The sequence below is a fragment of the Macrobrachium rosenbergii genome, chromosome 40, assembly GCF_040412425.1.
Source record: "Macrobrachium rosenbergii isolate ZJJX-2024 chromosome 40, ASM4041242v1, whole genome shotgun sequence".
In the NCBI taxonomy this organism is placed as follows: domain Eukaryota; kingdom Metazoa; phylum Arthropoda; class Malacostraca; order Decapoda; family Palaemonidae; genus Macrobrachium; species Macrobrachium rosenbergii.
This window is the reverse complement of record NC_089780.1, coordinates 16766935-16827882: the sequence shown is the minus strand read 5'-3', so window position 1 is coordinate 16827882 and position 60948 is coordinate 16766935. Positions and strand designations below refer to the sequence as shown.

The 60948-nt window shown below is 36.4% G+C and overlaps 2 protein-coding genes across 5 annotated transcripts; one reads left to right on the top strand and one right to left on the bottom strand.

Moving 5' to 3' along the window:
* Positions 1–2256: 2256 nt before the first annotated feature.
* LOC136826191 (UPF0047 protein YjbQ) lies at positions 2257–35021 on the bottom strand. Of its 3 annotated transcripts, none has more exons than XM_067083251.1 (6): positions 34949–35021; positions 33527–34087; positions 22672–22766; positions 21429–21470; positions 9042–9125; positions 2257–4900 (listed from the first exon to the last, which is right to left on the bottom strand). In XM_067083251.1, exons 2-6 carry the CDS (start codon positions 33684–33686, stop codon positions 4772–4774), a joined length of 510 nt encoding a protein of 169 aa, XP_066939352.1. In that variant the 5' UTR covers positions 33687–34087; positions 34949–35021; the 3' UTR covers positions 2257–4771. The 3 variants fall into 3 exon arrangements, with proteins under 3 accessions (XP_066939352.1, XP_066939354.1, XP_066939353.1); XM_067083253.1 differs by having other exon boundaries at positions 34961–35021; XM_067083252.1 differs by lacking the exon at positions 34949–35021 and having other exon boundaries at positions 33527–34562.
* Positions 35022–39109: 4088 nt separating this feature from the next.
* Positions 39110–58299, top strand: LOC136826189 (nicotinamide riboside kinase 2-like). 2 transcript variants are annotated; one of them, XM_067083246.1, is made up of 5 exons: positions 39110–39291; positions 43039–43190; positions 46249–46362; positions 49203–49360; positions 50402–58299. In XM_067083246.1, the coding sequence occupies exons 1-4, from the start codon at positions 39234–39236 to the stop codon at positions 49356–49358; spliced, it is 480 nt and encodes a 159-aa protein (XP_066939347.1). In that variant the 5' UTR covers positions 39110–39233; the 3' UTR covers positions 49359–49360; positions 50402–58299. The 2 variants fall into 2 exon arrangements, with proteins under 2 accessions (XP_066939347.1, XP_066939346.1); XM_067083245.1 differs by having other exon boundaries at positions 39116–39291.
* Positions 58300–60948: the final 2649 nt, after the last annotated feature.

Genomic DNA, 60948 nt, shown 5'->3' with positions numbered 1-60948 from the left:
CCCCACAAAATATATCTGACAGCCCTGAATACCCAATTTACAAAAATTAGTAAAAGAAAGAGAGAGGACACTTTGAAATGCATTAACTTAAAATTAACAAATAACTCAATCAGGTGGCTGGCTTTACGACTTCAGAGCTCTGAAAGTATTGTGTACTGACGGTTATAAAATGCATCACTAAAAGATGTCAATACGGGAATGTATACTATAAATGCATGTCCAAAACACAACTAAAAATTCTTAACAGATTATTACAAAACATATTTCTTCTTCAGTAATTCATGGCATTCTGTATACACACTAACTAAATTCTACATCATAAGGTAAATTTGCAAACCACCTCACACTTATGCCTGAGGATAGTTTCAGCTGAAATTAAATGGAAGGTTTTTATCACAGACCTTTTCGCAACTAACAATTCAAATCTATCGGCCCTAATCTGTGTCAAACAATCCATGATGAATCCTTAAACACCAAAGAAACAATGCTGGTGCTTTGTCAGTTTACTTGCATTCAACATTTGAATTCTTCTTCTCTCAACATCTTTACCTTTTAGGGCAAAAGTATACAAATTTACCTGGCCTCTGAGGCCTACAACAAGTATATCAACAGCTTAAGTATGTTGTTCACCTGTAATGTAATAACATACATCACTACATCACCACGAGATCATCTCAGGAGAGAGAATTAAAAAGAAGGAGAGAAACGGTTTTTCAATACAACTGATATGCCTTCCATTGCTTGCACCCAAAACTGGCGCCTCAGAGTATTCTTGTTGCCTTTCACTCAAAAAATAAAAAGTTCCTAAAACGCATCAACGAGAGCAGCAATTTGCAGCATAATCTCAAAACTGGCAACTGCAAATAGTCTGAGGTCGGTTTCAACTACCCATAATAAAAAAAAAGGCAGTTGACGTAACCTTCACTACAGTTTAGTTATTGATGCCAAAGTTTCTTCTGTAACCCCGCCCCAGCAGTTAACCAGCTCTGATGATCTGATGTTGCCAGCTACTTTCAAATTTTTTATTTCTATCTTATTATTTTGGTGTATGTGAAAAAGCCAGTGGGGTGAAAAGGTGCCTTAACTCATTACTCGAGTTTTTCTTCCACTGTGGAAACTCCTGGAACGGAAGTCACACCATCACAATAGGAGGTCAAAATGGAATCAAAGGAAAATGCCATTTTAGACTCAAGTCACACCTCGTAAAATTTTGTTCGATTAAATACATAACAGTTCAAATAAATGAATTCGTTTACAATTTAATGGGCCAGATTTATACGACTCAAAAGACATGCAAGTGATGCTTACCAGCTGCCCCAGTGTGATGGTGAGTCTCTCGCTCTTATATTGGTGCAAATGTGTGTGCTAAAAAATTTCATACAAACATTGCATATTTAATCTTTTAAAAGATATATAAGGGCTTTGCTGTGATTAAGAAGGCTCCAACTGCTCATCACTAAAACAGAAAGGGCTGAAAGGTCACCTCATCTTTACAATAGTACCGCATGTTAAGTCTTATCCTAGATGCTTAGCACACTGTGTATGCCTGTGTTTTAATATTCTGTAGTATTACACTCATATGACTGAGAACTGAGCTGCCCACTGTAAAATAAACTTCTTAAAAGATCCTTCAAGAAAAATAGAATCCATCCTGCCCTGAGTTTTCCATAAAAGATACTAAGATTAGAATAAAAGTCACAAAAGCATACATGTTACTTAAATATGGTTTAAAATGAATGGGTGTGTGATGCTACGATATGCCTTCTTGCATGTTTGTTTTTCCAAAAGAAGGTTAACTTTTGTAGTATAGGGAAGCCTGCATCATCTGCTAGTCACCTTAGTAATGGAAGCCTTTAAACACGTTAAAATCGAATGACAAGTAGACCCAGATATCACCTTAACAGCATCATTTTACTTTTACTATACCTTGCATATAAGAATGAAGTACCCCACCATAAAAATGTTAATGGGAATGTTTGAAACAAAAAATATGTATTACTAAATGTAACAGAAGATTCATAAAGACAGGGTGACCTTTCACACTCTCTATAATGAATTCAAAACTATTGCTACTTGCCAAAGTGCCAAATTACCTCAATAAAAAACGATAAAAAAGATAAATTGAAAGATAACCAGTACACAGATTCACCGTTAATATAAAAATTCAAACCCCGTAACACTGCCTTATAATCATGCAAGCTGCACTAAATATTAAAAGCATGAATGACATTTTGAGAAAGAGACTAATAATGAACCTTTGTTTTTTTTTTAAGTACAACACAAAATGAAAACAAACTTATCACTACCAAACTTTTCCTCCTCAGGAGTTTTTTTTCTTTTTTCCTTTTTTTACACTGGAATGAAAATGAGTCGCTAAAGAGGCTGTGATTACAAAGGTGGTGTGGTCTCTCTAAGGCGGTTTCGGATTACTGAAGTGCATTGTAGACCATGTAATAGGGGAAAGAGGGGCATGGCTGGGATAAAGTGCTAAACTAACGATAACTATTTGACTGGTACAGGTGTTGCGAGAAACTTGAGAGGGAGAGAGAGAGAATATTACAATCCTCAAGTAATTCAATTGTCTAAGAGTATGTACTGAAAGTACTAAAAAGAAATGCCATATCAACAATTATAAGCAAAGGAATCTTGGATGTGAAACCAATCATTTTAGGAGGAAGTGAGAAACAATCTGAATGCGTTACATACGGGTTCTTATTTTGTAAAACACAGGTAGTCATTTGGGGTCACTTTACGAGTGGTGAGCAGCCCTTTATCAGACGTGAATTTGTACAAGCTCCTTTGATTTTTCTAAGCAAGTGGTCTTCACTTTGTAATCTCCAGCTCTTTAGCATACAAAGGGAAAAATCATTTAGTTTATCACGTTAGGTACAATATTCACAAAAAACATTAATAACTGTCATAAACATATGATACAAGCATAAATAGAAATATAATACAATTAGCTCATTTAAATAAACTTGCATAAAAACTTCATAACAACGAATCTTTTTCAAAACTTTATACATGTAAGGCTCGTTGGTTGCTGTGCATTTCTGTCTGTTGCTACTCGGATAACTTTGCATTGATCCCTCCATAATTCTGTATACTCAGAAGTAATATTTCTTTGAAATTTGAACTCTCATTTTTTAAGTAAAGAATCTCTCTTTTCCATTCAACAGTCTGCAAAGACTCATCTCCAGCAATATCTTATTTTTCATTTTCTTCTCACACGGAACGTCAAAAGCACTTTGCTACAACTGATTCCCTTTTTTTATGGCAGTGAATCTAATGAATGGCAAACAATGAACTAGTTTCTTACATGTGAGGTTCTTTCGTTGAAGTTCAAAAGTCTTTGAAAACGGGTGAATTAAACCTATAAATCTATAAAGCCATCCGTGACCATCTGAGTGCCGTATTGTAATAATAAAAGGCCCTAGTGTTCCTACCTATGGCAATATGGAGCTGACCATAAAGGACTCATGCCATGCAGATGACTTGATCGAGCCTTGAACTTCATGAAGAGCTATTGTGTACCGCGATGTACACTTCTAGTATGCGTGAAAATTTTGAGAGTTTACAAACTCCGCTAAAATGCCATTATCTATACGATACGAAATAATAGACTACAAGCTCAAAATAGGCGATCAAGTCAGCTGTAAGGGTTACCCATCTCCAGTATGCCAGATACCCAAACATTCCTCTGCAACACCCACAAGGAGGGGGAGAACAACAAGTGCTAGCAAACTGGGCGGATGTCGTCCAATCACCTACCACCAATGACAACGCCAGCTTCATCCAAGACACCGTTTACTCCATTTGCATACAGTTGGAAATAATAAACTATGGAAAGACATCTTGAAAAAAGTCCCATATACTGTATGTCAATCAGATCACACTTTGACTGGTGACGGTGCCCGAGGTCATCGTAGCAATGACACGGCAAGCACCGGGAACTGCTGGTCCTGCTGATATGCTGGGTGTTTCCACCCCTGGGGTAACGCACCCACTGGGAGTTTCTTATTTTACTTCAAGTATTTGTTAATAGTCTCTGGGTCCTCTTTGAGAGCATCACACATCAATTCACTGAACCCACTCCTGGACTCCCAAGAAAGATTTACTTGGTGCTAGACATGAACTTGCAAGTACACGTCTATTGTTTCAAAAAAGTATGAAAAATCACAACAAAAAAGCTGTGGTTCAAGTGTCAAAATATCCTTCACTGAAGAATAATTGTTCACCAATATTAAAACCTTGACTTGGTTTGTACCAGTGTGTACTTTGACTGGCCCGGCAACTGACCCCTTGACCCCAACCTCACGCCCAAAGGCAGGCAATGGCAGACCTCTGCATTGCCTGTGAGTACAATACCAGTTGTAACTGTGTATCAAGATGCAAAACAAATAGTTAAGAAGCATAAACCAAAAACAAAACATATGCACAATTATTAAACATTCAAAAACTATAAGAACTGGAAATGTTAAACTATCACTAAGTCAGGATTTACAGAAAGAACATTATACAGTATGGTACTTAAACACTTCAAAATCATAACAAAACCAACTAAGTAAGATTACCCTTGACATAAACATGGCAAAATAACCATAATAATGGCACATTCACAACAAAGGGGCGGAGGAGGAGCCGCAGCAGGAGATAGAAGGCTGGCAGCCAATCCTTGATGGGGATAGGCCACTGACACAGGGTTCCTTTTGGCATTCCCTGCATGGCCAAGAGAACGTTAATGGCACCTCTTGGATGCCATCATGTTCCTCTAGCTGCTAGTTGACGCCATTGGAGACATGGGTGAGACGGGAGTCCTTCCGTCCCTTAGGCAGCCGTTGATAGTGGCGACTATTTTGCGAGGGCCAGCGTCATTCCGGTGCTCACATAACCAGATACCCTGTGAAAGGTCAAGTCAAGACTACAGATTATTGAATCGTCACAATGCATTATGCCTAAAATTTCACTCAACAGTAAAAATTTTATGAAAAGCTGAACAATTCATTTTAAACGCAATGGTATTCACTATACAGTAGCCTAAGCTCAATTTTACCCTAATTCTGTGTAAAGTGTAACCAACAGCCATTTCCAGTGACTCAAAAGGCACATATCTGAGCAATAAAAATACAGCACATGAAAATATACAGTATAATTTATGTGATGTTTATAAAGTGCCTACAAATATCATTTAATATCAAATACTTTACGGTATACTACTGGAATAGCTTGTTACACCCAAGGAGAATTAAAATCTATAAGTGCATCTGGCCCCACCCAAGAGGGATAGCCATGAGATCAAAGTCAACTTTTTGTTATTGTAGCTAAACCAAGGGCTCAGTTCCAATCCTGGCCAGGGCATCTAAAGTTATCAATTAAAATTCCCCTTGGAAGCAGGTTATTCCCAAGATATGATGAATTCAATATTAAATAATGTTTGCTGCTTAATATTTGTGCATTTACGAAAAAATCATGTCTATGTGACAAAAACACACACACATATGCACCTACAACTATTTCATATATTTCAATAGAAAGGAAGCTAGTCCTACTAGTCCCAAGCTTCATTTCCCTTGCGATACATAAAAGCAACTGTTAACTATTTATTAAATATGAAGATATAATAAAGAAATTACATATAAGGTAAATAGCCTTTTAATATTTGAAAACTTGCTCTTGAGCAGCACATGAAGATAGTATGTAACCAGTAAAATAAACTTTTAAATGGTAAATAAAAGAAAATACATTTGTTTGCTTTTAACAGTGAATGAGAATTCAACTAATTCACAGAAATGTAAGTGTACACCAACATGGCACTAATCGAAAATCAATTCCAACAATGTTTTTCCCAAATACTGTACTGTATGTCTTGAAACATGAGAAGAAATGTGAATTAAACCCCGGTCTATAAATACACTGTAGAACTTTAAAGAAATAAAGATATAGTCACTACATCTCCCAAAAATGTATTTAAACCCCGGTCTATAAATACACTGTAGAACTTTAAAGAAATAAAGATATAGTCACTACATCTCCCAAAAATGTATTTTTTTTTATATACTGTATTTGCATAAGCCTCAAGGGAATGTTGGCTATGTGGGGATATTTAGTCAGTTGCTCGAGATGCATTCTGAAAGTACACCCACAGCACACATGTGCCAGAACCAAGACTCATTCAAGTCTTAGTTTCAATAATAACCATTTTCTGTTTAGGTCCACCTTCCAAATAACTGAAGGTGAATCCACTCAAAATTTTATGGGGCGTTATGACTAGAGCATGCGATGGTAAAACTTGAAGAATATAGCAAACACTTTCCCATACAACTAATATCTGGAAAAGTTCTAGGCTTGAAAGAAACAAAAAGCCCATTCATGGATGGTTGGTTGACTCAATTCCTAGGAGATTAAATCTTGTAATTTATAGTAATGGAAGTTACACAAATATCACAAATACCTTATTTGATCCATATCAGACTGCAGGGCATATAAGGCTCCCTCCCTCACCAATTATTTCAGAAGGGAATGTTAAGAAAAAAATGTGTGTAACTGTAAGCATGTAATGTCATCAAGATATATAGCTACAGTATGAGGAAAAAACATGGGCAAGACATGCATGTAAGAGGGCTGGAAAAATAATTTAAATGATAATTCTAGAGAATGCTTAAATTTGCAAAATGAAAACAAAAATAAAATTTTAGGTTAAACATAAATTACTTACAAGCCTGTGTATGGATAAGTTATACAGATGACTGCGTTTTTATGTAAAGTTGATGTGTAAACACAGCCTTTTGGTTACTCGGTGTGTGTATAAATATTTATATACATCTCTCCCTATTTCTAATTATATTTCATTAATGCAGTACATTACATTGTAATTTATAGAGTAATGTAGTATTACCTACACATTTTTTTTTAGTCTGTGTATGTGTACATATACACATAAGACAAAGATAATGTGACTCGCACAGTACACTTTCTAGTAAGAAAGCTATAATACAACTATGAATTTGTTTTAATCACACCAATATTTGAACAAAGTGTACCTTTATAAATTCCTCACTGGACTATTTATCTGGACGTCCTGTTTCGCTCTAGAGCTATAGAGATTGTATGTAGTCACAACTTACTAAGCCAGGCAACATCAATTTCTCTGAATACCCGGCAACATAAACCAAGGGTACCACTGTCCTTGAAATGTTACCAATCACCCATTTTTTACAGTTTTCAAACAAAAAGTTATTTTTAGTCACGTACAAAGTTACTGCTCTCTAGTGACAATCTAAGCCATACAATTCTATATACCAATTTTTTCAAAGTAATTTGTCTTTCCTTGGCACACAAACCGAAGCCTCTTAGGTGGAGAATATCCTTCATAAGCAACGAATGAAGCTACGTAGTCTTAAGGTGGCACTAGTGAGATCAGGGGTTCAAGGCAAGTGCCCAGCATGTATTCCTTTGGGAACAAATACTGTACTGCTTGTTTGTATGTTTAGATGAAAGTGTAGCTTTGCTTTATAAATGTAACTTGGCCAATACTGGAGGATTTACCTGCTTCTCTGGTGACTTTTTCCCTTTTACCTATCATCAGTTCAGGCTACAGTTGACTCCCGGTATTCGCGGGGGATGTGTAACACAAGCCCCTGTGAATAACTAAAATCGGCGAATACTGTACTTGACACCCCTCTAAAAATGCTTATAATTGCCTATTTTGATAGTTCAAACACCAAAAACCCCTCTACAAATGCTTATACCTGAGCATTTTAATAGTTTTATCACAAAAAATGCATTCAGTCACAAAAATTATGTGAAAATACAGTAATTAGTGAATATTTCTCTATGAAAAACACCACGAATAGGTGAATCTTCTGCGAATACTGTGTATAACGCGTCCCACAGAAAAATCCACGAACAGGCAAAGCCACGAATCCGGTACTGTGAATAGGCAGGGGTCCACTGTATATACAGTGATTATATTCAACAGTAATAAAAGCCATTTTTCTTGTTGAAAGCTGATGCATACTGCTGCATTTTTTCATTACATTTGTCATACTGAATTATCAACATGTTTCCTACAATGAAGAATTTAAATTTTTGTGACACCAGTGATTGACCTTTTGTTTTTTACTTTCCCTCCCTTTTACCAAGCACCAGCTTGTAGAAGTTGTTTTGATCCAGTGAGGTGTGCATTTTCTTATGAAAAAATTAGTAAAACCAAAAATACATATAGTTCCATCATTCCTATATGTTTTACTCTTATCAAATAAAAATGACAAAATGTAATGCTTTGAAGATAACAAGTTATGTTTACAGAACGCTAAATATTGTATTCACAAGGTAAGAACGCAATTGCTATTTTGCCTAAGAAGCTACCTAGAGAAAGCCTATAGGCCAGCCTCATCCACCTTCTAGCTTGTAACATTTTCAAGCCAGTAAAGTCAGCAAATAATCCATTTGACAAAAAGCAAAACTGAACAGAACCATAGATAATACTGCGCAGTTTGATGAAAACTGTATGTTAATGTGAAAAAACTATGAGTATATATGTAAAAAGCTATATTTGCTAAGCTAGTGATAAACATGGACATAAGGATGAAAGTGATATGTAGTTGGAAGAGCACTCAATATAATAACTTTCCTGCTCTGACACTAAGTCAAGGAATGACTGTAGTTAAAACATTTTATGTGGCTTCAGTAATTGATTTAAGTATCCTCGCCACAACATGCAAGTTACATAAATAGCAATTCAATATGGACATCTTAGGTCTGTGACATTAGGTAACCTGTAGCTACCACTCAAAATGCTAATACAGACTTTACAGCCCTGGATGCTAAAAAAAATTCGACTGAACCTACATACCTAAACTGAACTTAACACACATGAACTTCTGGATATTCCGTACGGTAGAAACAGCAAATTGAATTACAGCATAAAACACATTAATAATACTTTACCCTACTAACAAATCCAGTACAGTACGATACTGATATAAAACGACAGAAAAATGGAATCCATATAATGTGTACAAGTTACAAGAACATCTCACCTGCCAAGTTCCGAGGTTTAACTTTCCCTCTGAAATTGGTAGGGTCAGAGAGGAACCGATGAAGCACGCCTTGACATGGGCCGGCTGGGTAGGTGAAGGGAGCGTGGAAAAAGCAAGAAGAGCATATCAGCATCATAGTAAGCCATGTATGTTTCCACCACCTTAAAAATAGTCATGATTATAGGCTTTCTTCTCCTTGTTTTGGGCTACAATTAACAACTAGACTTACTAATAAAAACAAAGCATCAAATGCCTGTTAAAGGCAAATGCTAAATATCTTGTCCTATCTACAAAACAGGGATCTAGTTTCAAGTACAGTAGTTCTACAACTGGCTTATTTACTACAAAATATATACAGTTACATTACAGTGAACTGAAGGGGTATAGTAGCTCGAATGTTCATATTCTGTACAATTATACTGAGATTATAGTCATTTACCAATGTAAGATGCCATTCAAGGAAACATTATCATCATTACAAATCAAGAACAAGATGATTTACCCCTTGGAATGAAAGTCACATAAAGTACTCACACACACACACACACACACACACATACACTTCCAAAGAATATTGCATCTTTAATAACAATCATTGTCAATTTTGGCAATATAAAACGAAAACACAACAGTGCCACGTAATTCCAGTCTGAGAATATGCCACAAGCTATTGCTTAAGATTTATACCGGCTGAAAAAGCTATGGCACATTCTTCATATCTAAAATGTACTTCTTTATACACAAGCAAGAATAGCCATATATACACTGAATATCAGTACAGTACTTTAGAGTTCCAAACCCAGAGGTTTAAGCACAACTTACATTTCTCAAAGCACTTTGGAAAATCTGAAGAATATAAACTAAAAAAAAGATCACAGGAAAATGTTATGCTTTTCACAGCATTACTAACACGCACTCAGGTGAGACCATCCAAATTTAATACCTTAGATGATCATGAAGTACCAATATAATTTTTCATGTGAAGTCATTGTATGGACAATTAAAGGTCATTATCTGGCAAAATAAATGAATTTTGTGAACTAGCCCATCATTTACAATTGGCCCTGTTCATTATCTTCAAATATTCCAAGACTCTCCACTTGTAAGCCAAGTTGCTGAAGGAGTAAAACTTCAAAACAGTGAAGTTCTTGCCCCCTTGCACGACTCCTCTCATCCAGCCCATGGGCCAGCAGGTCATCTCTAACTTCAAAACACTCTGCACCAAAGCATCTTTGAAGATGAAGTGACCTCCTACACAGCTGACCCTTAGAGAATTCTGAAGAACCACTTCAATATGCTCCATTGCATATGCCTCATAGACAAAGCTGGGGGGGGGGATAAATCCTACATAGCCATCAACTCTGCCTAGAGGAAAATGTGGCCAGATGTTGTAGCAGACATATAGATTTTGAAGGCTTTGAGGCTAACCCTAACGTGGAAGACTTTGTCTGGGGAAGTCAATGGGCCTGGAAGTCAATTATATTCGTTTGAAGGCTTTAACGGAGGAGCACTGAGAGAAACTCCACAGAATAACTGCAGAACCTTCAGAAAGAGCAGCAACAGACAGGCTCAGGAATAGTTTTCAGAGGAGGAAGAGGGAGGAAGGATGTCCCTGGTTCTCTCATAAAAGAAATGTAAGCAGATTGGGGGAAGAGCATAGTTGTTTTTAAAAATATTAGCCTGACAAACGTGAAGAAAACCATAAATCTGCTGACAACAATGCCATGTCTCACTTGAGGAACATTTTAAAATGCAGGCAAAAACAAACATTAATGGAAGGGTTATAGTTAGACAGTAACCCAGCAAGTCTCAAGAAATAAGCAGTTGAGAGATAAAAGAGAAAGAAACTGTTACTGGCAGTTTTTATAGAAGGGACTCCCTTTCCAAAACAAACGTTACGTGACTTAGACTTCCACTTATCTGCTTTATATGATAAATGTTCCGACTATACTTTTTATCACTTATAAGTTATAAGAGACTTAGCTCCGCATGTATGTGCGTCCGTTTGTAAGTACTGTATTCTACATTCTCAAAATTTTCAACAACATATTCTACCACCTACGTGGATGTCTGAATCCTAACTTTTATCCAACCCATAATGCCACAAAGGTGATGCTGAACCATTCTATTTTTTAATTTGTGAAACTTTCCATTAGAGAGACATGGACACCTTACAAACTGAACTGTTTTTGTCGTGCCTTAAAAGCACTCATGTTCTTTAAAGTATGTGAGTAAAGAAAATTACTCCCGCTAATTTCAAGACAGGAATATAAAAATTATTTCAATTCTAGCTCCAGTTAAACTAGAAAGGAGATGTCAATCGGACATGTATGATCTTGGGTGTTTTGTGCAACTACTCTAGCTTGGCTTAAATATAACAGCTTCTTAACATGATCATAAAAGTTCATACAAAGTAATAATACAAAACTTGACCATATTCTTCAAGCAAATCCTAGCAATAGGCATGGCTTCTTGCACAGCTATACCATCAGTGAAAAGTCACCATGGAAGCCAATAATTTACTGTTTTTGGCATATGTACCAAAGAACATTAATAATCAATGAACTTTCCTTACATCCAATATGACACTGTTTGTTATTAAATCACTATTACATATAAACTTATATACAAGTAATATATCTGTAACATCTACTGACAATTTGCACACATTCACACAATACGATTTTGAATTTACCAAAGTACTTATGCAGTACACAAAACTGGGGGAAAACTCATAAAAATTATACTTACAATATATTTTTTTTTAAGTTTTTCACCTCTACAATCATTTCCTAAATGGTAACTATCTACAGAACTACAAAACTGCACTATACAAAAGTATTTTCCTTTTTAAAAGCAATCACTAATAGGGGGGCTACATTTCACCAATTCCTTCTTATATTTGGAAAGAAAAACAATCACTGCTACAATGCAAATTCTCCACCAACGAACTGCTATGAACTTTCAACAACAAAAAAAGTCCTAGCACAATTTGGCATTAATAAGAGAAAAATGTGCAATTTTTTAATATGATTATGTGAGTATCTGAACAGTTCCAGACATTGATAAGTCACAACTACGATATAATAACCTTCACTAAACACCGAACAGCAGAACAGTGGGAGGTCAAAGAAACATCGATAATGGGATGTCTCAAAAACCTGAAAAAAATTTTTAAGATACTGATATACCTGTAAAATCCACAGGAGTATAAATGTCTCTTTCTGTTGAAAATTCTTACAAACTAAACCCTTGGGAGGTTTTGTAGCGGCAATAAAACTGTACTGTGTAAGGCCATGTAAAATGTGAAGTACACTTATTAATTTATGTGGGATGATTAATAAGAAATTCTACAGAGGTCTATGAACACATACTTTGTAAAGCGTACATACTACTGCACAAATTAAATCCCTAAATTTTCAATAAAAATTGAGAAAAGTATAATCATAAGAGCCATGAAATGTACTTGTGTATATGAGAAAGCAGCAAATGTCATTTGCCTAGATAATACAGCCCTATATATGAATGATAACACTAAATCACTATAGGCAGTCACCAGTTATCGGTGATCCGATTTTTAGGCACCTGTCTAGCAACGAAAATCTGCGATTTTTTGGCGCCGATATCTGCTGATTTCCACTTATCAGCGCTGATAACCGTGTATTGGCACTGAAAGATACCTAACAGAGGTGCCAATAACCGAAAATCGTCAAAAAAGCGCCGAAATCACTGATTTTCGGCGATCCTTGATTTTCGCTTATCGTCACGCTGTCGGAACGGATCCCCCACCAATAACCAGGGACTGCCTGTAGTCATATGCAAGAAATGGATTCCCAATCATCTATATATTCACTGGGTATAATCATTAAAATCCAACAGGTCTCATGACAAACAGGTATATATGTTAGTTTAAATTAGCCTATGGTCTTTCCATATCAAGTTCAGACACCACAGACAACCCACTCTGAAAAGGCTAAAAACGCTTATAACCGACTATTTTGACAGTTTTATCATAAAAAATGCATTTAGTCATAAAAATTATATGAAATTACAGTAATTAAGTTTATATATTTCTCTATTGAAAATACCGCAAATAGGCAAATTTTCTGCGAACAACTTGAGGATAAGTTCCACAGAAAAATCCGCGAATCAGTGAATCCGTGAATAGGCAGATGATTAACCCTTAATAATGGACGGATCTCCTCATGAGAGGATCTAAAACAGGTTTTGGATGGTGGACGGATCCCCTCTGAGGAGTATTAACATTACGAGCTATACGATTTGGCAGTATTGAAAGGGAAGTTTCCATCACTTCAGTGGCCCATAAATGAATAGTGGCAACTAAAGAATTCAGCTCAGCTCAGTTGTGGGCGTCTCAGGCAGATCAGCATTGTTCCTGACTTGAAGGGGGAATGTCTTGCTCCTCTCTCTCCCATGACATCTTTTTATTTATTTCCTCATAAATATACCCAGGGTTTCCTGTTGGTTTTAGCTCTTATCTTTTATGATATGACGTCAGTTATAGTTGTAATTTTGCAAAGAAATATTAGAAAAAACATGTATACCTCCAAAAAAGTTACTGCATCTCCCGATCTCAGTAAATTTACGTAAATACTTTACAACAAATACACTCAGAACTTTGTTACTGATTTTAGTTCTTATCTGTTATGATACTGTGTGAGCTGTAATTACGATTTTACAAAAAACAAAATATATTGTTAGACAATACATGTATAACTTGGTAAAATTTATGATTGTTTTGTAAGAGACCCCACACAGGGTTGTATATACTGTAGTTACTTTCAACTTCCCCTAGAAGGTAGGGAAAACTTTTAGAATTTTTTTCTTACATCATGTGCATTTGCATATCTTCCACTTTCCATTGATATGTTTTTTTTTAAATTGGCCAACATTAAACTTTGCCCGGTCTGGGGGGTTGCACGATATTTAATTAGCCCATCCCTCAAGGATTAATGTTCAGTATCACTTTCCCAGTTCTTACTAACAAGTCTGCTGGTCTATTTAACCATAAATTATTTGAGAAGGCTACAAATAACCTGATCTGCATCTTTCAATAGTAATTCCAGTCGAAAGGATTTTAGCAATCCCTTTTTCACTTAGAGAACGATCAAATACATACTTGAAAGCATCTGGTAAAATATTGTACAATACCACAGGATAAAAAACCCTTTAAGTTCTACACAAAGGAATACAAAACACCCATAAATCCTATCTTCATCAAATGATGCTTGTAATTACTTTTATGTAGCCAGCCATACACTGAGTTTTAATCTATCATGAGATCAGTCTGAGAAGGCTTGTTGCTTATGTCTATACCATGAATTCTATGAAGTCTCTGTATCTTTTATACATAAGTAAAAGCACATCTATGGAAAATAAAATGAGGAGCCAGCAACCTTACATCTAACAGACAAGTAATTAGCATAAACCCTAACTAGACTTTCAATGATAAAACAACACAATTAGAGAACAACTCAGAACAATGACCATTCTCCTTACAATGTAAAATAAACTGACATCAGACTAAAAGCTACATTACTTTATTACAGGACATTCCACCAACTGCTGCTGCAGCAAGAACCTCTAAATTACAATACCCTAGGAAAGTGTCAGAGAATACACAAGCTGATCATTTGTATGGGTCTTGCATAATGAAAATTACAAAAATTAAATAATGGTATATTTTTCTTTGAACCGTATTTAGTTTTTCAAGATTCTACTGCTCTATGCAAAACAGTCTTCCAAATAATACTGGCTATAAGGCTACATAACTGTTAAGGAAATTCAAATTACTGATAAATATTATCTATGCTACTCTGAAAACACAGTACAAAATTTCAGATGGCTAACTGCAAAATCAAAGCAATTCTATCATGTTTTCCAACCATTTCAATGAAATATGACCACAATCTGTAATATTACTAAAGTGTATTTCTATTAGCTGAACGAGTAATTTTTTTGTAAGTAAAATAAATTTTTCACACAAACCAAACTTTCTTAACTGCCCCAATACATGGTCCACAAATTTCCATCGATATGCTATCTTCCTTTAAAGAAAGTATTGAAGAGGCCAAGGCTGGCACATGCATCCTCTAACCAACAAGTAGATCAACAGACAATACAGTAATCACTTCTCTTGCAATCAGGGACTACAAATTAGAAATAGTAGGTTTGAATAGAAAAAGACACTTTTTGATATATTATAAATACCCAAATCGCAACTTAGGTAGGAGTAACTGAATTGCACACCTAGAGTCCCAGTGAGTGAGTAAATGCCTTGGGTTTTCAAAGTCTGGGCTTTGAAAACTGGGCCAGGGGATATCAGTTGAAGGTAGCAGAAAAATAACTTGAAAATCTTCACCTCCTAAAATGTCATACAGTAATGTGAAAGATGAGGAAGATGGTGAATATCTTTGATCCTGATCTCCTACCAGTCTGCTACCATTTTCTTTAACAAAAAATGGCATGTTGGGGGAAATTCATGGCCCATGATTTCTGGCAAATATAAACAGAGGGTTTGTTATGAAACTATTTAATTCTGTATGTTACCCTAAAAACAGAACTTAAGTATACAGGCAGTCCTCGGTTATTGGCAGGGGTTCTGTTCTGGGGGGTGTGATGATAACCGAAAACCGCCACTAACTGAAAATCGGCGATTTCCTGCAGTTTTACGGCGATTTTCGGGCTTATCGGCGCCGAAAAGTGCCGATTTTCTGTTATTGGCGCCTCTGTTAGGTATGTATTGGTGCCGATAAGTGGAAATCGGCGATTTTCGGCACCGAAAATTGCCGATTTTCGTCACTAAACAAGTGCCATTAACTGAGCCCGCCGTTAACCGGGGACTGCCTGTACTAGGAACACTGTACACTACTCTAGGACTACTGAAAGAGATAAAGAGAGAGATTACAATTTCAAATATACAGTGTAGAGTAAAACATTTCTTAACTACTGCAGAGTAAAGTGTATTCTTATCCAAGTTAAAAAATACAATATCTGATTATAATGTAAACAGCCATAACTACATGTATAATAGTATAAAAATTCACCCAAACAAAAAAGTAGTGCAGCAATAAAGTCAGTCTACACATAGGATATATCAAAATTTAAAATTCTCTAAACTTTTCTCGTAAACCTCTACGAGATACATTTCAATGCAGCGACTTAATCTTTAATGAGACACAGGCAGTCATAAAAATGATATCATGAGATCGCAGTGATTTTATTACTAAGATAGGCCATATGAAAATTAATATTCAGACAATCCGTTTGTACTGTTATGGCTGAAAACATTCAACAGCTACAAATCAATGGGACAGGCTCATGTTTTAGCACAGAACAGAGTAATGCTTGGATTTCATTAACTCTAGCAACTGTTCAACTTCAAAAGCATTTAGCCACATGAAGGTACTGAACAGCCAAGAAAACAGTAACATTTCAACGAAAATATGTTGAATTAACAGCATTTCTCAAAGTAGTAGTAAAAGGCAATATTTTACAAATTTTATCCTACAACAATACACCTATAATTAACGAACCCGACTTCAAGGTGAAACTATCAACAAAAATATTTTAAAATTTTGATCAGAACTATAACTTTCAGCTTACAAATACTGTCATGAATTTCCTTTACAATATATAAACAGATTTCATCGAAATATTCTTCACAGAAACCAATTTAACTAACAAGGCTGATATTCATCACAAGTATTCATGGCTGCCTTGTAAATGATGAACTCTAAGTTCCAATAATACTACTGAAAAGCCTCTGTCATAGACATAGCATGCAGTGTAAAAAGAACCTTTATTATTCAATCATTTACATAAAGCTCATCAACATAAAATTTATTAAACATGCTTCAATATAGTGTTCTTATAATAAAACAAGCTGATTTTCAATTAGCAAAATTACAATCTAAATGGTTCTTTAAATTTTTTATTTACATGGATATATAGTTCACAACTGCTCAAAACCATGAGGAAAGACCAAATCTGACTTTTGTGCAATTCTGTGGACCAAAATTCTTACATAACTTGAAGACTGTACTGAATAGCCTCTATCATAGTGAAGCACACTTGAGCAACATCCTGCAAAATCAGGCATCTGACATAGTTTTAATTGTGTCATAAAAAACCCTGTAATCATGATCAGTCCTGCGAAAAGCTGAAAGATGATAAGTCTCACTCCAGCTGCCTAGCTCACGTTCATTGTTCATTATCAATGCCTCTCATTCTTCTGTTCCTAACACATTTCTTTGTAAAAGGGGATGGGGAGGAGGACACTGAAGACTTCTTTTAGTGGGTATGCATAAAACTAGTTTTACTACAAAACCATAGTTTCATGTAATTAGCCTGAATTGCAATTTTGGAGGGACAATGAAGCAGAAGAGCCTCTGAACAGATTGAGGGCCCATATGCACAAAGTCCAATTCTTGTAAAAGGAACTTGGAGCCAAAGACCACCTCAGCAATCCAGATATCTTCCATAAGTAATGGGTGCTACTGGGAATGTAATCCCTAACAGTACACATGTAAAGGCAGGTGCTTTAAGAAAATCACACCTCCATATACCCTGAGAGGTAGTGGGAATTTTTTATATTTATCATATCAGGAATGCAACCTCTCAATTTTTATCTACATCAAGAATTTAATTTTCTAAAAGGAAATATTTTATAGCTTTCTCTTCGGCTTAAAAGTACTATTATAATCAGAGCTCTTATCCTCAGAAGCCATTATTACAGCAAATAAAGGCTTTCTACTGAAAAAGATACTGATAAACTGGCAATGAATATGAATAGCAAGAATGCTAGAGGGAGATTGGGGGAACAGGCAACATGTACTTGCTTGCAACAGGGAATGGAAACTTGTTAGATGTTTACTAAACTCCTGGATGGAAACATGAATTATTAATTCTACCTCTGGAATTTTCCTTTTTTTTTTTCTTTTCCTTTTGGAGGGGGAGGGGGGAGCTGTGAAAACTGCAGAAAAAACCACATATGTCATACCTGTAGGTGAGGGGAACTAGAATAATAATAATAATAATAATAATAATAATAATAATAATAATAATAATAATAATAATAATAATAATAATAATAATAATAATAATAATCTCAAGACCTTATGAGTTAGAAGACAAGCTGGGCTGAATGGCTAAATCTCAAGTTTACCATATCTTTCATTTAACTGTTCATCATTTAAACGTGTAGGTAATCAACTCTATGAAAAATTACATACACAGACAATTTTATGCAGCAAAATTTACAAAACTGGATTTACAGAACTTGCAAACTGTCTGTATCCACATCAACAATTCTGTAAATGTGATGAGTGTCCAATAACAAAACTTCACAGCTCAGTGTAGTGTAAATTCTATGAAAATACAAGGCTATGTATGATCTGTGTATGCACCTCCCTTCTCTTAACATGCCTGGCTTCGAAGAGTTCTCTCTGCCTTTCTTCTCATCACTATGAATTTACATCAGCAGGTCTTCTGCATGTAGTACTGAGGACAACTTTTTTGAGCCTAGGTAACAGAACATATAGACTGCTACAAAACTGGATGTCAAAGCATTTTGAAAAAACAAAGTGACAAGGAATCTTTTCTTACTTTAAGCTGTCTCAACTGTGAGGGACATTTCTGCCCTTGTTAAGGCCTGACTACTATCTTGGCAATAGGAAAAGCTAATAACTGTAAACAAGTCTCCCAGTCCACCCTAAGCTTCCTTCAAAAATAAAAACGAGGAACCTGTATGATTCTTAATTATCTTTTTTCTAATTCATGATGGGAATAATTTTCTAGCCTCACACACTTCTCTTCTAGACCCTTCCTGGCCCATAGTGCAGACCTGTGCTATATTTAAGGGTCTTGGCAGGGCAAGTGCATCCAAGGCCAAAGTGATCTAAAAAATAACTGTATTTTCTCGCCAATATGATGTACCTTTTTTCACGTATAAGAAATACTGTACAATGATAGGACTGCATCACCGATTGGAGACCAAACCCTAAAAGACAGATGCTTATAGTTAAAAGACTGAGCCCCTGAAAAGGCAGATCCTTACTACTACCACTGGGGGTTGAGCACTGTTGGCTATAGTGCACCTAACAGATTAAATCAGTTTGCGTTACTATTGACATTTATACAGTAATTCAATGAAAATTGTATGCAAAATAACGGACAGGCTTATGGCTGATTCACAAACTTCTTGACATTTTAACATACTGTACCTCCATCCCCCCCCCACCCCCCCGGACCATAACTACAATATTGGTTCACTTTTGTATTACACCCATCCCTATGGACTTTCTTTCTTCACAACATTTTGCATTGAAAACAATACTAATAAATCTCCAAACCAATTAATCATTTTATGAATCTATAAAACATCTGGCAGTAATGAATGCTGAGGTTGGAAATGAGTTGCACTCACCCACATATTCAAAGTTTAATAGTACTGTAAATACTTTTGTTGTCCTGTAGGCTTGCATATGGATTTACTGTAAAAGGCCTGCAATCAAAAAAATTTACATTATAAGACTTTGAAGAAATGGATGAAACCTATATAGAGTACTGAAATATAATTCCTTAAACGGTTAGCACCTATACAAACAAAGTATCATCAAGAAATGCTTTATATTCTGATGGGTTATGGTACACTAGCTAAAACTGGTCTAAACTTGAAGGTTATGGGTTAATACCGAAGATATGCCAGAAATAAAAAATATCCCCTTTTGTAGACTGCATATTGTTCTAAGAAAAAAATTAAAAACCCTAAAATACCTTCAATCAATACATGAAATTTACTGAAATCCTTTCTTCTGCAAAAGTGGCCATGCAAAATAGACTTGCATTCTTTAGTTCTGTAAATATGGCACTAACCCTATTCTGAGCCTCAATCTTCCAACAACTGGGAGTGAGCAAAAACTGGCAACAGTACACCACTGTTACTAAAAATACTAACTTAACTCTTCACACCATTACTGCCTACCAGAAGAGAAGTCACTTCTCATCCGACTCCACCATCCAAAACACTAAGTCTAACAGATCCTCAATCATTTGTAGCAAAGATAAGAATTCTAGAAAAGGATCTTCACCATATTTCTGCTACACTTGCCTCTCAATAAATTGCAAAATCAAGAACTGGAGCATAATTATGACAGCAATAACCTTAAAGACTACTCACATCAAAACCTTGACACTAACAGCAGAAGTGATCAAATCTTTAGCAGGAGAAAGTCTGAATATGTGGTGTCCAAGATCTAAAGAAAAAAAAAAAAAAAAAAAAAAAGACAGCAGTTTAAGGACCCTACCTCCTGCTACGATGATGTATGGCTAATAATTCAGTCAAGAAATCAAGAATTGTAAATAATGCTGATTTAGTCTCCTCAAGGTCTCACTCAATTCCACCAGCATCTTAAGCTAAGCAAGACAGTTTGCAAATGAATTCATTTATAAATTTTTACAGTGCAACAGAAATGGCACTGTATGGTCCTGACAGTGTAACTTATCTGCAGAGATTTTAAAGATAAAGTATTCTAAGTTTTTCTCATTCACTATACCTTAAAAAGGTTCCTCACACTGCATAAAAGTGAAAAAAATACTTTCAAGTTTACACAGTTTTCCATTTAAGGCACTGTACTACAAAGCAAATAAAAAAGTGAATACAGGAATATGAATTAAATCTTTTTATTCACAGGAATATGAATTAAATCTTTTTTGCCACGGTAAAAAGTGATGTTATAAGAAAAAAGACTGCACATATCAACTTTATTCCCTCCATTCCAAAAGCTACCAATTCGGTAACCTTAACACTTTGTAAATGCTATTAAATTCAACATAAAATGTTACTGTGCTACAGCAAACTTCTAAAAACTTCCAAGCCAGCACCTGGGCAAATACTGTACTACAAAACGAAAAGTGCATGAAGTCCCGTAGGGCCCCACTAAAAAACATCAATGAAATCAAAAGGAAATGAGGTAATTTTCTGTCTTCGTTAACTAGCACCAGCTTTGCACAGCTAATGCAACATGTTCTACTTGTATTACTGTACCTTACAGCTGTCCCGAGTGGTGTGCTTGAAGACGAATGTGAATTTCTCAGCAAATATCCTTAGAGGGATAACACACTACTGTACACATTAGAAACAACAAGTACACTTGGAAAAATTGCATCAAAAATTTCTTTTTTATATACTTCGTGGATGAATGTCCAGGAAAAAATGGAAAGCGTTTACGAAGGCTTTGGTGTTAAAATGTAGCCCCCTTTTTTAGCCTTGCAAATACCTAAGAGGATTTAAAAAAAAAGTTGTTAAAAAAAACACTCGTCACTAATATTCTGATGATGATGCGCAAAATTGAAAAAACAATTTACCATATCATCGGGGCCTTCACAGGAATGTCGATAAGGCATCCCCTGGAAGAAAAAATGGAAATCTATGTTAAAAAAAAGAAATAAAAACAAAAGACTAAGTTGGGTGGCTGTGGTGGTTGTTGTTTTTGTTGTGGAGGACTGTAGATGGATGGGGGGGGGGGATGGGTAGGGGCAGGAGAGACTGCTTTCTAATGTAAAAGGGGATTTACTCTGAACTTAAAGAAAATAACAAAAAAAGATAATGAGGTTGTCAAGGTTCATTCTGTATTTGCACTCTGCATAACAAAAGAGAAACAATTAAAAGAAATCAAATGTCAAAAGTAGTACGGGTACAGATCAAGAAACCAAACCGAACCGATGTCTGTACAGTTGTCCATGCAATATACTACTCTAGACAAGTAGCAGAACATTCAAAAGCACAACAGAAAACTAAATCTGGATCTGTTATGTTTTTATCAGATAGGACTTTAACCATGAACAGCAGTTCTCCAGGATATGTAAATTTCCTACTGTGATTCGAGCTGAGCACAGAACACAGGAAGTGACATTGCTGTTAAAAAAAAAATCACCCGACTCGGCTTTGCTAGACATGTCCATGCTACCGTAAAGTTTTAAAAAGTAATTATATCAATAAATATCAAGATTCAAAGTATATTATTATAAACAATATTTTCCTTCACAGAAAGGCACTGAAAAGGACAATGGGGCTCCAAGACACTGTCACTCCTGCGTTCTACTGGCCATCCAAACTCTAAAAATAATGATGAAATGCTTGAGAGTATCTCCTATGCAGACTTTTCTGAGCTAACGACTCTAAAAGGATAATCGAGTCTATTGAAAAATAGTAGTAAGATTCTTGTTTAAGTACAATAACAAGCTTGTGACTAGCAGATTCTACCCTAGGATAATGCAACTTCCACAATATCTGCAAGTTGCTCTGCAATCAGGACTACTATATTCTCGGCACTTTCACAACCTCAGTCAACATCAGTCTAAAACCTTGAACAATCTCTGCAACGAGTAAATTTCAAGACATCAGAACATTTTACTGTCTTCACTAAATGCTACTGTTATGGTCAGTTACTATGAAGCAAAACCGAAAAAACTTGATTTTAATCCTTTTACCAAGAGACTTCCAGAAATGAAATTCACAGTAAACTTTGGAAAGGCTGACTGAGGTGGAAAAGCTGTGTCAATATTGCTTGAAGTAACCTACAACAGAGGAAAGCATTCAACCACATACCTCAGGCACTATTTTATTGAGCATCATCTCCATATCATCCCTAACATATGGGTCCCAGTTTTCATTCAGCGCTAAACTGGCGGATGTGTGAAGAACTGGAATGACATACCAGGATTAAAGACGTGGCAAGCTATTATAGTAATAAAACATCTAAAAAATAAGGCATACATGATCACTGGGAATGTGAACAAACACATAAGAAGGCATGTGGTGCTGGCGTCATCACATTAAATCCATTAAGCCAAAATACAATGTTTAGAGTTTCATGTACTTAAAATATATTTAATTTCTAATTGGTTTCAGAAGCTGACTCTTAATCAAAATATATTTAATATCTAATAAGTCTCATAAGCTGATTCTCAATCATAGTTTTACATAATGATACTCTTTGAAATAGGTAAAATAAAGTATTGTGCAAAGTTTCTGCACTGCTTATGCAATTGTTTCACAATTTTTGCCCATGCAATATTCACTCATAACTATATTACCAAAAAACAAATCACAACCTCAAATCTAAAAATTTAACACATCATATTCATACATTATGCATAAATTCCAGACATATAACTTCATTTGTAGAACAAACAATGGTGATTAGGTGGGCTGTTACATGAGCAAATATTCCCTAGGTCCCGGTTAACTAATTTACTCTTATAGTGTAGGCTGATCCACCTGTGACAGGGCACTGCGCTCAAGAGGCAGGTAATTTGTCTTACGTAGTGGCCTTTGTAATAAACAAAAACTGCGTTCTAAATCATTTGTTTCATCATAAACCTACTACTGTACATTAATATACACAGACAGTAACTCAAGTAGGAAGCATGCTGAGCTGATGATGCTCTGAGAAGGGGAAATTGACCTTGAGAGACAAGGAAGGGGATCGAGATTTGGACTGGGACCTATCTGAAAAGTATGGAAGCTGGACACCAAATTCATTGCATCAACCTTCTTAAAAGGTAGAACAGATGAGGCATCTGACTCTGTCCTCTTATCAAGAAGCCAAGTTGCAACATTTAAGGAGATGAGAAGGGCAATTCTCCAGAGCAGAAGCTCACCCTGATGTAATTATCGAGCTAAAAGTAGTTGAGAAAAGCAGCCTCAGCACTCCTCACATAAGAAGTCCCCCTGCATTTGAGGAACCGGACAAACGTCAAACCAAACTTGAGACTCGAAAGCTCCATAGATAAAGAAATATAGATCTAGGACCTGAATTCCAACTAAGTAAGCTAATTATCCTAGAAGATGACACAATGAAAAAAAAAAAGACTTGCATGATTCAAAAGGAAAAAGTCTCAGTTTCCCAGAATAATTTAAGGACAGATCTCCATCTGGGTGAGACAGCAGCAGAATCTTTGTTGAAGGGCTGAAAAAATCTTATTTCCTGAATCTAGAAGCCTTGCCACCATCCAAGAACATGGTTGAGAGGTGCTGTTAACCCAAACTTCATGACATGCTAAGGAAAGAGGAGATAAAGAAAACCTGACATTAAACATTTTTTTGTCGCTGATGATGATGATAAAAAAGAAGTGTGACCAAATCCACAACCAGTCTGCTTTCAGGGACGAATTTTGGTACAGAAGACTGAATAAGCAGCAATTTATAAATAACAGATTTATTTACACAACTGTAATGATAAGCCTAAAGCTACACTTCAAAATTATCTTAATATCATCTGATGTATTTACAAATACAACACTGTCATGTGTGAGATTGGGATGTCATGCATACCCAGAAACAAAAAAATTACTAACATCTAAACCAGGAAGTTTTCAGGAGCCTTCTGCTTACTCATCCTGGATTCCATAGAGGTCATCAGCCAACAAGAAGTCTTATAACTGAAGCTGGAAGGGCTGACATCGACCAAAGTCGAAGCCATCAAGACAGATATAGTGCTAACTAAATATGCTATACTCAGGGTTTCCTAAATCCTTTTAAAATGAGCTACAGTACTAAGCTATGATGGAGAAGCACTTAACTAGGTTACCGACTGTATGGGTAACGGTACATGATACCTGTGAAATACACTATTGTAAACAAAATCTGGAGGTCTTGTTTTACATAACACGCAGCCTATTTGCATTATTAAATGGCAAAATAAAAAATTCCCAGGGACATTTTACTGAGCACATTTAAAGGTGACAAAAATGGTATTTTCATAATAAAATTAAGTTTCATGTATATTTACCAAGTAAGTACATTGCTATACTTTTCTACTCATGCGGCAGTTAAATATTTGAAGTTAGCGATTCGTTTGTTTACGGTGTAAGTAACTACCCCGCTCTCTATCGGGTAACAACAGGTACAACGAAACAGAGACAGTCACTTCTTTTGAGCTTAATGTCCATCAGAGGGGAGGGAGGGTGGGCTCTGGTCTTGTAATTACTTGTTAAGTATACAGTATATCAAACTTAACTTTATCATGAAAATACCATTTTCATATACGTAACTTATCAAGTAATTACATAGCCGAATCCCACATTAATCCATTTTCATATATGTAACTTAACAAGTAATTACATAGCTGAATCCCACATTAATAGGTGGTGGGATAAATTGACATACTGTATTCTGTTCCAAAAACATATCAATGGTGGGATAAATGGACATATTCTGTTCCAAAAACAATCAGATATGAGGATGAATTTGCAACATAAAATCTGTTAGCATTGTAACCTTACCTGGTAAGAGAGCCACAGTAGATGATTACTGCCTTGGTCTGTGCTCATCTTGACCTATAGCAGCTTAGCAGAATAGTTGTGATAAGTCCCTACTTTTAAGAGGAGGCTTTGGAATGAAGGAGTCTTTCGAACACCCATAAACAACATAGAAAAAACTGCCCTTGCCCTGGGCACAGTACCAAAATGCAATAGATCAAATAAAATAGTTACCCACACCGACAACAATAATAACTTAAAAACATCATACCACTGCCACAGACTGGTGAGCATTCCAGGTACAAGTACCCCCAGGTGCCCAAAAAGAACTCGACACTCAAAAAAATTCAAGACAAAAAAGTTACGGACAGGAAGGGTTGCTTCCTAGGCCAACTCCCCCAACACCAAGCCAGCCATGAAAAGGGATCTAAGGTACTGCAATTTTCGTACGTCGTTTCAATTTCTTTTAGACAGTGTGAGGCAAAAATGGAACTGCATTTCCAGTATGTCAACTAGAGGATTGCCGAGAGCGACATACTATGCGTATAGGCATGTGAAGTGGCGACAGCCCTAATATCATGTGCTCACCCCTTAAGGAAGTCAGGATGTCTTCTTCTATTTGAGTGTGTGCATCAATAAGACTTCTAAGAAAAAATGACAGTGCATTCTTAGACATAAGTTTTGATGAGTTCTTAACTGTATAAGTAATACCTCAGCACCCTCACTGGGCAAAGGAACCTTTCCTCCTCCTCTGGTCCTAGAATGTCCATGAAGTTTTTAATTAAGAATCAGCGTGGCCAGGGATTAGACGAGGACTCATTCTTAGCTAGGAACCCAAGCACAAAGGTGTAGACAGCATCTCCCTCAGAGAAACCAATGCGCTTGTCTATAGCCTGCCACTCGCTTACCCTCTTGGGAGTGGCCAAGACTACTAAAAAAGAGCCTTCTTTATTAAATTCTTGTGTGAAATGGTACTGAGAGGCTCAAAGGCAGGACCCATTAACCATTTAAGAACTACATCCTGGTTCCATGACATCCAGATGTCCTTCACCTGTTTAGTAGTCTCGAAAGACTTAATCAGATCCGTCAGGTCTTTATTAGAGGCCAAATCTACTTCTCTATGCTTGAAAATCGATCCCAGCATAGACCTGTAGTCCCTAATAGTCGATGGAGAGAGTCCCTTGGTAGTCGATGGAGAGAGTCCCTTGGAAGTCCTGAGAAAAAGAAGAAAGTCCTCTCTTTGGCTTACAGTGGTTTTAGCAGACGAGATGTTATTTCTGCTGCACCACCTGCGGAAGATAGACCACTTGGCCTGGTAGATTCAGCTGGTAGACTTACGTCTACATCTAGAAATAGCTCCCACAGCTTGCTTTGAAAAACCCTTCGCTCTGACAAGTCTCCGGATAGTCCTTGATGGAATTTCCAAAGATGAGGCTATTTGAGAAAATATGGACTTTGAGGCAGTAACCTTTGGGAAGTCCACAAGAAGCTTTAGAAGGTCTGAGAACCATTCTTTGAGAGGCCATAAGGATGCTATTAGGATATCGATACATTGTTGTGAGTCTGTAACTTGTTGAGAACCGCCCCTCACCATGCTGAATGGGGGGAAGGTGTAGAGGTCCAGGTTCGACTAGTCTATCAGCATGGCATAAGTTGCCCATGCCTGAGGGTCTGGGACTGGCGAACAAAATAGAGGATGCCGGTAATTCTTTGGTGTGCTGAACAGGTCCACTGTCATCCTTCTCAACAACTTCCAGAGGCTGTCACATACACTCGAATTCAGGGTCCACTCTGTCGGGACGATTTGACCTCGTCAACTTAATCTGTCTGCCAAGACTAAGCCTGACCCGATTCTGGTCTGCCAAATGAGCAGCTCCTTTGCTGCCCAACAAAAGGAGAATGAGTGGGTTCTGCCTTGATTCCTGATATAGAAGAGAACCACGGTGTTGTCGGAATGCACCACCACGATTCTGTTTGCTACTGCTTTCACAAAATGCTTCAGGCCCAGATGAATGGCAGACAACTCCTTGGCATTATGTGTAGCTTCCTTTGCTCTGGAGACCATGTATTGGAAGCTTCCAGAGTGTCCAGCAGAGTTCCCCAACCCTGGTCTGAAGCATCTGCATAAAAGGAGAGGTTGGGGCTCAGCAGATGCTGAGACTTTCCATTTAAAAGTCTTTCCCTGGATGTCCACCACCGGAGATCCTCCTTAATCTTGTTCATAACTGGGAACATCACTGTGTCCAGTTGCTTTCTTCTGTCCCAGCTTGCTTGTAGAAAGAACTGAAGGGGGCCCATATGAAGTCTTCCTAGCTTCACAAACTGTTCCATGGATGAGAAGGTTCCCAGCAGACTCATCCATCAATTCATTGAGCAAACTCGAGGTGAAAGAAGGTCCTGTACTGACTGAAGGCAGGACTCTTATCAGTAGTTCACCAAATCCTTGGGAAAAGCGAAGAAAAAAACCTTAAATTCAACCACCAAAACATTCGATGTTGACGTCGAAGCCGGTAGAAAAGAAGTGGCTATCTCTGTTTCGTTGTACCTGTTGTTCCCTGATAGAGGGCAGGTAGTTACGTACACTATAAACAAACAAATCGCTACCGCTAATTTCAAATTTTTAACTGCCATGCTAGTAGAAAGTATAGCTATGTAATTACTTGGTAAGTTACATATATGAAATTAGTTGATCAATAGTTCAGACACCCAAATCCAGTTCTACAGTAGTTTACTAAGAGCTATATTCCTATAATCCTATGTGGCTCAGAAGGATTTAAGCTGAAGCTACAAAGAGTTGGTGGACAGCTGGGTAAGAAGAGAGTAAATGAAACAGATGAAAAGTAAAATTAAGGAAGCAATGCAGTTGGAGGGGGGTGAAGAGTTGCTGCAGCAAAGATTCTTTAGTAGCTGGAATCATTAGCTGAAAAATTTGTGACTGTAATATTTTCACAAGGAGATAAAAATGATTAAGCAGAACTTATAGAAGTTGGGGAATACTTTAATGGGAATTATTTTCAGTAAAAGAGATCAGGATGGGATATCATAATAAAATAACTTCTCACTTCAAAGTACCAGTACACAATGCCTTCATACAGTACTTGTACATTATCAGGGTTTGGAAAAGAATCAAATTATGAAATTCTGCTAGAATCTTCATCAATTTCCATTGATCCCCCAATTAACCTTTTCCATAGTTGCAATTCATTAAATATTTAAATCTTATATAACTGAGATCTCAAACCCTTTTGGGCCAGCCCTCTGAGACTTGAGAGGTCAGTGCTCCTGAAATTACCAGCCTATGCCAACTGACTCTAAGAAAAGAATGACACACCCATTACATAGTCGTAAAAGTGTGAGTGGGAAGGTTTCTTGGCCAGGATTATCAAAATTAGGAGCCACACAAGTTGCTGTCACTAATACGTACAGTGCTGGTGACTAATATACTGTACATACAAAGCAAACAAAAGGTCTTATGTAGCCTTGATACAGAGGCATGACTTACTAACATTATTTACGTCTTTCTGTTCCTTTTTTTGACACTTGTGCCATATAACTTTCACACCTCTGAATACATTAGTACAGTATCAGTAATTAATGTAAATGCATTTCATAAGTAATATGGAATGTTCTCATTGCATTAGGGTTTCCATTTGTGACCATAAAATTACTTTTTGTTCTCATTCCATTAAACGACAATCCTAGTGAAGCTGTCTCAACAACAGTGAGCGACTGACATCACTGACACAGTAATTAAACTCAATTAGCTAGCAAAATTTACTGAACCAAGCCCACCTACAAACTTTCTTGTTGGCAGCAGGAGACAAAATAAAATTCCTTGTTAGACACTGATGCAAATTACGTTATTAACAGGAAGCATCAAAAGGCCGAATACATACAGTATATCCGTTAGAAGTTTAGTAAAGTATATCAGTTAGATGAGTGGAATTCATAAGGTTTATACAATTTGTATGGGTGTAGATTGTGCTGGCTGTTCAAAATAAAAACCACTACTATATATCTCTTTATGGATTTTCTCTTCTTTTTTTTTTAAAGGGAAGGAGGCTGTCAAGAGGCCAAGCCTTAACACACTTATGGGCAGACGAACAATTTTGGGGGGGCTGAACATGAAAGCTAAGTGCTCCAAAGATGATGTTATTAAGCAGTGATACTGATCAGTAACTTAACAAGAGTAGTAAATTTTTCCCTTGTCAATTTCCTGAAAATTAAATTTCTCAACTGGCAATGTGCAATATTTCAAACATCATAAAGAAGCACATATCATACTGTACTTGTAGAAGGTCAACAGAAACTACATAATGTACAGACTACTATAAATACAGTAATTTGTTAACATTATAATACCTGACTGACCACGGACTCAAAAATACTAAAACCTAAACCAAACAACCGGGGCAATGACTGCCTACCCTCTCTCTCTCTCTTTATCTCCAGACTACTCGACCTAAAAACCTCTCTGATCAGATCAAGAGAAATCAATACTTGTGAATAGCTCTCCTGAGCACTTTGCATTATTACGCGAAGATGAAATGAAGGAGAAGACTGAAGAAAAATGGCATTCTAAATCATACCAGACGAGAGAGTTTTGAAAGAATTTAAAGAGATCAGACACAAATTACTGTATTTGTGAAAATGAATACAGCATGGAGAGATCATGGCAAATTGACTTTATAAGTGATCAACACAAAAGTTATTTTTCATAAGCCTTAATAAAATAGGGTATGAATTTACATGAATGAAGATAAAGAGGCAATTAACTTGGACAGCAAACTTCTACAAAATGAGAAATAAATTTGTGAAAATAGATGAAAACATAATAAATTCAAAGATGAATCAACATGAAGGAACAAATATAAATAAAATAAATGAAGAATTATATACTGTACAGAATATGAATTACTCAATGATGAGACAATTTGATGTACTGTATATGTACATCAAATAATAATGAAAAAATAGTTTCCCTAACATTTTTAATTAGTTTCTTTTGAGATTTTTTTCTATATTCCTACACTGATGAGTAAAACGACAAAATGGTACCAACACTACTGTATGGAATATTCCAGCTCTTACACTGAGTTTAACAAACAATGAAATAGTACCACTTGCAGTAACCTTGTGTGGCGCACTGTTGATGGTAAGGAAGCTTTTTCATAACATCCATTCAGACCAAACAATACTGCTTTCTGCCTTTCACTTTTCTTATAATTCCTTTGGTCACTCGTACCTAGCTTTCAAATTTCCTTAACTTTACCTTCTTCAAATTCACATGTCTGTTCCTAACTAGTTGTCTAGCTTATTCAACTTAAAACTACTCCAGATTTAACCTTCCCTAGGATTCTGGAGTGGGACTCATAGTGGTCTTAAACTAATTTATAAAACTGTACAGTAATATAATAATAACAATAATCATAACCATAATAATAACAATAGTCATAACAAAATGACAGATTCAAGATAAAAACTAGTAGAAATACCTCCGCCTTTGTTATCCATATAAAATATTTCACTTTTACGGGGCTAGTTTATCAATTCCTTATAGGTTAGGAAACACTATCCAATCTTTTCTAATTATTATGCTTCAGCTACATAGGGGCACTAGCTTACCCAATATGCCACATTCTCAGATATTTATAAGCTGTGCATGTAACTACTATGATATATAGTAGTTCCCATTAACATTTCCAAAAATACTATACAATACCTATCCTACCAATGGATATTATAGTAATCGGGACAAAGTAGGTATTTCACTTGGCCCCAATCAGTCAACTGACCTTTTTAAGTATTGGTTTGTTCATTTATTGTGGTTTGTTCACAAAAAGCAAAACTATAAAATAAAGGGCGAAACTCATGAGTTGAAAACGGGCAACAATAAAGCAGCAGCGAGTCTTAACTGCCTCAACGGCTGGACTATAATGACTCGTCATAACTAAACCAAAGGGTTAGGTTAAGGATGGAAGAGCCTAATATCTGAATCAACGTAAGAATGCATGAAACAAACAAATATGGTTAGTCATAATCTCCAAGTTGGACCATATGTGCTTTAATGTTTAAATGACAAGTTGTCAAGTCTAAGAACTGAATACTTTGCATCTGATTAGGTTATCAAGTATCTATCTATTAAGGCAATGCATCGATGAATGGGTACCATGAGTAAGTCAGTTTAGTAATAAAACAGCATGGTCTTAATAGCATATAAAGTATACTGCACTTCTGCCCTTAAAATAACCTGAAATGCTAATTCAGTCTGGATTCCTAGCATGCCTAGAACACTTGTCATCTATAACAAGAATCTCTTCGAAATGCATTATCAGTTAGTGTAGGCTCCACTAAACTAATTTTCTTTCCATAATAAACGTGACATGAAAGTCTTGTAAACAGAATACACAAACTGTTTTTCAAATGGGACGAAATATGGGGTCATCACAATCATACCTACCTATTACACACTGCATGACACTAAGGTTGTCTGTTATATTCTGCCACTCATATTTTTTCTATGCTTTTATCTCACTCCTCAAAAGGAAGATATGGGATACCCATTCCAAGCCTAAAGTGTGTCATTATGCCACAGGCTTGGCTACCCAGTAGAACCTCGTAAGTTCACACAACAATGTTTATGCCAGCGAAGTGTTTCTCCCCATAGTTCACTAGTATTTAAAATGATGATAGTCTTTCTATTATTCCAAAGTTACTGATCTATAACTGCTACTCCCCTTCCCATCCTGCCATTCATAATTAAACAAATTAAGACTATGGATTTCCAGCAAAATAATACATAATTTGAAATAAAAAAAAAAACAGAAAACATATCTATACTATATTCTAACCTTACCTAATCTAGAGCACTGGATCTCAACCTACCTGGACTTCCCCCACCCCCTGCCGAATGTGACCTTGAGTACTGTACACCACGTGGATATGCAAGAATACATCTATATGATTTTAACTTAAAAATTCACAAATATCTGGCATCGAAATAGTTTGCAGATATTCAATTTAAGAACCACAAGCTAAAATGTTCTTAATTAATTATTTCAGCACTGCTGTCACAATAATTTGCAATGTATGCACTAATGGAATTTAACCCAATATCTATTAGCTTAGGAGGAACAATTTGCACTTAACCATAAATAACTGCAATTCTAGACATCACAAAATTCGCTGTTCCTGGGGTTAGCCTATACTAATCAAATATTAATTAGAAATATGCTAGTCAAAATAATTAGCTTAAACATAAAATAGCCTAGCCTAATTCATCAATGTCTAACTTATCAAATGTCACACAATATCGGAAATCACACAGAACCGCCTTCAATGTCCACATATAAATAGCCAATCTTTCAAAATAGGCTATTGCAAGAAGACCATTAGGCCTATGCATCTAACATCTTACAGAATGGAATTACATAGGATAATCTAAGCTTAACCTAACATAGATTCATAAGAAATCCAATATAGACATAAACCGGCTCATAAGCGAACCAAAACTTTTTCGGCAGGTTTTAAATAGATAGTTTTCACCCTGTTCAACTTCCTGGTGTGCGCTCTGTCTGCGCAGCTACCTTTCATATGACTGCATAGGCCTAAGCTACAATTCAATTTTAATTGCGACATCTTAACAATCTAAGTAGGATACACCAGGTTAGCCCATCACCTTGTTTTACAAATAGCCTAAATTATTATTATTGTGCTTGCCATGAATTTAATATTCAGTAATGGAGACCAGAAATATGTATTTAAATGTGGTCGTCAATAGGCCTATCATCGATTTAACCAAGGTTTTGCTCTTTCTTCAAGACATGTTTCCAAATGTTTAAATATATAAAATAACATGATGGGTTTGGCCTAAAACATAGATTTATATTATAAGATACTTATAAGATTAAAAACACACTTAAATCACAACCATTTCCGTTTATTTTTTACGCCTTCCAGTTACGACAGACCTATGACTAGGCCTATGGCGAAAGCACTCGGCCAATCCACATTCTTTCCGAGACCACACTTCACACACCGCGTAAAATCCCGTGACATATGCAAAGCATGAATGGAGAATGAACAGTGATGAAAATCCACCTGCATACTGATAAAATCACACCGGTCTGACGAGCGGAGAAGAATAATAACGACCAAATCCGAGATGTAAACATTGGCCCCAGGGTGAGGATCCCACTCACTTTGAACGTGAAGTAGGCCTACGGAGAATTGTCTTAATTCCGGAATTTCCTTGAGGATCTCGTCCGTGACTAAATGGATGCCTCTGTGCTGCGGTCTTAGCTTTATCTTCCTCTGAAACCACGCCGACCCGATCTGGATTCCTCTCGTGGAGGAAGCCATGTTGGATGTTGTGGTCCCCTTCCCCTCCTGACGTCCTCACACCTTATTTCTCCCGGTTTCTCACACTAACAGCCCCACCGGACCATTATGGAGTCACTAGCGAGGTTAACTAGGGTCCATTATGGTGAATTAAGGGGTTAAAAGGGGAGCAATTAACATACGAGGGGCAGAATGGGGGAGGAAATGTTACACAGCAGCAGCCGTTCCACTGCTTTTATCGCCGGTTCATTCTGTCACTTTCGGGGGTCGGTTTCTGCGAATTATTTCTCGCACTTTTTTTATTTTTATTTGGTTTTTGGAGTTTTCACGTTTTCACAATTTCACAGAACGATCACTTCGAGGGTTATGATTTATCTGTCGAAAATTGAACTTCAGGGAGGACAAACAGTGCCGCTAATATTCTGAAGGAAATGGAAAAATTATTCGTTATCCAGCCAGTTTCTACAAATTATTCCTTTCATTTTTTTATTTTAGAGTTTTCACAATTTCAATAATAATAGCTTCAATAGTTAGGACTTATTTATAAAAAAAATTAACTTAACAGAGTAAAAAGAACAAGATAATTTTCCAAAGAAAATGGAAAAATTATTTGTTATCTAACTAAGCGACGTCAGTATTTCATTCATGATCTGCCTCAGCGATACCACTTGTCAAGTAAGAGCTGTCAAGGGGATTTGATCCACTGAATAAAGTCGCCCTAAGCTTTTCAGAAGCAATCTAGATAACAAATTTTAGACACGAAAATTGTGCAATATATTAAAAGCACTTTCCTTTTGGGGTAAATGCTGAAAGGACTGGTGGAAGCACACTCCGAGTAATCTAAAAAGATCACGCAAGAAACTCCTGACACTGTACAGACTTCAACCTTCAAAAACTATTTTTAATCATGATGACGCATCAGTGTCCAATATTTATCTGTTATGTATATTTCAAAGGTTGTTTGGAGATATAACCTTTCCAGATCAATGTAAAAACTTAAGAACTGACACTGCATAAATCTGCGTTTTTTTATTTGTAACAAACGACCGTCTGTAAAGGTAGATAACACAACCGCCGATTAATCTAACAAATGTTTTCTTAATTTCACTGATACGTAACTGTGTACAATTTTGCGTTAAATATATATAAAAGCACTTCGTGTTTTTATATAGCCAGCAAAGAAGACGCAACTAAACATTATAAACTTCTTCGTTATTGAACTGGTAATCAAACGTCACACAATGTTCGGAAAAAGAAAAGAAAAAGATTCGACTGCGACTGACTGAAACAAACACCTCCAACTTTACTACGGCAGCTCGTGAGTGTTCAGGAGCGAAGTGATGCTAGTAATGCCCATGACTACCACCAGATGGCAGGACGTCTAAAGAGCCAGTCCCAAAGATGACAGAAGATTTGCGCAATATGTGTTTACATTATTATAATACAATATTCTTGCATTTATAAGGTCTCCGTTATACGTATCTAAATTTCACCCTTTCTGTGTTTTACATGCTGGACGTGTTTCAGTAAGAATATTCTTTACTTAGTGAGTGGTAATAAATAAATAAATACATAAAGTAAATAAATAAATATATGTATATATGTGTTAGAACATATTATTTTCATACGATTCTTAATAAATGGATATTTTTAGGTTGACTGTACAGTATATAAGAAGAGAAGAGATGTTGCCAGTGAGGTGTATTGACTGTAACAGAGACTAAAAAATAAAAACTATCTTTTTTTTTGCAAGTCAGTGAATTTGCTTAGGTCTCTGCAAGACGTTCCCAGCAGACAAAACAGACGAACGAACTCTCTCTCTCTCTCTCTCTCTCTCTCTCTCTCTCTCTCTCTCTCTCTCTCTCTCATGCAGTTAAACAAATGAATTAATGTTTTGCATAAAGACATATTCAGATAGTTTAATTACACGGATGTGTGCATGTATTGTATATATGCATGCACATTCTAAGCGAATCTGGAGCGTACACATTACTGCAAATATACAAAATGTCTATTTATTTATTCATAACTTATTGATTCATAGCTTACGGATGCCATACATCTCTCTCTCTCTCTCTCTCTCTCTCTCTCTCTCTCTCTCTCTCTCTCTCTCTCTCTCTCTCTCTCTCTCTCTCTCTCTCATACTGACATGCGTACACATACACATAAATCTGTCTATCTATCTATTTAATATATATATATATATATATATATATATATATATATAAAGTTTTCGGTAACGGTCTTCTTAGATACACACACATTGCCAGATCTCTTCTGTCCTTAATAAACTCTCTAAGAAAAGTCCACTAGAGGGCGAAGCTGCTGAGCTTTTTTTTAACCAGTTACATTTTTCTTTTCCTATGTGGAATGCATCTTCGTGTCTAAGAGAATTGCCAATATTATATATATATATATATATATATATATATATATATATATATATATATATATATATATATATATATATATATATATATATATATATAGTATTCTATCTATGATAGGGGATTAGTGGCAAGAATAATTACCAGCAGCCTTACATATCTGTCTCTGTCTTGCCTGCACTGTTTTGTTTCCTGTGTATTATAATCCTCTTATTCCGCTATCTCTTGCACTCCATATCTCTAGGCGAGTCATGGAATAGGCCAAGAGAGGAAGCTAAAATGTGATAAGGAGAGAAGTGTTTAATGAATATCCACGGAAATGAAGGAAAAGAGACGAAAGCTGTTCAGAGGGATTATTTTTATAGTATATATGTGGAGGAATGTGGGCTGAAAAGGTGAGATACAATGGCGTGACAAATAATCAGTAAAACAGTTGGCGAAGGTAGAAAAGACTGACCAGAGTGTTCTAAAACTCTTTGGTCTTGCTGAGAGCAATATATGTGAGTAAGGAATGATAAATGTAGACGTGCTGGTAGGGAGGAGGAGGAGAAAAGACAGGGTAGAAGTAGACAGAAGAAGTACTGGAACGGAGGAATTTCAATATTCGAGAAGTGCACATCCTTGTTTGAGAGTTAGGAACTCTTGCCATCACAGGTGCCAGTATTGTGGGCTTCGGCAAATCAGTTTGATTGTCTGGGAAAATCTTTATGTTTATTTTGTGGGTAGAGAATAATAAGAAAGATTTATGACATAACATTCTTACTTTTAGCTTGAACTCTGTAGGGAAATCGTACACTTTTCCACTAACGCTGTATTTTATATAAAGAAAAATAATTTTTTTCTTTCAAGGGGTCTGTTACTGTGTAACACAGCCACTAACCTGATTGTGTAAACTTAGTGTCTAAGAAGTTGCTATGAAATCTAAATCAGTATATGTGTGTGTGTATAAAGTATTACCTTTATATATAAATTATTTTGTACTTTTTTTTACTAAGTGGGAGTAGTTCCGTAAATAAAAATAAACTCTACTCTGTCAAATCGTTGATGAACGATATTCAACAGCAATGCACCAAACCTTGGTGTATTCTGTGATGTCTTCATCATATCGCCACCCTCACGTTCCCGGCGCTTTGTGCTAGCAAAATAAACCCATGTTGGATAACAAATCACGTAGTCCTGCAGTAGAGCCTGCCATCTCCTTAAAATATGTATAGTACAGTATTTTTTTTATTCAGAGAAATTTAATTGGAATGCACGCTTTTCTGTTTTGAGAAGTGGCCATTTGCAGCGGATAAGAAAGCTCAATTGACTGCACCAGTTTTTCATGGACGCATCCAGTTATTCTTTCGTTCTGTATTTTCGTCGCAGATTTACCATTTGCTCCACTAAGGTACTTGAATAATCTATCTAGACGCAGTTCCACACAGGAATTCCTGTTCTACTTCACGTTAATTCACGACTTACTCCGTTTTCTTTATTGTATCAATTAAGGTCACCACTCAATAGAAAATGAGATTTTCCACGTCTCTTCTCCAAGCTTGCTTTTGGTTAGCTAGAACTGATGACTGACCTTATATTTTGCTGATCTTCAGCACTCGGCTCACTTGACAACAATTAGTTAATTAACAACATGTGCATGATCAAAACACCATTCAAAGGAAATTCTGCTGCCACCGATGAAAATTCTAAAGAGGTGGTTACGAATTAAAGTTTGATGACATGAAATGCTGACAGTGGATTCTATTCATGAAGTAAAACTACTTTTTAGTGCAATCATATTCTCCCATTTAGATTAAAATAAACGAAGATTCACCTGACAGATATTGATGATAGCATAATAACTTTATGGACGGAGTGAAGCAAGAAGACACGAAAGGACAGCATATATAGGTCTATAAATTATGGAACAAGAGGACTGGTCATGCATCGAATATAGAATGGCTGCTGTTTTGTATGATACAACACTGAAGGGAGAAATTAAAGAAAAACTACAGCTTATTTAGAAAAAAGAAATTAATGTTTACAAGAGCAGAAGTTATGAGAGTAGACTAATGTGTATTTAGAGGTAATAATTTCGAATGCTGGAAAGATGAGAGAAGATGTGAGTCACAGAATGAGAGAATCAAGAATGGTAGCAGGATATGTACAAACGACCGAGGTGAAACTTGGATTGTTTAAGAAAGCCAATGCTGAAATGTATTAAAGGACTGTTTAAACCAGTTCTTTGTTTTAGAAGTAAAATGCAATGTAGAAGGTGTAGAGGTAATTGGGTTATGTAGTATATGTAGTATAAGAAACGAATTGGTAAGAAATGTGGACATATATAAGTGCAATAAAGTCTTTTTGTGTATAAGGAGATGAATGAGAATGGTTTGTGATCTTTGTTCGTACGACAAGAATGAAGGCTGCCAGACTGGTATAAAAAAAAATATTACAACCACAAGGGTCTTAACCTTTAGGTAGAGATAATGTTATATCAAAAACAGCTGTTACTCTCCACTAAAAAGTATTAGATTAAGAAATACAACAGAGGCACAGATAAATGCAGATGCAGATCAATATTAAAACTGAAAACGACAGACACAAGATTATCTCTTTAATTCTTCTTTGAGGTTTGTTGTAGAAGTACGTTGCTGATGACATGGGGATTCCAAGATCTGTGGGAGATATTTATAGATTTTGTTTGTTTGATTAAAACAGAATCTATCATTTGGCTTTTGTCTATCTCTGATCAAAGATACGAATTTGTTATCAGTGGGTATTTTTAGCTTAATATTTATTGCCAGTATAAAAAACTCATACGTGGATCAGTGACAAAACTGGTTTTCCTTAGTCATAGATATCGTATTAATCTTCTACGATGACGAATTGAATAATGAAATACGCTGATGGCTCTCTCTCTCTCTCTCTCTCTCTCTCTCTCTCTCTCTCTCTCTCTCTCTCTCTCTCTCTCTCTCTCTCTCTCTCTCTCTCTCTCTCTCCATTTCGCAATGTAATTAATCGTAAAAGTTAATACGATATCTATGAATAAGGAGAACCAGAACCGCGCACGAGTCACGATTTCACATTTCCGCAACCCGGATTTGCTCCAACATGGTGGAGGTGTGAACTGTTTGTTGTTTGTCCCAGTGTGTTTCTAGGAAAGACCTGTTGTTTGTCGGAGGAAAAGCGATTGAAGGAGATGTCCTGGTCGCTGGTGAAAAGAGGGATAGAACTCTTCGACGACGATGAATTGACTCGTAAGTGTGCGAAATAAGGAGGCCATTAAGGTAGCTTCTAGACGCCTGTTGTACGTAAGGTGGACGCGTCTCTTCCCTAAATGGACTTTTCTTATTTAGCTTTTTAACGAAGTTTATTTTACCGAAATCGTAACATTATACATGTAGCTTAATTCCCAAAGTATAAGCTTTTACCATTTGCATGTCCTGTAGGATCCTGTAGCAGAAATCCTATAGGGTTTTAGGATAGGATTTGGGCCCCATGCTTTTTGGCCCCGTAAACATTTACACGAGCTGTTCATTGCAAGACGAATTAAGTGCATTGTTTTTTTTTGTAGTTATTTCTTCGTAATTCACATAGATTTGATGAATTATTCAATTCCAGATATTAAGTCTGCTGCATAATATGCTAGTTTCGCACACGTTCTGGTATGCCCAGTGTCATATAGGGGCAGGGTGATGATTCCTTGGCAAGGTCAGGACAAAGTGCCACAGGTCAAGGGGCTAGTTAGGGAAGGTTAGTGTAGTTTGTATCCCTTTTGGGGTAGTTTTCAGGGTAGATCTAAGTAGTAGCTCCGCAGCGGCGATTTCCTCCTAACTTGACTTTTTCTACAGTTTATTGGTTGCTAATTATGGATTTACCTTCAATTTTTGTCGCATTAATGTAATTAACCCCTGAAGTCCATCCAACAAGGGGTTTACATACGCGATCTTCACAAAACAGAGCACAGGTACGTCTGTTTGGAACGGTTCATACCCCGTCCAGCAAGTGCAAGAAATTGTTAACGTATGGGTACCCCCCCCCCGGGCCAGTACTAAACACGGCGAAGGGACATTCCATTTGGCTGACAACAAACAAATGCAATGCCAGTATCAGAAGCCCTAAATGTGTAGAAAAAACCAGTTTCTAAGGTAAAAACAGGCGCGGAGCTAGTACTTAGAATTACCGTTTTCAGAATGACAGGAATAGCCTACCCCCAAACAGAAGCTAAGTCTATTGTCTCCGATGTTTAGTGTTACTTTTGGGCTTGGTGGTCCAGGGGTGAAGCTCCTTCGGCCAGGTTTAGGCACGGCTCCCTTAGTGAGGTTAGAAAGGTAAGGGCCTGGCATTCTAGGAAAGTTTAGGTTTGGTTACGTGTGTGGAACCTGTCACCGTTGTTCTACACTCTCCCCCCGTTTTGAAATATGTCTTTAATAATATATTATAGCATATGCAACTTTTCAGCACTTTAACTCATTTCCATTGGAAATGCCTTGGCTAGCCTACCCACCACAACCATGTTATGCTGTAACTTTCTACTATAAGCAATTAAATCACAAATAAGGATGTAATACCACTGCCAATAGCCTATCCTAGGCTAACATTCTACAGGGAAATCTTGGAACTAGGGTAAAATATCACCGATGACACAATTTGATCACTCAACAACAACAAAATTTAACTTTTAAAAATACCTTTCAAAAGCTTGAAGTTTCATTTTAAAAAATGAGCTATAGGATACTGCCATACAAATTAAAATAAGCATGTGAGGTCTTTGTAAAACAAGTGTCGAAGGCAATTTTGAATCCAATAGCCTACTACCACATCCTTCAAGATTCAGCAGCTTGCAATTTATGTGCTAAATGGGTGCCGTGTTTAGTACCAGCCCCTTTGGGGTGAATGTAGAACATAAACAGTGATGGTAAATGTCACAGATATAAACAAAAGAAATAATCATAAACAAAAATATGGACAAAAGGCGGTAAATATGCCAACTGGCAACTGTCAGGAACCAGGCTGTGGTATTAGTTTCAAGTTTGTGGTAAAACTGAAGACTACTACCATGGCCTAGTTCCAGCTGGTTGCCGACGGGAACATATAAAGCCTTTTGTTTATTTTTATCCTTATTGTTTGTATTTGTAAAACTTCCCGCCTTTTGTTTATGTTTTTACATTCATTCCCAAGGGATGGGTACTAAACACGGCACCCATTTTGCCTAAAAACTTTTAGTTACTGAACCACATGGGTACGGTAGTATTCAGTTTTACGAGGGTAGTACTAAATACTTTAGTCTTCGGATTTTTTTTTGTAGTATATAGCTGGCTGGGCGGTAAAGACTACATGTTTAGCATACTTGTGCTAACTTTACCTGCCTGGCTGCGTGGTAGGTAGTTGGAGCATAATCTGGGCTCAAATTTTGTTAAGCTTTGCCTAACCTAGCCGTAGTTGGTCTCGCCCACTACTACAAACCTATGATACTTTCATGCCTAACTCAGCCAAGAAATGTCAGTTAGCCTGGCTAACTTTGTAAGTTTCAAATGCTTTCTGAAGATTGAAAAACTGGAGTCCCATAGATAGCCTGTATTTACCTGCGCTAGAATCATGACTAATTTTCTTTTGTGAATTATTAGTAAGTAAATTGTAGGATATGATAGGTATATTAATTTTGCTGTAAATGTATGGACCACATGATAATTATTGCTTTATTGTGGGTTTAATACAGTTTTTACCATCATTGTTAATGCAGTCCAATTTTTCTTTTTTGTTCTGGAGAATCTGGAATCTGATACCCCAGTTTAGGCGAACTTACATCCTAGGCTAAATGTATTTTGTGAAATAACTCTGGCTTGAAAGGGTAGCCAGTCTGCTAATTGTGGCCTATGTTATATTAATTTCTCTGCAGATACATTAACCATATATATTTTTCTTTTATCTTGTTTTATGTTTTTATGTCACCTTCTAAGGAGATGGCCAATGAACTTGTTTACAAGTTTATAAGTATGGGGTTATGAATGTGTAGAGCTAGCTCACCTTCTTTCCTTCTTCCTTCTTTGGAGCAGCTTCTGGGCCAAAGTATCTGCTGGAGCTAAGTGTCCAGTCTTGGTATTAGCCAAAATAAGCTGTCACCCAGCTTGACTTCCTCAAGGGCCCTACCACTCTGTCAGTCTTTATGCCAGACTGAGTAGGAGGTTGCGGGCTTCATAACACCTGCTTTCTTGCACAACTGTGAATATGGCACTTATTGATTGAATTCAGCTGAAGTCAAGTGTGTGAGACGACCTCCCGCTTAATGAGTAAGGTGATGGTTTGTATTTCCGTGGGAACAAGTAACATTTGAAATAATTCCGAAAATGTATTTTTCTTAGGTATACAAATTAGAGCCTTTATTATCTTAATCCCACCCCAAACACCCTGCTTTGTTCCTGTGGCTGGAGGGGAAAAAATAATGGTGACATAATGTGAGTACAGTAAAGGGTATTCCCTTTTCCTCACTCTGTTAATGATATTGTTACCAAATTCACCAGCAGTTGCAGTTAATGAGGAGGATACTCATATTAAAGAGAATAGTTTATGTACCTAGTAAAAATATAAATTACTTTTAAAAACTTAATATATTTTTAATTTTCATCAGTACTTTGCCCATTTTATATCTATCTCATGTCAACCACTTCACCATTCAACCCCCCCCCCCCTTTTTTTCCTTATGCCATACCTCCCAAAGTTTCCTCTTTGCCTCTTCTCCCCATTTATCGTGCTGATGGTAGTGTCTTTCTTATTTCTTATCTCTTTTACTGACCTCTGATATCCCTTTTGGTTATCAGTATGTAATGTACATAGTTGGTACTTAGTTGGAAACCTAAAAAACATACCTGACAATCTTCTTTAGCATTAATAAGGAAAATTGATATATTTCCATCACATTGTAACTAAAAGTTCATTTATGAAGCACTGATTTTTTGTCTGTAATATTCTTTCAACATTGAATCCATTGTCAATATTCTCTTCAGCTGGAAGTGGAAGTCTGAAGACCAAGATTGACCAGGGCAAAACAGACACGGCAGCCAGTACTCACCGTCACGGCATCCATAGAGCAGCTAAACACAAGAAAAGAATCCAGTTAGAAAAGAAAGCTTATCAAAATCAGCTTGTGGAGAAGAAGGTAAGCAGTTGGTGAGGGTTATGTATGCCTCTCTTAAGAGGTCAAGCAGTTATTGAGGCTTATTCATTAATGTATTAATTTCTTTTTTCTTTTTAATAAGTGAGATCCCTTCTTTCTGCATTTCCTTTTATCTTCTCCTACTTCTTTATGAACACCATATTCTTTGGAAGCTTGAATTTCAAGGCAATGGCCCCTGTCGGTTTGTTCCATAGGAGTAGGGTTCATCTTCTGAATCATAATGATTATGTATACCTTTCCTATAATAAACAAGTGAAAAATGCGCCTAAGTTTCCTAGGCGCAGTCAAGTTTTTTTGTACATCGTATAATGCTCTATTAAATATCACGATGTGCTACAGTATGAAACTCTCAACCATGACCGGGCAGAGCTCAGTTGCTCTCCAGATGCGGTCAAATGAAGATGTGTCGGCAGCTGGCAACTCTAGCAGTGCCAGACATGATTATGGCTGACTTTAACCTTAAATAAAATAAAAACTACTGAGGCTAGAGGGCTGCAATTTGGTATGTTTTGATGATTGGAGGGTGGATGATCAACATATCAGTTTGCAGCCCTCTAGCCTCAGTAGTTTTTAAGATCTGAGTGCAGACAGAAAAAGTGCTGACGGACAGACAAAGCCAGCACAACAGTTTTCTTTTACAGAAAACTAAAAGTGAAATTAGGTTGCCAAAAACATTTACATTCCTTTTTGCAGGTTGGTGTAAGATATATTTTTCTTCCAAAGACAGAGACCCATTTTGTAAATACAAATATTAAATCCTCTTAGAATTTTTTCATCAGAAATTTAATGTACTGTATGTCACAGGGTCCCAGAATATTAAGTGTATGAATGTTTGTGTAAGGTATCTATGTAATTTTATGTGAGCTACCTGAACTGTTCATATTGCAGTTTTTTTCCATGTACAGTGGCTTACCAATAGCATAAGAACACAAGTCAATGAATATTTAATTACTGTACACAACCAATGAGTAAGGCACCTGTAGAAAAGACAAAGATTTACTTACTTTGGTGAGAAGACACTGCAGTTTTTCAACAGTAAATTCCATTTGTTACTTCAAGAATGTAAACTTGTTATAAAAATTTTATATTGTACCAGAGTATCTTTATTGACAACTGGTTTGGCCATTTATCTTGTTAACAAGCAGCATTTTATAGTAGCTTTATCTTGTTAACAAGCAGCGTTGTACAGTAGATTTCAGCCATTATTCCAGGTTAAATTGTGTGCTGTATACAGTATATGTACAATACAGTGCATATAATTGGCTAATGATGTAGCTGTAGTATACGCTTTATACTGTGCTTTGCTCAGAAAATGGAGGCCATGGAAAATTTAAATAGCAGGGGAGTGTAGCCAGCTTAAGTGTGTACCATTGTAGTTACATAATCATGCACTACCATTCAACATTATTGCTAATTTGGTCATTGTGTTTTTATCATACAGTCACATATGTTGCTTATAGTACAATACCTTTGGAAGCTGTGCATTTGGTGACAGTTGTTATTTGATCATGAATACTTAGTTTTGGTAGGCTGGGCTCTTTGGCGAAGTTCTTGAACAATTTAACAAACCATTTTAATTGTTAAAGTGTCATGTTTTCTTGTTATTTTTGTTTTATATGCACATACAGTATTGTAAAATGGCAATAAGAATAATTATTTTTCAGAATTTGTACAGGTTTTTGAGGTACTGTGTAGGCTTGCCAGGGTTCTTTATGACTTTTGGGTAGCCTAGAGTTAGCACTGTAACTTGTCCACTCTTTGATTTGATTTTGTATTAATGTGAATGATTGGGAGGCTACTATAATCAAGTGGCAGTTGTTGTATGAGGGGATAGGGAAGGTTACCTACCACTCATCTGCTGCAGACTACTACTTCTATGGCTGCCCACTGTGGAGTCAAGAAGTCATGTGTGTCTGGACTTCTGTCTTTCCTGCTGTTTAAAGCTTCCCTAACAGATCTGACTTTGTTAATGACTGCCTTGATTTTCTGGATGTTGTTTTGTGCTTGTTTGTACCTTCTGAACTGTGAAGCTGTAAAGGCAAGAGCATGTGCAATGACTTTGTCACTCTTGAACATCAATGCCTCTACGTCGCTCTTGAACATCAATGCCTCTACTTTTTGTTCCTAATTCTGGCTGTTTGATCAGTTTTCTTGATGAACCCCAGACATTTGAATGATTTAACCAAAACATTTTGAGTGTTCACTCAGAATGCTGATAAGGTTAAAACTTAGTTATTGTCTCAGTAAAATTTACGTGAATTCTGGTTATTTTATGCCATTGCCTCCCCCCCCCCATTACAACCGCATTGATTGCTTCTATCACTTATCTTCGTAATGACGAGTGAGGGCAAAAGTGAGCAGGGGGCTCTCAAAAGCATTGTTGATACTTCGAGTAGAAGAGTAATGTAAGTGGCTTCTCTTTTGTGAGTAACTAATTTATGTCTAAAGGTTACATCGTGAACAATTTTATCTTAGCTTTTCCGTATATGGGATTGGACATAAAATGAGCTCATTTCACAGTGTTCTCTCTACCTGAACTTCCATCAGGTCCATCCCCTTCCTATGTGATATCATGGGTTTTCCTGCAGGTCTTTGCCCAGGTACTTCACAGCTGTTTTTCTGACCAAATGTTCCTCTGGGCTTCTCATCACATGTTCAACCATCTTAATCTTCAAGATATCAGTGGGTTTTTTTTCGGCCTCTGTGTACCACATCTCCACAGAGTCCTTATTTGTAAAACTTTCCATTTTCCTTGCGTGTTTTTGTTCCTTTGGCATAATGTAATCAGGCATTAGGTACCCATTTTAAGTGTTTGACCAGTGTACTTGACTTTTAGGAAAAATACATAAGTCAAATGATTTTTACTTACAGTATTTGCTAATTTATTTATTTATTTTTATTTGTTTTGTTGTTGATGATGAGCCTGAAGCAATATTACTTCAGAAGTGTGTCTTAGTAAGGTTTTTTATTTACATATAGTGTTACAAATCTTATCTTGTAGAGGAAGTAATATGCCCATTTGTATATATTCTTCCCTCAGGTGCGAAATGCCTTGAAGGAATATGAAAAAAGTCGCCCTGTTGATTGCACGAAAAAGAACATTAAGTTATTGAAAAAACTGGATGGGAAAATTGCTAGAGCTCATGCTGAAAAGGTAAGAAAGTTTATGGAAATGAACCTACTATAAGTTATTAGACGAAACAACCTTTTTTTTTTAAATTTTGGTTTTTAATCATAAATGAAGTCAGAATGTGTGTACAGGCAGTCCCCGGTTTACGACGGGGGTTCCGTTTCTAAGCCGCGTCATAAACTGAAAATCATCGTAAACCGAAAAATTGTCCAAAATCATGAAAAATCCTAAGAAAACTTTACTTTTAATGCTTTGGGTGTATTGAAAATGATGTAAACTGCATTTTTATTGAGTTTTTCATTAAGAAAACCCCCAAATCTTTATTATTCTGCCGTTTTGGAGCCATATTTCTTCTGTCAGATCGGCGTACAACGCGTCGTAACCCCGGAACGTGTCGTAAACCGGGAAATAATTTCTGGTGACTGCCTGTAATGACCTATTAGTCATTCACAAACCCAGATAAATGGGAAAGTTGAGTTTTTCATTGAAGGGTCTGTGAATAAAAAATGTAAAGGTATAATAAACTATGATGAATTTAACATATGAAATGGCTCACAGTCCCCAGTAGCCTCAAAATAAGAAGGGGTGATGAATTTAACATATGAAATGGCTCTTAGTCCCCAGTAGCCTCAAAATAAGAAGGGGTGATAGGGATCTGTAGAGTGAAAATAGCAAAACTGTAATTCAGTATTACTGTAGTAGGTACACTAAATTTGGAAACAATGATGTCAAGATGTAGGAAGATATGAAGATACTAGCAAAAAGATGTGAATTCATGCTATCCACAGGAGATTGGGATCAGGTACAGAGTCAGGTAACAAGATAGAAAACTGCAAAATCTTGTGAAATGGAAGTGAGATGAGACATAATGGAATTTTTATACTAGATAATATCAAATAGTAGATTATGATTACAGCATTGATAAATAAACTAGACCATGTAGTCAGTTTTTCAAAGTTTATTTAGGGCTGACCCTTTGTGCTTGCTTTGATGTACAGTATTCATATGCACCCATAAACATATAAAAATGTTTACTCACACTATTTATCTACTTTCATACGTCATCTGTACAGTTGGACCTCTTTCTGCTATTGCATTTCTTAACGAAAACAGTAGGCTTATATAAGTGATCATCTACCACATCTAGTCATCTTTCCCACAGAATACTAACACTTAATTTATGAAAAAGTAGATAAAAGGAAGTACAAACGAATACCTAAGCTATAAAATCATTGTAAACTCCCCATTATTTTGTGCCCAATGCCTGCTAAGTTGTCAACAGTTTCCTCACTTTTTTTTTTTATTTTTTTTTTTTTTAGAGACAGTCCTAACAGTCAGAGTGCAATTCCTCAGGTTTGTGCTGCCTTGCATGGGTGCCATGACTGAATTGCCATGCCTTAGACACAGGCAAGAGCTTTACAATTACAGATGTTCTCAAAAACAAAGAAGTAAAAAATGGTTTGTGTACAGCATATAATCAAGGCCACTGGAAATAGATCTATCTTTCGGTGGTCTCGGTGTAATGCTGTGTGAGCTGCGGCCCATGGAATTTTAAACACGGCCCAGTGGTGGCCTGGCCTATATCGTTGCCAAACTCACAGTTATGGTTAACTTTAACCTTAAAATAAAAACTATTGAGGCTATTTAAAATAAAAACTACTGAGGCTAGAGGGCTGCAATTTGGTATGTTTGATGATTGGAGGGTAGGTGATCAACATACCAGTTTGCAGCCCTCTAGCCTCAGTAGTTTTTAAGATTTGAGGGCAGACAGAAGAAAGTGCGGACGGACAGACAAAGCTGGCACATTTATTTTTTTTTCAGAAAACTAAAAGTCGTCTGGGTTGTCATACGAAAGTTAAGAATTTTAATTCAATAGTCTGGTTAAATTACCTATTACAGCATCACCTCATCTTATCATACTGTAGTACTTACTACATTATGTGATGCAAATTTAGAAAGTTCTTAAACAGTGCTGAATGGTAAGTACTGTATAGCTCAGGCTAGAAGCTATGAGGAATCACTTTTAGCAGTAGGATATACAGTATGTGGTGTGGTGTATGGTATACTATAGGCTTTTTATTACTTGAGAAGGCCAGACCCAAGGAGTATTAGGTCTGTTGAAGGGCTACTGTAATAATAATGATGATAATTTCCCATAGCAAATTAAAGCTGACAGTGTGCTTTGCATGGCACATTGTAAATGCAACCAAAGGTATTTTTTGCATTGCTCATTAGGACCCAGTTGTATTGTTTTACAGTAATTAGTTTTCCTCCATTCCATTTCGTCTCCTCTCACTTATCAGTTGAACCTCCCTAACTTAAATTGTTCCATTTTCACTTCACCTTTGAGAACAAGGTAGCTCTGTGACTTACTGGTCTAATTAAACCTACCTGTACTTAATGATAATAATTGTAATACAGTAATTATAATATAATTTTCTATGTTAGTTGTCTGCCTACTGCAACTTTAAGATTACAGGCAGTCCCCGGTTAACGGCGGGCTCAGTTAACAGCGATTCAGTTTTATGGGGCTTGTCTAGCGATGAAAATCGCCAATTTCCGCTTATCAGCGCCGGTAATTGGGTATTGGTGCCGATACTGTACATACCTAATAGAGGCGCCGATAACCGAAAATCGGGGCTTTTTGGCGCTGATAACCCCCAGAAATCGCCGAAATCGCTGATTTTCGGTTAACGGCGATTTTCAGTTATCATCACACCCTCAGAAACTGAATCCCGCCATAACCGGGGACGACTGCCTGTAATTGACTTATGTTGCTAGTTTATTGGTATCAATAATAATTTAACCTTTCATGTTGAATTAATTTGTGAATTTATTTGATCCCATTGGGTGTGTTGAAACAGATCAACAACCACCATGAGAAGAACCTGAAGGAGAGAATCACAAAATCTGACTGGTCAGAGAGGCAAAAGAAGAAAGATAAGGATGCCAGTTCGTCAGTGTTCACAGACGAAGATTTTGAGAAGATGAATGACGTGTGGCTTCGTCTAAATAATTAATGGTACTTTCAGTAGGATTAATGTCTCCCTTTAGCCTCTAACTGTGGCATTAAAATGTGCTATGGGCAGCTTTTTGTACTATTAATGCTCCCACTCTTTGCTGCCCCTTAAATGTCACTCTTGGGTAATGTGTAGTTGTTGAAAAGCTACCTGTATAAGTTAGTAACCTATCTGTATTGTCCATGTATTGCATGGTATCGCTCTCCCTCTAATTATCGTCGGTCTGCAGCATGGTTTGTGATTTGGATGATGCTGTTGTACCCTTGTGTTGAAAATGTAGTGTTTGGAGAGAGTTAAAGATCCTGAACATTACCGTTTGGATACTGGTTCTTTTAAATCTAGGTGTGGCCATCAGGGTCTTTTCGTAATTGTTCAAACTAATGCGGTTACTGTAGCTTCCACTACTTGGAACTGCGAAGGTGATTGCGAGTTAGGTCATTTTCTGTGTTGGGCAGCTTTCAAATACTGTATATTGTAAGTTAACTGCTTGAATTTTAATAACCGTATTGTAAAACCTGTAGAATTGTAACCAGTAACATCATGCATAGAATTTCCCTAGACTGCTAGAAGACCTTACCACTTAAATAGTGCCGTTTTTGTACTTTTATTATTATTGTATGCGTATTCTCACTTGGCATTTTCTGTGTTAGAAGCTTTGCAGTTGCATGCATTGACGCATTGACACTTCACTGCTTGGCATTGCCTGGTATTTTTTATTTTTAAAGGATTGTTTCTTTTGTTTATTCTAATTTTAAAGAATTATTTTGCCTCTTTTTATATACATCTGTAAATTGGGTTTCCCAAAATGCCTTTAAACGAGAGATTAACGGGGAAGTTAGTTCCTTTTGTGTTTGTGTTCATTTTGGTGATCATCACTCTATGGCATTTTTTATACTGCTCAGGGTTTCACATTTTGGAGTTTGTGCCTTCTCCAATGTACATATTTGTTATGACTCGATATTTATTTCTTCTGATCTCCTTTGCCATTTTGTGCTTTATGATTTATGCCTGTGTTAATTCCAATTCTCATGCTTAATTTTCAGAAATGGAACCACTGAAGGCTTAGTGTCGCCCCCTTCGAGAAAATCAGACATTTCCTTTCAGGACTTAAATGTGCCACCCTTGAACAAGGAATTCCATTGATGTAAATGAGTGGAAAAAGTACATGTTAAAGATACAAACTCTGCTTCTCACTGGTTCCCTATATGAAATTCTTACCCAAAATGTGCGGATAGTAACTATGTATGGCCATGACAGAGTAATAGGCAAATGTGTGCTGAGCATCACTGGAGTGGCTCTTTTGTACTACCTAACTTGGGTTGTTTGTTTGCCCTTTGCAGATGACAATAGTTCCATTAGGCTCCTGTTTCCAGATCCATTAATTGCTCTGATTGTGCCTACCATTGTTTTTGTGTTTCTTATCACACTTACAGGCTTTTACATAGGCCATTCCCTATACATTGATTATAAGACTACAAGTATAAGCAGCTGATGAATTTAAATTAAAAGTTTTGTTCTTGAGGAACTGCTTGGCTTTGCTGCATTTATTGATGAGTTTTTCGTTTTTGTTATTCTTGTGCAGGCTGAAATTCTCTCCCAGTATTGCTTTGACAAAAATGTGTGCATTAGAGTCTGCTTTTCAAAGATGTGGATTTTCTCACATTCAGGAAACTGGTGAATATATACCCTTACTGGATGTGATTCTTGAATACTAAAATTAGCACGCTCTTTGAACTTTTTTTTATGCTTTGACAAACAGCTGTGACATTTGTGTTAAACATTATTGAAAATCAAGATTTCTGTTTTGCTATTGCAAATGCATTTTATATTGCTGGAAATAGCATTTGCACATATATTTTCAAGATGAAACCGAATGACTTGTATTTTTCAGTGTTAGTAGGCTTTGCATAATAATATTCTCCTGTTGTAACAAAATCTTGTAAGTATTACCTTTGAATGTGAGTTGAACAGTATTAATAACCTTCCCTCCATTCCACTAATTACTTCTGTGATGATGTTGACACATAATTGTGACAGCAGTTCTGTATAAGTGAATATTAGTGTTGAATCCACAACTGCTTACTGCTACAGCACTCATCAAATGTGCTTATACCATTGAAGTGTATTAATACTAAGGTTTTAACATCATTCACCATGACACAGTGGCTTGTAGTAGCTATATCAGGCGTCACGAATGGTGGGAAATCCACCGTGACGAGGCAGCTTCTTGAAGTGCTCCCAAATTTCACCCAGTTGTTATGTCAGGATGATTATTTCTATCCTGAGGACTCGTCATGTCACATTCCTTGTCCAGGAGGCTTGAAACATCATAACTGGGATGTCATTACAGCCTTGGATATGGAAAAGATGAAGTTAGATGTTAGGAATATCATAAATTCTTCCCCCATCAAAGAGGAGGGGGGGGAAGATTCACTGCATGCATCTACATGTGACAGCAATTCTTCCATCCAGACTTATCGTCCCGTTCTTCTCCTAGATGGGTTTTTGATATATGATGATTCTGAACTGACAGCCATGTGTGACCTCCGGTACTTCTTCACTTTGAGCCGAGAGCAGTGCTGGGAACGGAGGAGGAAGAGAGACTATGAACCCCCAGATCCCCCAGGTTATTTTGATGCTTGCGTCTGGCCTATGTATGAAGAGCATCTTGACAGAGTGAGGAAAAACGTTAGTGATGTCATATTCTTGGATGGTACAGAAAACCACTTTGAAATTATACATCAGCAAGTCCTTGAGTTGACCAAAGTAAATCCCAATTGTAAACAGCTTAACTGAAGTCTTTTCTTTTGTATTCAAGTAAGTGTATACGATAAGGTGCATTACACTGTCCATCTTGCTTTCTTGTTGTTGTATGAGGAAAGGTGCTTTTATGAAACAAATTTAAAAATTTGTTCATGAGATCTTCAAGGTACTCTGTTATAGTCAGTTTTATTGAGAAGGAGTGTTAAGTAAGCCAGAATAGTATCAGCTTACTTAAAAAGTAAGTCTGAATGGAATTAGCTCACCACAGAATAGTATAGTTGTTGGGAAGTTGGATGTTAATTTTCCTGTTTTTTTTTCTAGTGGACCAAGTCACTTGGCATTCTTTTATAGGTATAGGGGATTCAAAGGTACAGCATGAACATGATATATATATGTGCATTTTGATTTCAGATATATCTGGGTAAGATCTGGCTATAAATGGAAGTCCCTTTGCCTGGTTACCCAGCATTTCTTTAAAGTACTGATGTTTTGGACTTGAAGGTATGACATGATTAGGATTGTTGTTAGATGATTATAAAGTAGTTTACCGAGGCCACTTAGTCACTATGCGAAACTCGGCTCTCTTAGGGCTTAGCTAACGGATTTGTTCTTCAGAGAGAAATGAAAATGAAACGGGAAAAATTAAAAAAGAAATTTTGAAGCTAAATGAGAGGAGACCAAAGGGAATGGATGAAAAGAAGGTATAAATCAGTGCTGTTGGGTTGTATGGTGAGTGTACCACACAAGACGTTACAGGTTTAAGTAGTAATCCCTTTGGGTGTGGTATGAATATGATTAACAAATTAATTTGTGATTCATTATATTTCAAGAATAAAATCCTGCTCTTAAATGAAAGTCTGTAAAAGAGCAGTATAGTTACTGTGTTGTAATGGCAATTAATGTGGCAGTGACAATGTGAATACAGTATTCTAGACTAGACTTAAAGTGGTTATTGTTTTGAGGCTGATTTATTGAATCATTCATTGTTTTTCTTTGATATATTTTGTTTCCCTCACAATTTACATCATTGATTTAAAAATAACCAAATCTAAAATGAAACATTTTAAGTAAACATGAACTATATAGTACATTTAATGCCAGTATTTAGGTCCGGAACCTTCCAAGGGACTCATTCACAAAGAGCCGTCACTGCTTGATACATTCCACTCTATATCCTATAATTAGAGGTTCTTTGCAACATCCTGGCTGCCCCAGCTGCAATGCTTTATTGCTTGTCATCTGTCCCTTCATGTAAGAACAAATCCTTAAGATGAGGCCTGTGCAAGGCTAGCAATGACTCGGTGGTCCCATTAAAGTAATTTATATTGATTTTTTTTTTGCATTAACAAGACTTATTTCTATATTTTAAGGGAACTGATCTAGGTGGAGGTCCCTTCTAAGCATTCCAAAGGTGCTTTTATTTTTGGATCAAGGATTTTTTTATTTTGTTAGAGGCGAGCTGGGTTTGATGTAACATTCATCAGTTTTAACCCAGAAGATCTATTCTGTAACCCTTTTATTTTTTGTCACAAAAATTTAAAAAGATAAAATGCCTACTCCCATCATATTAATTGCTGTGCATGAAGTAGGCTACTATGGTACAAAGCCCTTGTAATAAACCTTTGAACCCATAAGTTAAAATCATAATTAGATGTCATTGGCATGCAAAAAAATTGTATAATTATTTTTACTGTGACCAAAGAAAATTGACCAAAATTTTATCTTTCCAGATGTAAAAACAAGCAACAAATACAATAATTTGGTTAGGTTTAGGCTTATCAGGTATGCAGTTTTTATGACACTGGTTTGTGTGTGTTGGAGAAATGATAGTCTGAAGTTATGTGAGTTGTTTTTTGAGATTGGAAGCAATAAAGTTTGGGCTGAAGCGTCACTGTAACGCTCCAAAGTTTCAGGCAACGAAGTTCAATTTTGCTGTTGGTGCTCTAGCTTCAATAGGGAAAAGGTGCTGTTACTCAGTTAAACTTTATTTTAATTTTACGAAATTTAATTCTAACAAAATACAATCATTTGCTTCAGTTTCTGGGAGTGGTTGTGGGAAATCCCTCATAAGTGCGTGCTAGAATGAATTTGAAGGATTGTTCTTGTTGCGACATAATGTTCTTAGCTGTAGAAGAAGCGCCAGCATTTTTAGACTTTCCAATATCCATTGTTCGTATATTGGCTGGCTCCCTTTAGGGGGTTCATATAACACTTGCATGGCCATCACCTTAACAGAACAGTTACGCTTTAATTTTCCTTGTGATAGTGATCACTCTTTTATCTGCTCTCATCCTCTTCTGCAATCCATAGCACAAATGTTCTTATAGTGCAGCAAAAACATAGATGTAACTGAATGCGCTGTGTTGGTACGTGGCACCAAGACAAACAAGTGTGTATATTTACAAGGGTAAGTCAAAATGGCACAGATGAAGTAGGTATATTTTTTCTTATTTTTCCAGAGAAGAAATTGCATGATTTTTTTTTTATATCCTGAAAGGAGACATTATTTTTTATGTGAAATTGCAAGAAAGGAAAAGTGCTGGCTCACCTCGTGGTATAATATTTATTCACTTTTTACTTGATGAACACTTTACAACTTTTGATGTGCAGGCAACTTTAGCTATACAGTTGATCAATAAACATTTGATCATGTAAACTGTTAATAAATTTCTTACCTACAGTCTTTTTGGTAACCCTCTGACAGCCTTTGCAATTGCTGCCAGTTTTATTTTTTCTCCTGAATCCTACAGCATTCTGCTCAAAGGTTAAATTTGTATGCCTTGAATGTCCTGTAGGAGATTTGAAAGTGGATTATATGTATATATGTCATGATTTTTTTATATAACTCCCTTCTTATAGCCAATCTCTCTCGGTGATTGTGTAATAAGTTTCTCTGATTTTATGATTATCTCTTTTAATTTCAGTTACTGTACAGTTCTCTTTCACTATGTTATTTTCTTTTGTGTAGGTGATTTTAAGTTTTTGTTAAACTATGTTCACATGGAGGTGTTTTAACATACTGTAAATGATATTTTAATTGCTCATTGTTAGTGGGGTCCTTAGTGATTTGTGTCTTCATATTATTTTCATTTTTATTACGTCAATATCTTTTCTTTAAACAATTTTGTTTCTTATAAAGTGCTGTTACGTGCATGATCATTACAGATAGTGCCGTACAGTATGAAGGGAGCTAGGATCATATAACTTTTAACCCCATGTTTTAATTTGGGTTATTTCCTGATTGATTGCATAGCAATTGACTTTTAAGGAATGTAATCCAATTGTATAGCATCAGTTTCCTTTACTGTCAATTCAAATTATGTGTTGTTATAATTGTTGACTTTGGAAGAAATGCTCTTTTGTTTAGTTGAAACTTTGTCTGTCTTAGAAAATTTGAGTGCATAATTTGATTAAAAAAATATCTTTAGAGCCATTCATGTGAAAAATGGTTTAGAACAAAACTTCTATGTGATTAAAAACATGCTATAATGTCTTTTAATTTTTTTTTTCTTGCTAATTTTAAGGACAAAATCCTCAGCATAAAGTTTTTGATAAGATATCTATAGGTGATTACTCAGTAATAATGGTACTACTTAATAATAATGATAATGGTAATAATGATAATAATACTGTATGCAGATTGAATCTGGATAGGATAAATATAAGAATGAGGATTATAATTTTTTTTAGATTTCATGATGAAGCTTCATAAGTTATTCACCAGAATTTGCAGGAATAATCAGGCCTTCATAAAAAATCACTATAAAATGTATTAATTCCAGAATAAAAGGAAAGTTCCAGTTCCTTATGAACCAGTTCAATAGGAATCTGGTGCATTTTCCTTGCAGTGAAGATATGAATAGCCCAGCTGTGATAGTTGTTAATCTTACCATATTTAATCAATAGTGCCACAGGTTTCTGTGAAAATGTACTGGTAGTGTTACCTTTGTAGCAGCAGACCGCCAGAAACACGTCAATATGTCTCAGCTCTTACAATTTATGGAAAAGTTCTTGAAGCTTAATGTAAGATTCCAGTATTTCTCTGCTTAGCGCTGTTCTGCTACTGGCCTTGGTCTTGAATGTAAGAAAAGGTATTGCTGCAGATGCTATGTAAACAAAATCACTAGAATGTGATAGCATTGTAAATCAGTATTTTTGTACAGTGTTTTGTATGTTGAAAATGAAAAAACGATGCAATGTAAGGTATCCATTTGACTCACATCACTGTAACAGTATTGTACATTATTGAGGACCAGTTTGTGAAAGGCTATGTCAAGGGTCAAACAGTTAAACGGGATAATTATTATAATCGGTAGTGAACATGAAAAGTTGTAGGTCTGTGATTCGAGAAGATTGTAACACGTGAATTCCAAACAAACACAAAGATTAGTTTATGTATATGTATAAGTTGAGAGAAATATCTGATGGTTTTAAAAACATTCCAAATACTAGTTGACATGATTATAAAGTTTAATAATGATGCCTTTTACATATAGATTTCCCCTTAACCATGGAGGATAGGTTCCAAGATCTTCGGAGAACTGTGCACTGATACCAGACCATAAATATATTGGTTTTAACGTCATACCACTGATATAATTTTTTAAAGAATTATACACAAAACTTTAACAAAAATAAATAAGAAGATACAGTAGTTACAAAAATACTGTGCTGTACTGTAATGTAACTTGTACAGTCCAGTTTGTAAGACTCTCTCTCTCTCTCTCTCTCTCTCTCTCTCTCTCTCTCTCTCTCTCTCTCTCTCTCTCTCTCTCTCTCTCTCTCTCTCATGCTACTAGATGTGTGCAGGACCCCTTCATATCTCGTATTTTCACTAACACAGTCTTGTCCATTTCTTTGAATCTTTTCCATTTGTTCTTTTTAGCATTGATGAAATGAAAGATTGAGGTGAAAGAAGTGATAAGTTGATAGCGATTCTGTGTGCTGCACATAAAAATGGTCAAGAAGTTTTCCCGTTTTTCATGTTTCAGTGATAGATGAAGGTAGAATGTCTTTCGAATTGTCCATGGCCATTGCGATTGATTCATGGTGCTGGCTGTGTTTGAGGTTCCCTTGTGCAAAACTGAAATAAAATTTTTGTTTTAAATCACTTATAGCTGAAATGTACTGTTTATTTGTTCAGCAGCTAAGGGTAGAATATTGTCAGGTATAAGAAAATAAATAATTACGGGAAATACTACCAATAAACATGAAAGTCAAAAGTATTGGTTAATTATTCATAGTAGTACTACATACCCCCTTGGAGCTTGCTTCCCTTATTATTGCTGCTCAAATTAAGCTTTATAGATACATACTGTACTTGCCTTATTACAGTGCTACTGTATATTGTTATTGTGAAGCTGAATTGCTTTAAATGTTGTTGGGTATGGTTACATTATTATTAATCAGAGGGAAATAGGTTTTTAGTGTGTGTGTGTTTCAGGTAAGATGAACTGAGTATATTGTTTGGAGCTATTGACAGTATTTGGTGGTATCATATACAGTGTTTTAACAGTTTCACGGGATGTACATCCTTTTGAATTTAAAGTTGTTAGTTTGTTACCGAAAATTAAATGTAAGGTGAAGTTAGATATTTTTTCTGAAGTTTTTTCTTGCAAATTGGTGTGAGTGTGGTGTTAGTTCACTTTTTTTTTTTTTAGTTAGCGTAGCGTTAATGTCTGGTTAAACTCTTTCATAACTAACAGCCTTTTGCAACGGTGCATTTTGATTACAGTACATGAATTGCATGTGTATTGATCGTAGACGAAGGCCCCGTGATCATTATAGGGCAGATGATGTTCTTGTTTCTTAAGTTAATTTACTGTTTCATTTCTCCTTGATTTCTCTTAACTTCTGTCAGACCATCGTACCATTGGAATACATTCAATGATAATCTTATCATTCCTACTAGTGCAACTGGACAGTAATTTTCTTCTTGATGATGTTTACTCGTGTACAAAATAGTCTTTGAAAGCCTTGGGATGGTTGTAAGGTTACAAATTATGAGTATAAAAGTATAGTTTGAGTTACTTTTGATCTTCACTTTTATAGCTATTTTTCTGTCATTTGATGTCTTCAGTGCAGTCATTTATTGTACTGTTATGCTTAGCTTTGCTAACTGTTTGTTACATTTGATTAGTAAGGTATGGGTAAGTAAATTTTTAATACTTCATTCTTATTGGTCATTTCATTACCCTTTTTGAATTACAGACAACAGTACTTTCCATTGTATATTAAAGGTGAGAAAACATCATTTTCAAAGATTTTGCGTGCCTTTGAAAGAAATTTCATGAGAACTCTGCATATTCTGAGTTTTCATGGATCAAATAATGGTACCTTGGTACTCAAACGGCTCTCAACTCAAATGATTTGATATTTGAAAACTGAGTAAAGAATCTCTTGGTGGGCGGCTGTTTTGCTCGATGCCTGACCAAACAAACACGATTGTCTAGAATGTATGAGAGGAGATGCATTGTGTCTTTTCCAGCTGGAACAAAAGGAAAATGGTCTGTTTACCCTTAGCTGTTGCTCAGCACACATCTCTAATAAGCTTTCTCATGCTCTGTTATTTTGTGATTCTAGTGCAGGCAAGTCACCATGGGACCTAAAAAGGTCAAGATGACAGCAAATCACAATGACAGAGAGAAAAACAATAGAAATAAAAAAGTCGACAAAATCCGAAAGTGGTGACCACATCACTGAACTGACAAGGGAGTTTCATATGCCAAAATCTGCGATCTACAATATTACAGCTTTATTTTGCAGAGATGTTTACAAGGGAGTGAAAACATTTACAAAAAGTTCACTGACAACTGAAAATGTTAAGTTGCTAATTTGGGGAGATGAAAAAGCGGTTAGTGATTGTTTCTAAGGCCATCATTTGAGAAAGTCAAAACAATTGCATGCCGATCTCTTCAAAAACACCCTTGGAACGAGTGCTGATTCTGGTACTACTCGAGTGTTAAAGTCAGTCTTGGGTGATTTGAGAAATTTAATAGAAATAGCATAAACCATGTGGTGAGGTGAGGGAAGGCTACCAGTTCTGACAAAGATACCAGTAAAGAGTTATGCTAGCGTAAGGCTTAGACGCTGAGGTCTTATTCCCCAGTAAGTATTCAGTAGTGAAGAGACCGGCTTTTTCTGAAAAAAATATCAAGTGGGATCAGTGTAGGACAGAATATCTTTTGCTCTGTGAGAATGCAAGTGGAGATATAAATCTGAGCCCTTCGCTTGTCTACCAATCAGAGGAGCCAATGGCTTTGCGCAGTGAATTAAATGGGATTTGGAGGGGTAATAGTGAAGCTTGGGTGTCTGGGCAATTTTTTATTAAGTGGGTGAATGAAGTTGGCTCTAGTGCCAAGAAATGCCTTGAGGAAAAACGACTGACTCTGGAGGCTTTCTTTTGCTGGACAGGGCTGCAGCTCATCCTCCAGACTTGGAGGGGAGATGCTGTAGGGGTTTAACTTCATAACGGTAAAGCTCTTGTCTCCTAAATGACCCCTTGCATCCAGCCCACGGACAAGCAGGTAATCTATAATTTCATTAGATTGCACATCAAAGTACAGTTCCAGAGGTACTTTGAAGTGACTTCTGATATACAGCCCACTTTTAGAGAAGAACTACTTCAGCTCCCTCCATTGCATATGCCTCACAGACATGAACTCTACCTTGAGGGAACTATGGCCAAATACCATAGGACAAATGGATTCTGAAGGATTTAAGGCCGGGTCTGTTGTAGAGGATTCTGTGCTTTTGGGCAAGTTCATGGGCCTAGAGGTCAGTGTTGATGATATGGATGTGTTAGCGGAGGAGCACAAAACATATCTAACCACAGAAGAGTTTTGGATGATTTACCGTTCCCTGTCTTACATTTAAGTTATTTCTCTTTCACCCACTAGACTCCGTATCACTGCCTAGCCATTTTCAATCATCTGTAGAAGCCAATAATTTTTTCTGCCTATAATATTTCCTGTTTCTTTGGTAGAGTCTTTCAAGTCTAGTTTATTGACTTATTTACAGGTGTCCCTGAATCATATGTGTTGGGCACCAAGACAGTATTATAATAAATCACGGCATGTAGGGTTAGACAGTTAGAGGGAGATCTCTGCAGACCTTTCTTCTAATCTACCACTTTAAAATCTGCTTACTTTCTCATTGATTTTCTCCCTTGTTATACAATCGTGACTTTTTCAAATGATTTGCTCAGATTTAAAGATATAGATATTTCTCTCCTATTTCCAATTTCTATCTCAGTTCCTTGTTTATGCAGTGACAAGGTTGCCATCTCCTCCCATTCTTCCAAGAGTGTTGGTACTTATAGGAGTCCTGTCTCGGGCGTTCTTTTCTTTAAGCTTATGTTTTTTTTTATCACGAACAATAGATTGTAGGATGTTTTCTTTATTCCTTTTCCCATTTTTTTCATCGTTTTTTTTTTTTTTTTTGTATAGGAGGTTAGTTTTATCTGGTACACTTCCTGTGTCATCTGCAGGGGCATCATGAACAGTAGATTGTAGGACGTATCTTTATTTCTTCTCCCATTTATTTCCATCTGTTTTTTTTTTCTTTTACAGGAGGTTAGTTTTATCCGGTACATTTCCTATGTCATCTGCAGAGGCACTCAGATTAGATGTCTTAAAAAATTTGTTCTTGTTCCCTTTTATTAATTTATTTAGATTTTTTCTGCCATCGCATTGTTAGGAGTTGTTGCTATTTTTTTTTTTTTTTTTGTCAAACCTAGTGCCTGGTTCGATAACGCTCACTCCACAAAAAAAGTAGCGGACACACAACTTCTTCTCTTTCGTATTGTTAACCCATTTTTTAAAAAAAT

Bases quoted from the DNA above. Each gene is read 5' to 3' on its own strand.
- LOC136826191 (XM_067083251.1), bottom strand. From the start codon at position 33,686: ATGGCTTCCTCCACGAGAGGAATCCAGATCGGGTCGGCGTGGTTTCAG. The intron at 21,471-22,671 runs GTATGTGGTTGA...TTTTTCTTCCAG, and splicing joins TCAATAAAATAGTGCCTGAG to GGGATGCCTTATCGACATTC. The intron at 9,126-21,428 runs GTAAATTGTTTT...TCACCTACCCAG, and splicing joins GTGAAGGCCCCGATGATATG to CCGGCCCATGTCAAGGCGTG.
- LOC136826189 (XM_067083245.1), top strand. From the start codon at position 51,513: ATGACACAGTGGCTTGTAGTAGCTATATCAGGCGTCACGAATGGTGGG.